Source organism: Miniopterus schreibersii (genome assembly GCF_964146895.1).
Source record: "Miniopterus schreibersii genome assembly, chromosome: 16".
NCBI classification, from domain to species: Eukaryota; Metazoa; Chordata; class Mammalia; order Chiroptera; family Miniopteridae; genus Miniopterus; species Miniopterus schreibersii.
In genome coordinates, this window is record NC_138116.1 from 5,185,788 (window position 1) to 5,256,676 (window position 70,889).

At 52.8% G+C, this 70,889-nt stretch overlaps 1 long non-coding RNA gene across 1 annotated transcript; it reads left to right on the top strand.

Moving 5' to 3' along the window:
* Positions 1-2,052: 2,052 nt before the first annotated feature.
* LOC308568605 lies at positions 2,053-19,979 on the top strand. The gene is made up of 2 exons (XR_014000517.1): positions 2,053-2,140; positions 18,807-19,979. It is a non-coding gene; the product is annotated as an uncharacterized lncRNA (long non-coding RNA).
* Positions 19,980-70,889: the final 50,910 nt, after the last annotated feature.

Below are 70,889 nucleotides of genomic sequence, written 5' to 3' on the forward strand. Positions count from 1 at the left end.
ATTGTAGGAATTAAAGACAGTTCTGTGGCTCTAATTTGCCAGATTGGATTGTATAATTATCTTTTACGGGCCTGGGTGTGATGCGAGCCTGGTGTTTATGCTGTAGGGGGCTGAGGGTGTGTGTCTGGACTCAGAGGTCCTGCCTGGCTGCAGGCTTCCACGCAGGAGGGAGCCGTAGCTGTCGGAGCATCTGCCTGGATGGAGCCCAGAAGCCTGTGACAGAGCCAGAGTCAAAGGGCAGACCAGTGTGGGGCAGTTAGGGGAAGGGCTTCGGGCTGGGGTGGGGGTGGGGGTGGGGTCTTTGAGAAAGAGCATCGGTGGGTGGTGGGGGTCAGCAGGGGCAAACAAAGTGTCTGAATGAGGGCTGGTGAGTTTCGAGATTGGAAGGAAGTGGGCAGGTTCAGGGATGAGAGATCATGCTCATGACCTTGGGCACTTCTGTCTTCATGTGCCCCTTCCTCCCCTCCTATCTTTCCCCCCAGCGTAGGATTTAGAGAAGATCCCCACCAGTTTCCCACTAATCCCATCCCCAGTGTCTGCTGCTGATTAGTGTGGGTCGGGATGTCCTGGGGGCTGGGTGAGTTTAGATTGACTTGTGTCAAATTTCCTATCTCCCCTGAAAAGGTGAGGCTGCAACCCCAGAGTTTATCGAATGCTTTGCACCTAACAGACTGAACATGGGCTGTTGGGTCTGGGGGTGGCTTTGTATAAGGTAGCATCAGGAGCCGGGGATCCATCCTGGTGTCGGAGTTAGACTTGCAAAGTGTCTTGTGGTTTTGCCTGCCTCTTCCTGAGGGGTTTTCTAGCATTCGCAAGTTGTCTAGTTAGGTCCCAAGTGTTGCAGGAGCTAAAATCGGAGCTAAAATTATCCAGCTCTTTGCCCTGCAGTCAAGAGCCCTATATGACATTCGAGGTTGGTCCTGGGGTAAGTCCATGGCTGTGGCAGAGAAAGGCAGGGCCAGCCAACGTGTGTCCCCGGGATGGGCGGAGAGGGGGCTGGAGCGCAAGGAGACCCCAATCTGGTGGCCCGAGTTGGTGGACGGGCTGGCTGCAGAGTAGCAGCCCCGGCCCCTGTCCTCAGTAACTCTAGAAACCTCGGGAGTGATCCCAGCCCCGAGGCGATGTGTGTGCACAGCGGGAAAGAACAAAACGCCACCCAGACAATCCTTCCTTTTGTGAGTGAAGGTTACAGGTTTTCTGTTTCACATCTGATGGTATTGTTTCTCCCCTTTCTCTCTTTCTCTCTGTTTTCATTTGCCAAGCGAAGGGTCTAGAGTGATTTCTTTGAGCCTAATGATGGGGAAACTGAGAACGGGGCTATTATCTTGAAACGCCTTTTGAAATACTGCTCTTCCTGGTGTCTGAACTGGGTTGAACAGAGGTCGGATTTAAAGATTAAATATTTTAGCAGGAACAGCGACTATGCTGATAACTGTGCGCATCTTCTCAGGAATTATGTGGTCGGTGCGGGGAGCCCGGCTCTCTAAAAACCCACATAAAGGAGCAAGACTCATAAAAGCACAGCTGATATGTACCGAGTGCATGATAGGGGTCGGGCACGGAGCCAGACGTCCCCCCTGTGTTACCCTGTTTAACGAATTTAGACACCATAAGGTCGGAACACGGAAAACTCACAAATCGTCTAATAGTGACCGCCTTTGAGTAAAAGACTCAGTAAACACAGAACAACTCAGAACCGTGGCGACAGATCATTTTGTAATAAAGGTCCCTTGTAAATTTCAGTTTGTTATAACTTGGAGAAGAATCACTATCCAGTGTGATACCCGCCTGCATCTCAGTCTGCTCTAGGCCTGGTCGTTAGGCGGTGACCCGTGTGTCCTGAAAGCAGCCTTCGGGTGCCGTGGCCCGGCCGCCGTGGGGAATGGATTTCCCCTTCACTCGGGATCAGTGTGGCCCTGCTCTGTGCTGGACAACCAACAGCCATTCAGCCCTGCGCTGGGAGGCCGTCTGACCTTGAGACCCCTCCTTCCACGTTTTAAGTTGGAAGATGAGTTTCACTTTCTTGTCTCCTGAGGTAACTCTTTCCTTCTTCCTCCAGGCGGGATCGGAGGTTCGTCGCCAACCCGGGCAGGTGCTTCGGACCCAGAAAGGACAGGACGAAGGTGAAATGGCACGCAAGGTAATCAGGGCACAGCCGCTCCCCTGCCGCTCTCCTTGCTCCGGGGGTCATGTTCTCTCTGCAGCAGGACCCCTCACCCCGACATCCCTAACGCACCCGCGTGCAGCCCAGAGCAGAGGCGGGCAGGCGGGAGCCATCGGGGAAGGTCCGGGGACACAGCTCAATAAGTACTAATGGTCATCACGACCGCTTCAAGCTTTTACTTAGATGAACTCGTTGTCACCTCTCACAATCCTAGCAGGTCAGTCATGCTATACCTGATCCACAGATGAGAAAACCAAGGCACAGTCACCGGCCCAAGGTCTCACGGTTTAGTGAGGGAGCCGGGATTCAAAGCCAGAGCCCAGCCCAGCGCCGTATTCTCTCTCCATTCCAAGTGACAGTGCGTGTTCCTGCTGCCCGCCACCTGGTACTTTATGCACAGGGTCCCAAGCAGGGCACAGAGGGCTTGTGGTGCTCAGGGGGAGCCATCAGGTAGGTGGCTCAAGGTCTGCAGGTCTGGGAACAGAGGGGCATATGGATTGCACCTGCTGACCTCCAGGAGCTCAGAGACTGACCAAGGGACCAAAGGGGATCTCAGGGCTTTCTGGAGCGCTGTGGACTGCTGTCCAGTCCTGATAAACATGATGTGGGCGCGGGGCCACGCCCTGACAGCAAGTGCTGGACTTGCCCGTAGCTGTTGAGACCCCTCCATTCACAGCAGTGGCCCTTCTGGCTGTGAGTCTCGCTCCTGGGTATGCGTCAGTCGGCACAGCCAAGGTAGCTGGCCGCTCAGGACGTGCACATGTTTGACTGGAGGCAGCCAAGTGTCTCTGACTCTCCTGTGGAGCCCGGGAGAGGGGAAGCTGTGCGATGCAAAGCAGGGCTTTAGAACTGGGCAGGTTATGTCGCAGATTTCCACTGTTGGCCCAGCACAGTGGCAAAGAGTGTGGACCTAGAAGCTCTGGGTTCAAATCCTGCTTCCACTGTCTCCTCCCTTGGTGACTGCAGACGGATGGCCTTGACTTTCCATATGGTGTTCACATCTGTAGAATGGGGATAATAAAGCTAGTCCATGACGTGTGTGACTTGAGATGAGGGGACACACAGGCTGAAGTGCCCAGCACAGTGCCTGGGATATATTAAGCATACACTAGATATTGGGCTTGTTGCTTTTTCTTAGTCTGGATATGATGTTGGGTAGATTACTAAGCCTCGGTTTTCTCATCTGTAAGATGGTGATGCCAGCACCCTGTGGTCAGGGGAGGTTGTGAGTTAAATGAGAGAACCCAAACAGCCTAGATCAGAATAGATGCCTTGTACCTCTCTGGGTTTTCTTCCTCATTTGTCTGATTCCATGTGGATCGATTAGCAGGAAGGTGGCTGGTGGTGGTCAGTCCTCCATCCGTGAGAACACCGAGTCCTAGCAGTGGCTCCACAGTGACTTTCTGATTGACCCTCCTGTTCTCCTGGCCACCGCACTGGTCTTGACTTCGGCAGCACCACCTGGGATACCCACCAGGGGCTCCTGCCTGTGCGATTCCAGCCTTTCTTTCCCAAAGTAATTCTGTGTGTGTTTTCCTAAGCCTCTGTCTCAAACTTGGAATTTGTCAGGTCACTTTCTGCTTAAAAAAAAAACAACCCACAAAAGCCCTGGCCAGCGTGGCTCAGTGGTTAGAGCATCGGCACCAAAGGGTTGCAGGTTCACTCCTGGCCCCCAGTGGGGCGCATGTGGGAGGCAACCAATCGATGTGTCTCTCTCACGTTAATATTTCTCTCTCTCCCTCCCCCCTCCTCTCCACTCTCTCTAAAAATCAATGGGGAAAATATCCTCAGGTGAAGATTAACAACAAAATAAAAAACAAAATCGCAGTCCTTTCAGCCCCGCTCACCTACTTGCATCCTACCCCCAAGATGGAATATTTCCGCACCCTGCCTCAGTGCTCACCCCGCACCCCCACTCCATGTTACCATCTGAATGCCTCACTTTCTCACAAATCCCCCACAACCACAGGGGCCCCACGGCACTGGCCGCTCCTTCGCCGGGGACATCATCTCACCCGTGGGACTTCACCTGCAGTGTAGGGCCTGCCGCCCAGCAGGTGCCTTGAGAGCGGGTGGGGCTGGGACCGGGCCCCGTTATCTGGGACTTGGGTTTCTTTCACTCATCTCCTTCCACGGCCCATCGTAGGGTCCTGTGCAGACTCGGTGCAAGACAGTGGTGTGGGTTCCCCAGGGGGAGGGTGGGCCTGCAGGGGAGAGTCGGTGGCTTAGACGATTCTTACCCTGCTGCCTGGGTTCGGGTGACTGGCAGGCTGTGTGCGTATGGGGGAGGGGAGGTTAATGAGTGACTCCCAGGGGATTTCCAGGGAAGGGTGTGAGCACGGCCTCTGAAAACAGCACCCTGTGCCCCAGCCAGCTCTCCCCCCCTCCTCAGTGACCCCCAACCTGAACACCATTCTGTAAGGGGCACAGCCCTTTACCCTCGTCAGAATGGCAGTGACTCCCTCATTCATTCATTCATTCATTCATTCATTCATTCATCTGACAGATAGTCACTGCCGGCCTCCCGGGTGCCAGGGCTGTTCTAGGGAGAGAACACAATCTGATCTTGTGGCCTTGCCTTCCAGTGCGTGTGTGTGTGTGTGTGTTGGGGGCGGGAAGAGTCGATGACAAAGAGCAAAAATGGTGACTAAGGAATGGAAACGGGCAGGAAAGGCAGCTCAGGGGTGCTGGGCAGGCAGTGGAGGGCAGGTGGCAGCACTGAATAGGGTGGACAGCTTACTGAGAAGGTGACACCTGAGCTCAGGCTTGCAGGAGGTGAGTGAGCCCCACGAGGGTTTAGGGGCCGAGCTTTCTGCAGAGGGAGCAGCTCCCTCAAGGCCGCACTGTACCTAGTGTGTTCGAGGACAGGAATGCCGGTGGGGTTGGCGCTCACTGGGGGAGCTCAGAACCCGGGGATAAGGCCTGGACCAGGGAGAGCCTTGGGGAAGTAGTGTGTCAGGCTTTCCCTCCAAGGGAACCGGGAGCCCCCGGATAGCAGGGTTTGAGCGAAGCGTGCTGAGATCCGACTTACTAGGGGCTGATACGATAGCGAGAGGAACGGGGCAGCTGAAAGGGAGGGAGCGTTGGAGGTGCCTGGTCCTCTCCTGTCCACTCACTTGCACAGGACAACAGAAGAACCGTTAGGACGGTGATGGGCCAAAGCTCATGATGACACTCCTCAGGGGCTGGTCTCAGGAGCTCTGACTGCCTCGGTTAGGATAGCTTCTTGCATTGTGACCATGGTTTAATACGAGAGTCCGTCTGCTCTCCTCCTGCCTGCAAAGCCACCAGGGGTCACATAGGCAGACTCCTTGCGCTCTTTTACCTTTGGACCAATGGCCCCAGGATATGGAGTCAGATAGTGGCCTGATGGCTGGGTCCACCCAGCAGTGGTCACCATCAGTGCTGTTACAACCCGACCCACTCGCATTGGTTTCACATACTTCCATTCAAAGGAAGGTCACAGCCACGGCCTTCACGCCCAAAGGCGCCATTCTGCATGAGGTCATCGGAGGAAGGACTATTTTTATGGATGAAAAATCTGACACCCAGGGAAGACACACTCTTTCCTCCGGTCCATCCATCATGTGTGTGGTGGCAGGGGAGAGGTGCTGTGGCTACCATGATGATTGCTGCCCTAACCGTAAGTGAGAGTGAGAGGCCAGCCCGGCCCGGGAGAAGAAGGAACCGAGTCCCAGTGCTGAGCCCCAGTGCCGATGACCTCACCCAGGGATGGGAGCAGAGCTGTCCAGAGGACTCGCAGACGGACGTCCCTTCAGGTCCAAATGTGAGTCACCGTGGCTTGTGTCCCTGCAGTGGGCACTGTCCCCAGGCCTCCCACTTCTCCCTGGGACATCATGGTCACTGGTCAGGCATCGTGACTCATTTGGTCTCTTGGGCGAGCCACTAGGGGTGGACTCTCCCTTTTGGCATCTGGACCCTCGGTGCTATCGACGCAGCTCGGCTGGCCCTGAGCTCGGATGCGATGTGCAGGACGTGTGGCAGGGAAGGGCCCTCACGCTCCGCAGCGGGCCAGCTAGAGCCGCTGCCACAGTGAGCCCAGGGGGCTCCGTGGAGCTCACACAGCCGAAGCCACAGCTTCCCGTGGCCCAGGGTGATGCCCGAGAGGTGGGGGAATAGACAGAGCTAGCTGGGGAGGGGGGCTCCATGTCTCCCCATCTAGACAAGTGGGGAGTTCACCCAAAGGGCCAACGGCTGGCAGGGTGTCAGATTTCCCACCACACCCAGCGCAGGGCCTCTGCTGTCATTTCTCCCCCTTGGTTTTCATCTTCTAAGGGTAGAAGGAGTGTCATCTCCTCTCCACTTGTCAGTCTCACACCTGCCGGGAGGCCCGGGTGGTGGTGAGACAGAGGTGCCGTCCAGCGTCCAGCCTGATGTCATTCCTGTTTATTGTCTGTTTTAGAAACCAGGTAGCAGGAGGGACTTTCTGAGGATTAAGAAAGAGAATAAATCCCCAAACTATTCCAGGGAGGTTTTTTCCTTTCTCTCTTTCTTAATCTCTCTTTTTAATAAAAATAACACAATTTGTAAACAAAATCATAAGAGGGAGAGGAAGGTGGGATCCCCCAAAGAGGGATGTTTCTTTTCCCCGTGATAGTTTTTTGATACCTGTCTGAGCGACTTATCCTGAGAGATGTACCCCAGGGCCATGTAGGCGTCTGGTGACACCGGAAGTGGGGAAGCCTGTCAACAGTCACAGGACTCCGTTTACCTACTTTCAGCCTCTGCCCTTCCCAGAAGTGATGAAGCCAACTTATTGCCTCACAGTTGTCTCCTTTAGCTCATCAGATCTGGAACTTTCCACTGCTAGTCTGTGCGCCCAAACGGGGTTGGGAAGGTGTGAGAGCACTTTTTATTTAGGGTAAAGGTTAAAGGTGACACAGATCTCTCTCCTTCCCCCTCTCTCCCCCCGTCTCTCTCCCCCTCTCTCCTTCTCTCTCACATCTCTCCAGACTCCTCATAGGACAGTGAGTCACTGTCCCAGTTGAAGGAGGGGAGGTGAGAAGGGGAGGGCCAGAGGCCGGGTCCCCGGGATGCCATTTGGTCTACACCGTGAGGGTGAGCTGACCTGGAAAATGGGTGGTCGAAGGTACGGACATGAATGTCACCTGGCCCAAGTGTGAGAGCCTGTGTGAAAGGGCCGGCCTCCGGGTGACTCAGCCTGCGAGCAAACTGTAAAAGGAAGGGAGTGACTCACTGTCAACCCTGAACAAGAGCTCTGAAGGCCCGGCCGCCAGCACCTGTCTGGGACGCGGTTAGTTATTAACGCAGCTGGTAAGAGTGTCATGGGAACCGGACGCTGGCCCCGATCGCTGCGGGCGGCCTGGCTTTCCCCAGCCTGCCCACCATCCTCTCTCCTCCCGCAGCTCCTCCCCTGCCTGACCCGGCCGCAGCGGAGCCCATCACGCTCTCCGGGGCACAGCGTCTTCCGGGGCCGCCCCAGAGGATGCGGGGATGAGGAAGGGGCAGAGACGTGGCTTGGGGAGGTGACAGATCGGCCTGAATCTGGGCATTCCAGGAGTAGGCTGAGGATGAGCTGGCCCTGCCCACCCCACCCTGCGCTCACTCCCTCTAGGTTCTGGTTCCTGGAACCCGATCGCTCGTGTCTGCAGGGACTCTTTGGGCCATGTGGCCTTGTTGGTCCAGGGACCCCACCAGAAAGCAACTCCACCACCTCCCATTGAGGCCCCTGGCCTGGGCAACACTGACTCCTGCCCCACTGACCAGTGGCCCTGAGGAAGGGCGAGTTCTTGCTCCATTCTGCCCAGCACTTGCCCAGCCACTCCCTGAGGCTGCTGCAGGCAGCTTAGTGGAACCCAGGGCCCAGCTCTGAGGCCCTCTGCAGGGCACATGGGAAGCCGGGGCTTGTCGGGTTGAGCTAGATATTCACATCAGCTCCACTTTGGCCTCCCTCTTTCTCCACACCTGGAGAAATACACAGGGGAAGACTCTCCTCCCAGACCCCAGAAGGTGTGCTTCAGCCTGGACACAAGCCATGCCTGCCCCGGCCCCGGCCAGGCCTAACTTCCAGCCGCCAAGCAGGGGCGGAGGCTGATTGAACAGGAAGAGGGGGGCGTTTAGCAGGTCAGGCTCCCCAGTGCTCGCAAAGGAAGCCCACCGCCCAGAGGAGAGCCATCCCCTGATACTTACTGCCACCTATATAAAGCCCTAAAGTACTCATGGCAATAGGATGGGACACCTTTAGCCTGCCTGGTCTGTGGAAGGAGCACTGTACTAGCAACTGGGACATGTACTCCCTGGGTGGCCCGAGCAAGCCATCGGACCCCCCCAGCAGTCTCCCCATCTGTGAAGCGGCAATAAGGACAACACCTGTCCTGCTTACTCGACAGGGTTTGTAGGAGGCCAGCTGAGATCACTGGGCACGTGATGAGGCTCCGGGAGTGGGAAGGGCCACCCAGAGCGGGGTTGAGACACCGGGGTGCTTAGGGCGATTAGCAGCAAAGCAGGGCCTGAGGTCTGAGCTCCTCCAGGAGGGTGGCTTTATGGGCACCCACCTGTGGCTTAAGAGCTTCTCGGGCCTCCCACAGCTGATAAATCACCGCCTGGTGGGTGTGTTCTGTCTGGGCTCCAGCCTGAACAGACAGCCCAACTTGGCTGCTACGCAGAATGGCTGCTTTGCCTTCTCTCCCTTTCCTAGTGGGCTGGGCGGGAGCAAAATAGATCCCAGGGCCTTATCTCCTAGGTTTTCCCGAGGGACCCTCCAATTGTCCATGTAGACACTCTGGTGGCGCCGAGTCCCTTTCTCAGTCCATGTAATCATCGGGGTACTGATTTAGGCTTCTCCTGTCATGAGATTTGTCCTGGTTCCTCACTTTCTTGCAACCAAAGAAGAGAGAGGCACAGAGTAGGCGCTTCAGATCATACCCCATAGTGCAGGATACGAGAAACATTCTTGACAAACCATCACTGAGCATATGACTTGGCTGATTCCTGGCTTAGTTTTCTTTGTAGTGCTCTATGCATCCATCGAAAGGAGGAATGTTGAGATTTCAGGGGCATCCCAATGGGGCAGTGAGCATCTAGTTAGAGCCTTTTCTATGCCCAGCCCTTGCTGAGTTGACTGGGTGTAATCCTTGCATTCATAAAACCAAACTCTTTGGATCAGCTAATTCCATGTCCCATCCAGACCCAGGATCTTCTCCACATCTTCCTAGATGGGGAACCCTTCAATGGTGGAGACTTTGATCTCTCTGAAGGTTACCAGTCTAACGTTGGGAACTCTGATTGTTGGGGTGTTCATTCATGTAGGGAGACTCCATCTGCCTCTGGATACTTCCAGAAGGGATTGCTCACTGGGACCTGGAAAAGTCAGAGAAGACTTTGTGAAGTTGCTGAAACTCGGAGGGAAAAAAAAATAAAAATGAAGCTACCTTTCATGGACTGAAGTCTAGTGTAACCCCAGAATTCACGTCTACCTAGAACCTCAGGATGTGGCCTTATTTAGAAAAAGGGTCTTTGCAGGTGTAATTAGTCCAGGATCCAATGACAAGTCCCTTATAAGAGGAGAGAAGGGGAAACACACAGAGAAGAAGGCATTCTGAAGACGGAGGCAGACGTTGGAGCAATGCCCGGCTGAGGTGTGTACAGAGGAGAACCCTTTGGCCGGGAGACTGGACATCTTCGGAGCCCAGGAGGGTGCCAACCCTGGATTCTCTGTTTGATGTGCCTTCACTAAATTGTCCACAGTTCCTGCTTCTCTATTTCCAGAAAGGGATTACAAGAACCCTTACCCTACTCACCACTCTGCAAATAAATATGTGACGTATGATGACAGAGGTAATTACAAGATGCTTACTGTTAGAAAAATGTCTAAAAGGGCAAGGAAACTATTTAAGATACAAACTCAGTTATCTGATATTAATCTTTTATTATTAAGTAATATTTCAGTATTCTGGTTGTTGAGTATTTCATTGCAGGACTATGACGTAGTTATTTGTTAGTAGCTCTTTGATTTTTCCAGGTTATTTTGTTTTTTAGCAGTTCTTTGATGGTTTTCCAATGGTTTTTTTGTTGTTGTTGTTATTGTGAAATAAGGCTCTGATGACAGTCCTTATAAACAAGAACGTTACTCATATCTGCACTAGTTTATGGGGCTGCTATAACAAGTGACCGCTGACTTGGTTTATAATAACACAGGTTCACTTTCATACAGTTCTGAAGGCCCAGGAATCTAAAATGAAACTTGATTTTGGTCCCTGAAATGATTTGGGGTCTAAAATCCAGTTGACAGAGCCGGTTTCTCCTGGAGGCTCCATGGGAGAGTGATTCCCGGCTGCTCCAGCTTCTGGAAGCTGTCAGCATTCCTTGGTTTGTCGCTGCAACACTCTGGTCTCTCCCTTTGTGGTCACCGCATGCTCTTCTCTCTGTAGTCAAATCTCCCTCTTCCTCCCTCTTATAAGGACACTTGTGATTGTATTTAGGGCCCGTCTGGATAATCCAGGATAATCTCCCCATGTTAAAAATCCTTAATTTAATCCTATCTACCAAGTCCCTTTCGCCCCATAAGGTAATGTTTACACTGTGACTATCTTTTTTTTTTTCTGGATGGGGTTGGTCGTTATTGAGCCTATGACCGTTTGCATGACGACTTTCTCCCAATAAATTCCTATATGTAGAAAGAAAGAGTGAAATGTTTGGAGAAAGCATTCAGTGTGAAGGAGATGGAACTGGCATGATTTTGCTACTGTCCCTTTAAGAGCTCTCCTAGGAGTCAGATGGGATGGGGGGTGCGGGGCAGTGGGGGGGGGGGGGCTGTGGATTGAAATCCCCATTACAGGAATCATTTAAAGTCAGCCTCTGGGAAGCTCGGGGCTAATGGGATAATTCCCATTAGGAGAGGAAGGAAGTGAAGGTGGCCTGACATCCTTTCTGTCTTTAATTTATGTGATTCACTGAAACCTCCCCCTCTGCTCCCCGGGGGCCCCTCCTCCAGCTGCCCCTGTGAATTCTGGGTCCACTGTCCACCTCGGTCTGCCAGCCGGGGCTCCGGTTTCCAGCAAGTCCCAGCACGCCCAAGAGCCCGGGAAGGTTGCCTTCCGCCCAGACCAGGCGTTCGGGCTCTCTTCTTGGCAGCGGTGCCAGCCAGAGAATCTGGTCTTTGCCCTTTCTTCCCGATTCCCAGAGCCGCCCCCAGCTCCCCTCCACCCCCACCCCTGCCTGGACCGACCAGGACGGGGACTGGTGTCCATGGAACCAAAGGAAAGAGAAAAGCTTTCGACAGAACACAGGCAGGCTCCGGGGGACCTGGAGGCCAAGGCTGCCAAGATTTTGTTTGTAGCACCCCGGCCCCCCCCTTTATACTTTGAGAGGGAAGGAGAGAGAGAGAACACAGAGATGCTTCTCTTCCTGTTTTGCTGCCTACATTTTGGTCTGAGCTCTCCCTGCAAACATGAAAATCCAGTTTGGGTCTTTAATTAGGAGTGTGAAGTAACCCAGGGTTCAGGGTTTTTTGAAGTGCAGATCAAAAACCCTGGAAACATCTGGGGGCTGCAGAGAGAGACCTGATCTCATCCGGTATTGTCACAGTCAGAGTGGCCCATTTCATTTATTGACACCTGCTGGGGACAGATCTAGCCGCCCCTCCCGCAAGCCCAGGAAGGGCCCCTGGCACCCAGAGGGAGGCGAGGCTCTTTCCTGCCCCTGGCATGCTCCCCGAGGGAGGCCATATGGTGCAGTGTCCCGAGTCAGGGCCAAGGGCCAGAGCCTCGCTGGCCCCGGGGACAGTCCAGCAGCCCTGATGTGCTGTGTGGGTGGCCTGTCCCGTGAACTCGCTGCCTGACCTCCCAGGGCCTCCTGGAGCCCAGCTGCAGCCTTGAGTAAGAGCCCGGCCTCATCGTGACCAGAGGGTGCAGAGGCCCAGCGTCGCTTGTCACCTTGGCACCCGAGCCACGTGGCATCCGGGCTGTGCTGGGGCTGGACCCGGGCTGGGTGGACCAGGGAGACTCCTGTGAGCATCCCTTCCCGTTGGGCTGGCCTGGCCTAGCTCTTCAGGCTGTAGGGCCTGTAACGAGAGGGGGACAGACAAGCGAGCCAGGGGTTCGAGGAAGAGAGGACAGAAAGAGGGGGGTGAGAAGTGAGGGCAAGGCATTAGAGTTGATGGCAGAGGGTGTCTGTCATTTCAACATGAGATACTGGCGAAGCCTGAGTTCCCTCTGGAGAAGAGAGAAGAGCCTTGCGAGTGGCCGTTAGGTGGCCTCTGAGGGACGTATTGCGTGACAAGGAGAAGGCAGAAGGTGCCTGGGACTAGGGTCCCTATTATCTTGAAAGTCCATCTTTAGGAACAATCCCCTGCAGATAAACAAGGGATCCAGGCCGGCCCATTCGGAAGGGTCTTTGATCCGCCTAGAAGTTAACGCTTTTCAATGGAGAACCACAAAGCAGCCCCACCCAAGACAACGGAGATAACAGGCTGGTGCAATCGCTAACCACCGGCCTCTTGATAATGCCGGGATTTATTGAGGTCTGGTTTTCACCCAATGGGAACACATCCGGCGAGCATCAAAGGGGCCAGGCGTCACCTTGTGCAAAGAATCCTGGACCCTCAGGTGTGTGCGTGTTGGGCAGGGTGCGTGTGTGGCTGTGTGTGCACAAGGCTGCCCGTTGGCAATTACCTTCCTGCGGATCAGAGGCCACCAGCCCCGGGGGGCCTTGGCAAGTCACGAACTCCGTTCCCTTGTTCTGGCTGGTCCAGCTCCTAAGATGGTTATTTAACATCTCTCCGCGCAAGGGGTGCTCTGTATCATTTTGTCCTTGATTCTGTGTCACAAAGGCAGTTCATATAAGAAGTTTAAGGGAGACGTGAGGCGGGTGCTCAGAGAAGACAAAGCCTGGAAGGTTGTCCTTGGAGAATCTCAGACTTGCTCCTTTGTGGTCTTTTGGAGGTTTTTGCTTCCCATGGTACAAATGCCAAGGATGTATGTCTGACCTGTAAGAGGGGAAGAAACGGCATGGGGGTGGTGGAAGAATAAAGGGGGGCACATGGTCGCATCTTTGCAAGGGGGGAGTTGATGGACGAGTGGGTGAGTGCGGTCCTGGGGGAAGGGCCCCCTCCCCACCCACCCCAGGCGGTGCCTCTTGGCCGCCTCCTATTCCATCTGGGCCGTCAGGATGCTGGACATCATGCAGGGGCCCCTGGAGACAGGAGCAGAGAAACAACACCGTGCAAACAGAACATCTGGAAGCTTTTTAAGGTTTATTTTTTAACACATTTGCAAGAGTCAGGACATTTGTGCGGGAGGCTTGCAGGCTGGAGGGAACCCAGGGGTTTCAGTCAAGTGGGAGCTGTATTTGGACTCTGCGGGGAAGGGCGGGGGTGTGGGGAGAGGAAGGTGGGAGCGTTGGAGCTGCCAGAAGCGAAGGCCTCCATTCTTTGGTCTAACTAGTTGCCTGGGAACAGAAGTCCCCAGGAACAGAAAAGGGACTGGGTTCCTTGCCTCTTGGGTACCACCGGTACAGAGCAATAGGGTTTCTCCTACCTGTTCCAATCAGTGGCTTTAAATGGAATGGAAGAACAGGGGGCAGAGCCTCTGGGAAAGGCAGGAAAGATGCTAGTAGGTTCCACTCCGCTGGGCCTTAGCCTCCTAGAGACCCCCGGGACCTGGCTTTTCCATGTGGGTTACAGACTCATACCTGTCCCTCGTCTTTCCATCTGGGCTGGCCAGGCGGGGCTGAAGGAGGTAGGGCCCGAGAGGCCAGTTCATCCTGGAGCTGCAGAGACTTGGTTTACCCTGCACGCTTCTCTCTCTCTGTCCTCCAGCCCCTCTGTCTTCCTCTCCTCCTGTCCTCTACCTTCCCCTTTCCTCCCCCAAGGACATCCTTGACTTAATGATTTGGGCCAAAGGAAGCAAGGAAAAGCCTGGCTCAGCATTTCAGCCGGGCAGGCTGGGAATGAAATGATGAAGGCAAGAGACGGTCCCAGCAGGAGAGAGAGTTTTACGCGTGACTTCACCTTCCTTTTCAGAGCATCAGCCTGTTCAGCTCTCCTTCTTTCTTCATTGCTGGGTCCTCATTTAATTCTTTCCTTCCTTTATGCCCTGACCCGGTTATGGATGCCTGGCCAAGCTTATTTTCAGGCTGCGTTAAATATACGGGGAAGTCTCTCCTTGCTCACAGTACATCCTTGTGGGAGGATTCTGGTTTCATTGCCTGGGGAGTTGACCAGTTGGAGGGAGAGTGTGTGCTCCCGGGGTTTCTAAATAGGCCCGCTGCCCTATCGCTGTCTTCATGAAGACAGTCCTTTGGGTGGAATGAGCTAATGTTTACAGCACCTTGTGGGAGGTGTTCCTTGTGTGCTCTGTTTATTAGAGGAGGAAACTGAGGTTCTGTGTGGTTATTCATGGGAGACACTGGAAGGTGTCCACCCTGTTCTGATGGGAAGTAAGGTGACACAGCCACCAGGAATTCCACCCCATCCAGTCACCCCATCTGGCAGCTACATGTTCATTCCCAAGCCTGGCCAGTCACACTTGTTACAGTTTCTGCTTGGGAGCATCTTGTGTCCTTTCCAGAGTCAGGGCTCAGGCGTGTTACCACCTTCCCCAGCGCGGGGCCGTCTCTCCTCCAGGCCTGCTGGCCCTCTGCAGTGTGTAGTGGATCTCAGCCTTGGCCATTCCCAGTTTTTGGCTCAGTCAGTCTGGGGCGGGACCTGAGAATTTGCATTTCTAACAACTTCCCAAGTGCTGCTGATCTAGACTGCACTTTGAGAACCACTACTCTAGATTGATTCAGAATCCTATTTTTCTAGATTGGTGATATATTGAATCCATTGTGGCTATTAGAAAACTCTAAAATAATAGTGACTTAATAACTAAGACACAAGAGCATTCTTTCTCACATAGTAGAAATCCAGATAAAGACCATCTGAGGCTAGTGTGACAGTTCAGGAATTTTTAGGGACCCAGGCTTCCCTCTTCCTATTAAATCACTTTAGTGCAGGACTCTCGTTTTCAATGTCCCTCATAGTCCAAAATGGCTGCTGGAGCACCAGCCATCACATCCTCACTGAAGGCAGAAGGTAGGAAAGGCAGATAGGTAGTAATCGGGCTCTTTCCAACACCTTTCGAACAGCCTCCCCAGGAGTCCCACAGCATTTGTTTACATCTCTTTGATCAGATCTTAGTCCCATGGCCATAGCTAGCTGCAAGGGAGGCTGAGAAACAGTTTTTTTACTCTGGACCACAGTGTGCCCACCAAAAGTCAGAGTTATCTTTCTAAGTAGAAAGGGGAGAACAAGAATTAGAAACAGTAACTGACATCCTCCTAAGAGTTAATCATTTATTTGGCATCTGCCAGGTGCCATGTGCTTTTCACGTGGTATCTCATTTAATCCTAAAGGCTTTGCAAGGCAGATATTATCTTTATTTTGCAGATGACAGAAGCTTTCAGAGATTAAGCCACTGGCCCAGGTTACAGTCACAAATGATGTAATTTAAAGGCCCCTTTAAACCCCGGGCTGCTTCTTGACTCAGTTGCTCTCAGAGACCTACCCTTTTCCTCCTGAGGCTATAGTATGTCTGTTAGACTTTTCTAAACCAAATTCTGGACCCTGCCCCTTCTGACGAGCCTCATTCCATCACTGCCTGTATCCCTGCTAATACCCTCTTCTACAGATCTATGGGGAAACAGAGACACCATGTGCCCTGAGTCACAAGATTAGTTCCCTGTGGCTGCTGTAAAGTGACCACAAACTGAGTGGCTTTAAGCAACACACATTTATTCTTTTTTACTTCTGGAGGCCAGTTTCCCTGGGCTAAAGTCAAGGTACCTGCAGGGCTGGTTCCTTCTGGGATCTCTAGGGAAGAATCCATTTCCCTGCCTTTCCCAGCTTCTGGAGCCACCTGCTCGCCTTGCCTCATGATTCCCGCCTCGAATCACTCCGGCCTCTCCCGGGTCAGGTCTCCCTCCGCCTCCCTCTTTCTTATAAAGACTCTTGTGATTACATCTGGGGCCCACCCAGATAAGCCAGGAAAATCCCTGCAGCTCCAGAGCCTTCGCTTATACCTGCACAGTCCCTTTTGCTGGAGAAGGTCACATTCAAGGTCGCAGGCATTAGAGCCTGGTTGTCTTGGGGGGCTAATATTCAGCCTACCGCAGCTGCCCCCTTGCTACTGTCCTTCCTTCCCTTGTCCCCGGCTCTTCTTCAAGGGCTGTCCCAAACACAGACCATACACGCGTTTCACCTCTGTCCCCGGGGTTTTCAAAGAGGCCAGAGACAGGGTCTGAAGGGCAGAGCAGTGTGTTGGGAAACTTGTCTAATCAGCTCCCTGTGGCCATAGCAACGGACACAAAAACATTTGAGTGGAAAAGCATTGGGGGGAGGGGATCCTGCCCTAGAGGTCACTGAGTGACTTAACCTGGGCAGTGGTGCCCAGTGAGGACACATAAACAGCAGATCTGTCTCCTCAGCAAGCTTCATAAACCCTCTGGGCTGTGTGTTTCTAGGTAACCTTTCAAATCTCTAAGTGCCTGTTAATCGTGTGCCCCCTATTGCCATTCTCTGGGCTAATAGAGGCGTGTCTTTGGCCACATATAAACGCTACACCTAGAGGAATTTGACTGGGGGGTAGGAGGGAGGGAGTGTTAGGCTCTGCTTAGACTGGTTATGTTCTAACCTAATTTTCCTCTGCTGTGCTGGCTCCCTGGTCTCCACCCACCCAACCCCCCTCTTGGCTGGGTTGCCCATGCTGGGATGAGTCTGGGGTGTTGTATGTTTTGCTTTTTATTTTATTTTGCAAGTACCTCCCAACATTCCCCTCTGTGTTTAATGTCCCACTGCCAAGTGCATGGGGTTGCCGGGCAACAAGAAGGAAGTCCCTGTGTGATTCACCTGGCTGCTGCCAATTAATTTACTTGCTGCGTGCGTCTCCCCGGGGAAGGAAGAAGGAAAGGCTTCTCCGGGCCCGTCTGAGCCAGCGGGGAGGGCTGCTGCCCCGGAGGGGAGAGGAAGCCAGCGGAAAGTTAGCAGAACTTTGGGGGTGTTTTCGGGTCCAAATGAAAGAGAGTGTCTGGAAGGCCCTGGCAACACCTGGACGAAGACTTATGATGTCCCTCTTGGCCGCCAATCAGAGAGCCACCTGGAATGCCCAAGCACCTCTGCGTAGGCACGTTGGCTGGCTTTTTTTGGGTAGGTGACTCCAATATGCAGACTCTCCTGCACAGAAGTATCTTTAAGCATCATCTCCCTGTCCAGTCTCCCCGGGCCCTCATTGTGACAGTCTCCCTCCCCTCTGCGTTTCCCGGCAGCTGCACACATCCCTGCCAGGCCAATGCCCACAGGAAAGAGGACAGTCTTGCACCAGGCTGAGCCCTGACCCACACAGGCCTGGAGGCACAGAACAGGGCCTGTTGGCCCAGACTCCTCCCGAATCCTTAGTGTATTTCCTGAGATACTGCTGGCCTCCTTTTGGCCTCCTGCTTGGTCAGTGTCACCTCTCCATGAGTGCCTAGGAGGTGGGGTTTGCCTGTCTGGTTTATGTCTGGATCCACAGCATCTAACCCAGTACGGTCCTGGGGACACATGGATTTGCATTTCTTGTAGGTTGATGGTCATTGCTGGAAGCAGAGACCCAGCAAGCGACCTCTGTCCTGAAGCCCCAATGATCTCTTCCTGTGAATAGGCCCCTTACCCTGCATTGCTGGGTCTCATTCCATTTTATTTTTTATGTTTTTTTAAAAAATATATCTTTATTGATTTCAGAGAGAGGAAGGGAGAGAGAGAGAGAGAGATGGAAACATCAATGATGAGAGAGTCATGGATCAGCTGCCTCCTGCACGCCCCCGACTGGGGAGCGAGCCCACAACCCGGGCATGTGCCCTGACCGGGAATCGAACCAGCTGCTCAACCACTGAACCATACCGTCAGGGCGGGCCGCATCCATTTCAAAATGACGAGGTCCCCTGAGGGCATTTTAGTGGTACCAGATATATCCGTCACTAGAAATTCAGAGGTGGTGGGAAGCAAGGGAAGTATGACAAGTGCCAGTCCACCTCCGTTTGTTTGCCGTCAGCATTAGGGAAGTAGAAATGTGTTAAACCATGTGTCTTCGTTTCCTCCGAGGGACCTCATCCGCTCTGGGTCATTTCCTAATTAATTATTAAGGGACTTGTGAAAGCAGAGAGGTGCCAGCTGAAGGGAACAATAGGATAAGAGACCAGACCCTTGTCATCCTCTACCGAGAACTCTGGCGCCGTCTGCGCCTCAGTTTCCCATTTGTAAAGTAGGTGATCTGACGCCTCCGTGCTCCCTGCCCCACATCTCACGGACGTAGAATAGTGACACGCTGAAGACAGAATTTTCCACGTCCTCTGGGCTGGCTGGATTCAGTGGTTTTTAAAAAAAATCAGCTATGGGTGTAGTGGTGAGATGTGTGTAAAGGGCTCCCGGTGATGATTCATTGTCCAGGGAGTTGCTTGAGATGTATAAATAGGCCTTTTTTGCCTCCCCCCCCTTAACAAAAATCCTGCTTTTAAAAGCAGTGTCTGTTCTCTTCAGTAGCTGGACTATCATGGACTCAAGTCAGGAAAGTGACACTCATTGGTGAAAGACATCTGCTGGAAGGGCAGACACCAGAGCCTCACTCTTACGCTGTTTTTTGCTCTACAGGCCTCGAAAAGAGGATTGGCAGAGGGCTGCCCCTTCTCGCCACCACTTCCCACCAGGAAGCTTCGGGGAGCCAGCGTGTGCCACCAGGGTCCCCCTGAAGAACCTGGCTCAGAGGCGACCGTCTCTTAAGAGGCAAGAGCTCTATACTGGATCGAGAATTCTTATTTTGGAGGGTAAAGAAGATTCTGGATTTGAGAAGACACTTAAGGAGAAAGCGAGACCCTACACACCGAGGAATAGTTTCCGCGATGACCTGCGCACACGGGGAAGTGCGTCGCTGGGCCACCTACCGCTGGAGAGGACGCCGCTATCCCAGACCTTGCTTTTCCTTCTTAAGGAAAACCCTCCCTCTCCTGCCGCCGGCTCCGAAGACCCCCCCACCCCCACCCCAGAACCCCGGGGCTCTCTGCTGCGCCCTTCTCTGCCCCACCCCCACGTCTGCGGTGCAGCCATTCTCCTTTGCTCCGAATCTTCTAGCGGATACAGAAGGAATAGTCACCTACACTTGGGTCCAACGGGACCTTAGTTTTTCGCTCCTGCTCCTCCTGAGGGAGTGTGCGTGTCGCCGTGAGCACAGCCTGGGGACAATCTTCCTTCTCATCTGCTCAGGACCTGGCTGCGCAGGTTCCCCCGTGATGCTGCTCAGCGCAGGGCCGTTCTTCAGACGCTCGGGGACGCTGGGGGGACTTCGGCAGGGGAGCTGGATCGCGAAGGCTGGTGTTCTCCATGTCCCACGGCCTTGGTTGGGATCACACATGGTGTACCTCTGGAGGAGCAGAAAATGAACCCTCCTGTCTCTTCCGTCTGTCTTCACGGTCCGCTGGAAGACCCTCATCTCCCAGGTGGCAGTTGGGGACCACGCCTGAACTTGGGGCCTCATTACAGACCGTCCAGCTACCGGAGTTGGTGGAATTTACTGCAGACCCTCTTCCTCCAGGGCGTGCTGATGACACACATCCCACAGTGGATTGGGCCCCACGGGACGCGAGCCCCGTTTGTTTCCTTCACCCTGTAGCTGCCATGCGTATGGACGACGATATGTCTTGGATGCCTATCCTGCTCCAACCTTGGCCAAAACGCAGAGCCAGAATGCATGGTTGTACTTCCAACGTCCAAAGCGAATGGATGGCTCGCCTTTGTAAGAAAGAATTAAAGCTTGACCTGTCTACCTCACCTGTGTTGTAGACGATGTGTTGGTGTGACCACTTATTGACTTCATTGTCTTTTTGGTGGAGCCAGGGGGTCTTCCTGGCATCTCAGATTCACCACAACACGAGTGAGGGGACCTCTGGAGGAGGTTTGGCGCTACTGAAATGTAAGGCGTGTCTGTGGGTTTTTCGCCTTCCTTCCTTGACAGGCAGACAGGCTCATCGTATGTCAGATTCCTTTGGGTGTCAAGGAATTGAAACCCACTTATCTTACCTCCGTAGATGCTGGTTTGTTCCAGGTTTTCGTGGAAGTAGACAGGAAACAGTCTACCCAGCAGCGGCCCAGCTAGACCTTTCCAAGAAGTCCACGTCATTCAAGAGTTCCCACCGCTATAGGTGGTTTCCAGGGATAACAGAACTGTCACACCACGGTCATTTTAATCTTCTGCTCAGCAGCAGAATCCACTGCTCCTGTCTCTAGAATTCTGCTGTGGTGATGAGCTGAGGGTGCCCAGGACTGAGGGCTTTCCCTAGATGCAGGACTCCTCGTTCTAAACCTGTTATAGTGCTGGGCAAACTGGGACAACTGGTCACCCTGCTGGGTGACTCTATGATCCTGGCTCGGCTTCTGCTTTACGTTCTATAACCGGCTAGTACTGTTGATCAGTTTGTCCAATCGCCGTTCAGGACCCTTGAATATGGGCAACCTAGAGATGAACGGCATTGGGTCAGCCACCAATCTTCAGCAAGTCAGTTGTTTCTAGAATGGTGGATTGCATGACAATGAATGAAAACCTAGGTATGAGAAACCAGCTGTGACTACTTCCTTCAGGAGAGTGCTATGGACGGTGGTGTGTGTGTGTATATGTATGTGTGTGTGTGAGAGAGAGAAATATGCACGTACTATGTAGAATGAACCAAGAAGAAAATTCTGCTACTTAGCTAGACAGAGACTAAGAGCTAAAATCTTTAGATGGTGTCTGAGAGCCAAGGAGTTGGCTAGAAGACTTCCTGAAATTCCTTTGAACGCTAGGATCCTTTAAAATATCAAGGGCATGTAAATTGGGCCTAAGTGTGTACTTTCTCTCTAAAGTCTCCTAGATAACCTTTGGGTTCCACTCCGATAGTGTGGAATGGGACCACCCAGCTCATTCTTACCTCTGCAGACATGACTGGATCTGGGAGAGAGAAGCAGACAGTGGTGCTGGCAGTGGAGGGCGGAGGAGAGGAAGGTCGGGCCAGCCCAGTTTTTGGTGTTCATGACAAGTAAGAACAATCGGAAGGCAAATTACAGGTTCTTTTCAGGTTCGTCAAAGCCAGGCTTTCGGGATTTGTGCCATCCTGAAGCTGTTGCTGCTTGTCGGGGGATCAGGCCTCCGTCTTCTCTGCCGAAAGGCGGCCGTGCGTGTGTGCAGCGCTGGAACGCAGCCCTTGGGCTCATCCCGCGCCTCCTGCCCGGTGCACCAGGGTCTTTGCCACTCTCCTGACCCTCACTGCCATTGAAGAGATGCTAGCCCAGCTCCTGGACTATTTTAGATATTTCTTTCATTCATGTCCCCCATACGTGGTCATTGGTTCCAGGTCCGCCGCTGCATGGATGACAGTCTCCTCTTTCTCTCTCTCTCCTTGTCCTCTCTTCCACTAAGATCCCCAAATCCCAGAGGTTGAAGTGGTCTAAGTCATCCTTCTTATCTAGATCTACCTCGGATCATTCGGGATCCCCATCCCAACACTCGGCAAGGGATCGACCCACCCTGGAGAAGGCAGCCTGTTTGGCACAGTGAGCGAGGACCGTGAGTGGTTGCCCCTGCCTCTGCTCTGGAGAGAAATCAGACAGAGGGAGCACATCTCTGCCTAGGTCTGGAACGAGCCTTGAACTGGGGGGTGTGGGGAGGGGCTGGAAGCCTTCACTCTTATCCCACCTTAGCTTCGGCTTGCTCCAAGGCCAAGTGTAAGTCACTGAAGCCTTTTCTCTGGGCCTCAGTTTTCTCATCTGTAAAATGGGAGGGGAAGGAGACATGGTTGGTCTTGAGGATCCTCGAAAGTCCCTCCCATGGGCCAAATTCTGAGCCTTGCCTGACGCAGGTGGCATCTCCCTTCCCCTTCGGCTCCACAAGCCTAAGGACAGGGCTGCCCGGAAGTCCCCTGCCCGAGAGCACTTCAAAGCTGTTTGCACTCCTTGTCAGTTGCGCGAACATGAGCTTGTTAAAGGAGAGCGCAAACAGACCACAGACTGATGGCAGGCCGGGGGAGGGGACTGCTGTTTGCCCCGAGCTTGGGGGGGGGGGCACGACAACCCTGCCTGCAATTTTGACCAGTAAATAAAAACTGGGAGCTCTGCGTGGCTCGCACTGTAGGGGATTTATTAGTTTGCTTAGTGAAAGGCAAATATTAAGTCTGAAGTTGACCCGTCCTGTGGCCTGCCTTTGGCTTTTGTGTGCCGTCAGGCGCCGATCGCCGCGTCCCCCAGGTTATCAAGTTCTGTCAAAGGGTTTTTTTAATTGCTTCCCGTAGCCTTCTCTTTTTCTTCCTCCTTTGCTTACCCCCCTACCCCTTTTACACTAACTCAGATCTGGGTTTTAGAGAGGAGAGCAGGGTCTGGAAGCCATACTGTTCTGTTCCCCAACCGCCCATATTCCGGGCTGGCCTGGGAATTGGCCTTCCTCCAGCTTCGTAGGCCTGATGGGTCCCCTCCTTCCTCTGCCCTGAAGTTTTTCTTTAAAAAAATTAATTTATTTTCCATTGTTAGTTAGAGGTGTACAACACAGTGATTAGACACTTATATACCTTACAAAGTGATCACCCCAGGAAGTCTAGTGTCCATCTGATCCATACGTACTTATTACAATATTCTGCACTGCATTCCCTGTGCTGTACTTTACATCTCTATGACTATTTTTAATAACTGGCAATTCGTAATGCTCAATCCTTTAACTTTTTCACCCATTCTCTTCCAAACACCCCTCCCACCTGGCGACCATCAACACGTTCTCTGTATCTATGAGTCTGTTTCTGTTTTGTTTCTTTTGTTTTTGAGATTCCACACATACAAGTGAAATCATATGGTATTTGTCTCTCTCTGTCTAACTTATTTCACTTAGTGTCATACCCTCGAGGTCCATCCGTGCGGTTGCAAATGGCAAGCTTTCATTCTTTTTTATGGCTGAGTAATATTCCATTGTGTCTAGGTACCCCAGCTTCTTTATCCATTTATCTATGGATCTCGGCCCTGAATTCTTAATAAGTTAGGTCCCTTAATAGGACTGTTGGGCAAAGGCCTCACCTCTCATTAAGCTTAACATAAACATAATCACAGACACTGGGAAAAGCTATAGATCTTGTTTTTCTAAGTTGTAAACTTTATTTCATATGTGACTATTCATACCTAACAGTGACAGGTGACTTCAGCCCGAAGCGTTGAAAGATGAGCTGCTACAGGTGGAGCTGTGAGTGCTAACGGGGGTCTGACCAGTGCTTATCTGTCCCCATGGAGTGAAACATCCAGACCCAACAGGGTGGACAGCTACCCGGTCTGTTCACTTTCAAAGTATGAGCTGCAGTGAAACCAAACTAGATAGAACAGCCTTTGTCCTCTGATTTAAACATCCTGGGTGCAAGCCAGCCTGGGCCTCTGACCTCATGGGTGGTGCTTGCTAATAGCCACCCACTGTGGGCACATTGCTCCATGCCAGTCCCTCAGTGTTTTCTCCAGGCCACCCTGCTATCTGTCCACGGAGGGTGCATCTCACAAGCCTGCCCGGGATATCATGGTGCCCTGGCACTGCTCATGTAGTCAAGAGGTGGGAATGTTCTGGAATTGCTAACCTAAGAAACTTCCTTTCACACTCCAGTGCTGATTTTTAATTGAACTCAGCATGATTTTTAATCCTCTGGTAACTCTTCCGGGATGAGTCTATGTTTTTAAAGATTGTTTTTGGGCACCCAGGCTGCTGAAATCTTACTAATCAATCCTTTCAGCTTTGCCTCATGTGGTCCCTTCTCTAGGAAGTCTTCCTGGATTTCTCCTTCCCTCTCATCCAGTTGTGATGCCTCCCTTACATATTCTTTTAGAGTATGTGGCATTGGATAGGCATTAAAAAAATAGCTTATCCCGCCTGCCTTATAGCCGTTTTCATATGTCATTTACTGTGATTGTACTGCATTTTTTAACTACCCCTTTCTCCCAAGAGCAGAAACTGGGTCACTCCTTCTGCACTGAAATGTATCCCTGAAATTTCCAACAATGTTCAGGATCATGCAGCAGTCATTGTGATTGACATTAATTTTCAGAAAATGGAGATGTATAGGGTTCAGTCACTTTGATCAAATCTTATATGTGAGAGTTGGGATTCAAAACCAAGGTCAACCTGAGGGTCAGAGCTCTTAAGTTGTGGCCCGGTGGCTTTTATGTGGTAGATGTACAAGAAGGATATTGAATTGGCTCGTCCTATTAGCTATCTGATATTGTGTGTGCCACCAAATTTGCCTCCCCCCACCTGCTATTAATCAATAAAGTGTTTTCTGAACAGTGGAGAAAATCTGCTTGTTTTTTGACTGGTTGCTTTCCCAGCAGAAACTCTTCTTGAAATAAAATGTACCTGCGTTTTGCTAGTTGTTTGAGAGCTTGGTTCATTTTTAAGGTGGGCAAGAGAAAAGAAACGGACTCAAGCATTTAGGTCAAAATTTCTCAATAATTCCACAGTGTCTTGGAAGGAGAAATACAGAAGAAAAACAGCAGCAACATATGAAATTTCTCTGCCTTCAGGATCTTACTTCCAGTCTGGCTAGAAAAGACAGGCACATGTGAAACCATCAGCCGAAGGACCCCACAGCTGGCGGCACTGGAGAGTCTGCTCATATCTTCACATGAACATTCCCAGCAAGTCACAGGCAGAGAAGTTGGAAAATGTTGGGCAGGTCCCTGCTACATGGGCTACATGGTAGGGCCCGGGTTCAAGGGCTTCTCACTTGGGGACGGAAGGCAAAGGCGGGCAGAGGCACCAACTGGAGAGCAAGCAGGTCCAGGGGGAGGAGAGTCTGTTCCCATTTGCTATCTGAGTAATTTCCCCTGCCATGGGCCACGGTGGCACATGAAGAAGGAGAGAGGAAGCCCTGGCCGGATAACTCAGCGGGTTAGAGCATTGTCCCCATACGCCAAGATTGTGGGTCTGATCCCTGGTCGGGGCCCATGCAAGAATCAACCAACGAATATAATAAGTTGAACAACAAATCTCTCTCTCTCCCCCTTCCTCTCGCTCTGAAATCAATTAAAAAAAAATTTAAATAAAAGAGGAGAGAGGAGGAAAACTCTAAAGCCACCCCCCTCCTCACCTCATACAAAGAAGTGAAATTCAAGTTTGGACACAGTGGATGTCGTCTGTGGGCTACGACCACCAGGACCAGTTTCAGGAAATGCTATGCCATTTGGCCAAGGAAAACCAGGCAGTTCAGGGCCTAATACAGTCCGATGCTCGATGGTTCTTTCCCAATTTTAAAGCTCTTTGCAAAGCTTCTCATTTGAATCTCACGACAACTTCTTGAGAAGGTCCTGAGACCCTATTTTTGTAGATGAGGAAACTAAGTTAAGCTGGAATCAGTGACCTGCCGTGTGGCACCCCCGTAAGGCCCCTGCCCTCCATGAGTGGTTACGGTTTCATTATGACCACTGCAGGAGAAACTGAAAAGGCAAACTGTATTAGTCACAGATGGTTGCTATAATAAAACACACCCAGATCCTATTGTTTTAATTAATGGTTTCCCTCATTTACACTTCAGGGGAACATGAGTTGGCGGTGCTGAGGGCAGAAGGCTCTCTTTCATGAAATATAGGGACTCTGGCTCCTATCTCAGGTCACCACCACCTTCAAAGAGAGGCTGGATGGAGCAGCAGTGAGGAACAAGGACTTTGGCTCAGCCTGCCTGGGCCTGAACCACTCCCTGGCCTCTAACCACTCCCTGGACTGCCCAGGAATAACTCAGCCTCCCCATGCCTCAGTGTCCATATCTTCACATTGCTTCATGGGGGGGTGCAGGGTTAACTGAGCTATTGCAGGTACAGTACTTATAACATTACAGCACAGCCAGGAACACAACACTCAGTACATGTGAGATCTTCTTTGGTTGTCAAATGATCTGTAGTTGAAATATTTCCGTTTGTAATTCTTAACTAGCTGAGCATGCCACTGCTGATGTGATCTATCATGTCATGACGGTGACGGCCATCGACATTGCAGCCCGCAGACTGAGCAGTCCCCGGGATCTCTTTAATGGTTCCAGAGAATTCTCTAGCTAAAGATGGGGCAATGGTGACCATCTCATTGAAAGCTGTATTTCCACTGTGCTTAATGTATTTTTGCTTCTTTCTGTCTCTGGCAGTTCTTTGAGGGCCTTGAAGATCAGGGCAGAGGCAGAAGGCTCTATTTCCACCTGGGCCTGTCTGTTCTGAATGGTCAGTTTCACTGTAATCCTCAGACCCTTCCAGTCACTGGTTGCTTTGGTGATGTCATCACCAAACTTTTGTGGAGACAGACCCGGGGGCCGACCTTAGGGGCAGGGCAGATGTGGCACTGACTTCCCCACCCGTGCACCTCAGGTATAGGATTTTGATCTCGGTGAGGTCAAACTTCGCCAGCTGGTGTCGGATGAACCTGGATTCAAGACGACCAAAGAAAGTGGCACCTAAGCTCTTATAAGAGTGATTTTCCTTCCTAGACATTCTCAGCACGCCGTTCACTAAATCTGACTCTAGTAGCAGCCAAGCTTTTTGTCCCAAAGGCCAAGTTCTCTCCAGAATCCATCAGTTCCCTCTACAGGCTAAGGAGGGGCAAAGAGACCTGCACCCTGGAGACTTGAGGCCCCATTTGTGGCCTCCTCTCCTGGGGCAATGAGAACAGCTGGTGGGGGGAACCCCCGCCCCGACGGCTCCCTGTCTCCACACCTAGGTTTCCAATCACACCCTTCCTCACTGCCCACCGACAAGCCCCTCTCGGACCCCGGGCCAGGCGTGGGCTCCCGTCGCTGTGAGATCCGAGTCGCCCAGGATGCTGGCACCCGCTCGGCGCTCTGTTCCGTCTTTGGCTCTCCTGGCACCGCTGGAGAGTGGAAAAGCTGGTCTGTTTACAGGACGTGGGGCCAGAATAACATTAAAAACTAAGGAGCAAATAAGATGTTGTAAACAAATCTCCTTTCCAGCGAGGAGCGCTCCTTGCCCTGTCCACCCCCGGTTCCTCCAACGTGAGCCATTTTTCTCGAGTGTTTGGATAAACTTTCATCCTGTGCAATTACCATTCCCAGGGAGCGGCTGCCTGTTTCCGTCGGCTATTTATTTTGATTTTGACCATTCCCCTCGCCTTAGAGCATCACACACCTGATGGTCAAGAAAACATGCTTCCCATCGGGACAAAGGGGCAGCTCGCTCCTTCCCTGCCCTCCCCCCTTTCTCCCCGACACCCCGACAGGCCGTCGCTCTCCCACCTCACTTTAGGGAGCAGACGTGGCCCTGAGGAGAGGAGGGAGGTGGTTTCAAGTGCAGGCGGGACCAGGTACAAAGGGGCTGTGCGTGGGCGACCATCTCCCCGGGAAATCTCCTCGACAGGAGTCCCCCTCGTGACTCTCTGCGTGAGCAGCAAGCTGTTGGGCTCCGTTTCCTGACCCCAGCAGGTAGCTTATTGTAAAACAGTTCATCCAGAGGGGAAAAAATACCTTGTTTCAGCATTTTAATTTCTTTCTTTTTTGCTCTGAACCGGACTTGTGAGCAAGGGGCTGAAAGGGAATGGCCATTTTTTCTAGCCCTGAAATACATGTGACTGGAGGGGAAAGAAAGCGAACGGCGGTTATTCATGTTTATAAAAGCATGGCGTCGCCAAGGACCCCTCGTGGCATGTTCTCGGCCCTCTGTTCCCCTTCTGGGTTGGAACGGGGGGGAGGTCCACCCCACACAGACAGCCCCAAGCGCTGGTAACCCTCACTTTCTATTTCAGTGCATTTCACTTTCTAAATGCCTTGCCTCTGCCCGGCGGGGTGAATCAGTAGCCTTGGAGGTGCCGAAATCAGAGAGGCCACAAAGAGCAGGGAGGCGCTGACTCACGGGCCAGTCACGGAACCGCTTCGCTTCGGATTCCTTAGGACTGAACTCGGGAGGCAGCAGAAGTGGGACGGGGTGGGGGCTGGGGCCTGCTGTACCATGGTGACTTCCCCACGAGCCCTCCCGCCCGGCCTGCAACCCGGGGCTGTTCCGGGGCCACCTGACCTTGGTCTGGTGCCTGGGCATACGTTGGTGTCACGGTGAGGGGGCAAGCTAGCTGCTCCCCCCTTGGAAGGATGTGGGCTTTCTCCCGGCCCTGGCTCCTGAGGGCCAAAGGGGATGGTTCTAACTCCGGAGGGTGTGAGAACCTCATCGGTCAAACCTGGTGGACGCTGGGTGATTCTTGCTGTGGGTGTTAATGAGCGAAGTGCACAGAACCGTGTGCTGTGCCTGGATCCTGAAGTGTGCTGCTGGCTCTAGGCCTGGTGGGTGGGTGTGAGTTTTGGGTAGACTTTTCCAGACTCGAGGATGAATGCCTAAAGATCCACCCCCAATCTGGCGCCCAGGCCCCCTTAAGAGCAACGGGAGACTCTAACTTAATAAAAATGCGTCTCCAGCAATGTAACATGGTGGGAGAGAGACTGTGGCCTCGGTTTTGGGAGCCAAAACTGAGATTCAGGTGGGTGAGTTCAGCCACCCAGCCTCACTCGGCAAGTTCATGGTGGGTCTCGGGTCCCCACCCGGAGTAGGATCCCCCAGATGCCTCCAAGGTTAAACGCAGGGAGAGGAGGCCAGAGGAGGCCTCTGGGAGGGAGGGCGGATCAGCTCAGGCAAAGTGCTGCAGAAGCAAAATCCATTTGTGGTAGCTTCGCACCCGGCGTCAGGGTTGGGCACTCCCGGGTCAAGAATGCTTTGAATGAGAGGCGCCGGGGTGGACCGTCCATGGGGATGCTCAGCTCTCCGGGGAGGGGAGGCCTCACCCGGGCTGTGGCCCGCTCTCAGTTCCGCTCTATTTAGAGCACTTTGTGTGTGTGGAGCAGGCTGCTGAGGAGGCCAGCTCCGCCAGCAGGGGACATGACTCTGTGGGGGCCTTCAGAATTTGGGGGGCGGGGGAGGAGGTAGAGAGAAAGGCGGGGGCTTCCAGCAGGACCAGCCCAATAGCCTTCTCACCTTTTCCCGTTGCTCCCCTGCCCCTCACCTTTCCCTCCAACCCAGCAGCCCATCTATGGGAGGGTCTTATGGAGGGAAGTAGAAGCATCTGAGACTATTTTAACCTGTGCAAGGTAAGATTTTAATTCTGTGAGTCCAAGGGACAGAAGGCCCCATGACCATAAACACCACCTCCGTGGCGAGGGTTGCTGAGCGGGACTTATGGCACCCAGGCCAGGATGGCTGGGTGCAGACTGGCATATAATATGATTCCCTTCTGGAAATGTGGGCGACCTGGACTGTGTTAAATACAGATTAGGTCACTGCAAACTTCGTAGGCCAAGGGAGTTGTGGGTGGCCACGGGATTTTTGAAAACAGCGTCTTTATAACCCTTTCCCCGGTCCCTGGCCCTCTCTGCAGCCTTTGTCCTTGCCGAAGAAACTTAGTGTCTGAGAAGTAACCCCCCCTCCCCGGTGGTATGTGCGTACAGCTCACTCTGGAGCTCAGTGAGAGGGGACTCTGCCTACTGGACTCCAGTTAGCATCCTGGATGTCCCTTCTCTACAGAATTCTTCCCCCAAATGGGCCAAGGTCAATCACCTTTCCAACCAAGGCAACTTTGAGACCAATGACAACTGTTTTTCAAGAGCTGTGGGAGCCCTGGCCAGTGTGGCTCAGTTGGTTGAGTGTTGTCCTGTGCGCCAAAACATCGCTGGTTCGATTCCTGGTCGGTCTTGATCTCTGGTAGGGGGCATGCAGGAGGCAACCGATTGATGTTTTGCTCTCTCATTAGTGTTTCTCTCTCCCTTCCTCTGTTGCTACAACCAATAAAAACATATTTTTTAAAAAAAGAAAGAAGGAAGGAAGAGCTCTGGGAGCAGCGGGGCTCTGTACCTGCTTGTTAACAGGCGTCATCCTCATGGCTTTTCTGGATGCCAGTGGGTGGCTCCCTGAGGAGGTCTTTGTAGGACACAGCCATTGGTGACCAGCAGATGTTCAAATGCACGAGTGCTCCACTTCTTTCCAGCTGGCCAGCTGGCTGGCCCTTCTGAGCCCCTAGAGCAAGCCCATAGGTGACTTTCACACTCAGCCAATGGTTCTCAACCAGGGGGGGTGACTTGCCTCCCTACCCAACGCTAGGGGCCACTCGCAACGTCTGGAGACAACAGCTTGGTTGTCATAGCAAGGGGGGAGGGTACTACTGGCATCTAGTGAGTAGACCAGGGATGCTCAAAATCTTACAATGCACAGGACGGGCCCCTGAGACACGGTATTATCCAGCCCCATGTGCAGAATGCCAGGATGGAGAAACCACGTGTTAAACCTCTGTGGAGGGTTAAACCAAGCACCAAGCCTAGCCCTCCCTGCCCTTTCCCCAACACTTTATTTACAAAAGGGGGAAAAAAAAATCTGTTATTTTTTCCAAGTGCATTTCCCCCTGTATCTTATCATGAACCACCAAGTTCAGCACACCCTTGATTAGTCACTTCCATTAACAGTGTTTATTTTGGGGTTTGTGTTTATTTTTGAAACGTGGTCTCCTCCCCCACTGCCTCCTTACGCACTAGTGGTGCTCGGCCAGCTCTCGTACAGTCTCGTCCACACTTTTCTGGGAAGCCCATGAGCCCGCTGAGCACCCTCTCCTCCCTCCCTTCCACCGATGGGGGAGGTCTGCAAAGGACTCAAGCTCTCTTCAAGTGGCTTTATTTCTCAGATACCCTTGAAAATCCTTTTCATTAGTGACTCCATGGACCAGCCGACCAGTGACAAAGCCGAGGCTTTCTCCCTAGCTGCCCACATGCTGTGAAACCAAGGACTCTGGGTGGTTTTCTCCACTGAGTCAGAGGCCAGGAGATTTTTGACTGTGGGTCCCTCCTGTTCCTCCCTGTCCTTCCCCTCCACACTGCAGGCTAGTCTCGGGGCTGTATTTAAGTGTTTCTGAGTCACCGAGAACTGATCCCTGTTCCTCCCACCCTCCCAAAAGGCGCTCAGCACTCCCTCCCCAGCCAGAGGGACTTAAGGGCCTATGGCTGAGTAGCCCCGAGTCTCAGTCTGAGCTTGCAGAAAATCTCAGCACAGGTTTGGGGGGTCTTCCTCTTTGATTGAGCACCACCCACCGTCCCCCTCTCCTCATCGCAGAGTCCCAGCAGCCACAGCGTCCCCTACAGACTCCCCTTGGCTCATGGAGCCCCTCTTCATTGGGGGAGGGGGCGTCATTGCTAAGTCTTGTACTTGAGCACTGGCCCCAAGATGCTTCCAGGCAGGCAGGCCATAGAAGGCCCAGAGTCCCCTTCCCCTCCTCCCATACTCCTTCCTGGGACATTTATTTGAATACCACCCGAGAGTGGGTTACATGGGGGTATTTATTTGTTTAAACATGGGTGGTTCCTACAGCGGAGGGTGTTGGGTTTCAAGGTTGGAGGACCAATGCAAACAGAGAGTGGGTGGTCCGGAAAGAGAAGTGGGCCGGTGGGAGTGAGAGAGCCCATTCCCTCCTTCTGTTTGTAGGTGGGAATGCTGAAGGGAGCGTGACCTTGTTGGTGACCCAGTTATCTCTATCTGCAAGACAGAGCCACTCGGGACCTGTGTATTCAGACTCCGAGGCAGCCTCTTCCTAGACTGTTGAAAAGAGTATCTGGAAATCATTGGGCAATTATTTAAGGGCAATAGTCCTATTAGTTTGTCCTGAGGGCTTTGGTGGCTCTGAGTGCCTTGGGGAGGAGCGGAAGGGTGCAGGCTGAACTCGTTCTAATGGCAGCCCCACCCAATAATTCTGGAAAATTCCTAAAAAACTGGATGGCGAGCCTCGTTCCTAAAAGAAGTTGAGTTGCTGACCAGAATGAATGGTCCTGCCTTGTGTCCTAGGGCCAGCCTCCTTCCTGGGTTCAATTAGCCAGAAAAGTATCTCTGATTAGTTTTTGGGTCACATCGGCCCCAGCAGAGCTTGGAGTTTTCTACTCGGCAGGTAACTATCAATAGAAAAACCAAGATGGAGGGAAAACCAGAGGTGCAGGTGTAGGTGTAGGTGCAGGTGCAGGTGTAGATGAAATCTCTGCTCTCTGGTTCGCAGTATTTCCCAAACAAGAAGCAATGGCGATTTGTCTGTATGGTTCCTCCAAAGTTGAAAGGCCCACCATTGGCTTCCACAGATGGAACGCTGAAAAACTAGAATGTTCTGCCAAGTAGTAGTTTTGGAGGGAAAATACCAGGGAAGATCTTGGAGACATGGCAACATCCATTCAACGTCTTTATATACCAGAGATATAGTAGAGATGGTGATGAGTGACCAAGGGAAAGAGGTGAGATTAATGGAATGATGTAAAATTAGGTCAAACACCAGAAATCATCTCCTAATGCTGAAGGTCGCAGCACCAAAAGAGGCCGTAGCATCATCACTTTATAAAAAGTTGGATGGAGAGGGACGCTTTTTGCCAAGTCCTAAGTGCTGTTTCCTCTGGACAGAGAAAGAGACTGTCACTAGATAGCTCCTGGATGCCCAAGGTCAGATACAGGGATCTGAGCCCAGGAATCAATCGAAGAACCTAAACAACAATGGTGTGCACCCTGAGGTGTTTAGGGACGGACACTCATGTCTGCATTTTACTTTGACATGTTTTTTTAAAAAAAAGATGAGCTGATGCCCAAGCAAATGCCTAAATATGTGTTGAAGCAAAGGTAGAAAAATCTTGATGATCAGAGACTCTAGGTGGTGTGTGTATAGATGCAACATTTCTATATGTTTGCAAATTTTCAAATAAAATATTGGCACCAAGTACTGATCCCTGGGCCACCCATGGTGATTTTGATTCCGTGAGCTGGTGTTGAGGTCTAGGAATTTTTAAGTGTTCCAGGGGATTCTGATAATAAGCCAAGTTGGGTTGGGCGTCGGTGGAAGAGGCTGGTATCTCTCAGACTTGGATGTAGACAGGAATCCCCTGGAGACTCTATCAAAATGCAGAGAAGGATCCAGCAGGTCTGGGGTGGGGCCTGAGAGTCGGCCTTTCTCACAAGCTCTCAGATGATGCTGCTGGGGCCGGGGCCTGGACCACACCTAGAAAGGAAGGAGAGGACTGTCCCTTGTCCTTCCCATCGGGTAGTCCAGTGGGCTCAACTTGGACTTCACACTGGGGGCTTTAACATAAACTGATACCTGGGGGTGTCACCCCAGAGATTCAGCTTTAGCTAGTCTGGGTGTGCAGGATGGGCAATGAGATTTAAAATCCCCTCAAAAAATAAAAAACTCACCCTGGCCAGTGTGGCTCAATTGGTTGAGCATCACCCCATGCACCAAAGGGTCTCCAGTTGGATTCCCCGTCAGGGCACATCCTCAGGTTGCGGGCTCAGTTCCCAGTTGTGGCACATGTGGGAGGCAACTGATCAAAGCTTCTCTCTCACCTCAATGTTTCTCTCTCTCTCCCTCTCCCTTCCTCTCTGTCTAAAAAATAAAATAAAATAAAAATAAAAAACTCCATTGATTCTAAGGTTCAACCACCGATTGACTGAATGTCATGAAGTGACTCCATGGAATTATTAAATTTTAGAAAATGAATTTTTGTACCGGAAGACACTGCAGAGCCTCATCACCCAGGTGTGCAGGGGCCTTTCCATAAAGATGAGAGACTCAAAGCCAGGTCCCCATTCTCTTTGATTAGGATAAACAGCCAGCAGTTACTGAGTGTCGGGCGCCTTTCCTTAGTGCATTACATTGTCCCAGGAACCAGGTAAGGCAGGCATTACCATCCTATTTTAAAGATGGGGAAATTGAGCTGGATTGAGGCAAATGACTGGCCCAAGGTGACACAGCTTAGCCTGAGGTGTGACCCCGGTCTGCCTGACTTCCCATCCGTCTCTTGTCTCTATGATCTATGCAAAGGGGTTGGAACACTGCAGCCCATGGGCCATACCAGGCCAGCTGCCTGTCTCTGTAAGTCAAGTCCTTTTGGAACACAGCCGCCTCTCGTTTATATGTGTCATCTGTCTGCTTTCACTCTGCAGTGGCAGGTCAAGCAGTTGCCACAGGACCCCCTGGCCTACAACGCTGAAAATGTTTACTGTCTGGCCCTTTTAAAGGAAATGTTGGACGACCTTTGGTGGATTGGTGAGGCAGCCTGCACAGAGCCACGGGGGATGCACTTGAACTCATCTCATGGTCACGGCAGCTCCTGTATCTGCTCAGACCTTTTTCTTCAATCCTGTGGCCTGCGTTTCACACAGAGGGTTACTTGCTTCCTCTGAACATATTTTATTTCGATGCCAAAATTTCTGATCTGTTTTTGTAAGAGTAGGAGGTCTCGATCCCAAAGCCAGGACCATCGCCCGGCTCTCTGTGGAGTGGGGTGAGGGAGGCCAGCTGGCGGCCACCTTCTGCTCCAACGCCCTGGGCGGCCTGCGTGCAAAAGCTGCTCCTTGGGAGGGGGGTCAGCAGCCAAGAGGCTTCCTCCCATCCCTTCGGCCAGCTAGGGAGAAACCCTAATAAGAGGTCAGGAGGGAAGAAGGGAGGAGGAAATGCCAATCAGCCCTTCAAGGCCCCACCCTCCTGCTGCTTCCAGCCCCTGAGCTGGGTCTGAATCTCCCTGCCCCACCCCCGGGGGGCCGGGCAGGGCGAGCAGGGGAAGTGCATTTGGTAATGATTCTAGATTTCCTGTTTGGTTTCTGTCCAAGGGCCTTTGGGATATGCTAACTCCTATGATATGTGTACACATTAGCAGCCCTCTGGTTCTCCCAGTTTTTTGGTGTTTTTTTTTCTTTTGCTACTTTTTCCTCTTGGGCTTGTTTGCATTTTCTGTTGTTAAATGGTGTGAGGCAGAGCTATGGGGCAAGTTCCCTGCCTCCTTGGGGAGAGGGGAGAGGGAGGGAGGGAGGGGCCCAGACCCTGGGTCCTGGGGCTTTGGCCTGGGAGCCATAGAGATTCTGTTCCGGTTGGACCTACAGCCGGTGAAGCCATAAAGGATCTGTTTAGGCCAACAAACATTTATTTAGTGCTTACTGTGTACATGAGATACAGGCACACAAAATAGCCCAGTCTTGTCCTCTAAGAGGGGAGGAGAGAGAGAGAAGTTGAGAGAGATAGGAGAGATCAAAGTAGCTGGATAAATTGCAATGGCAGAAATAGGCAGCGATGGGGATGGGCTGTGGGGGCGAGGGGGCCATCAGGAATCCTTTAGCTCAGGATTCTCTTCCAAGCAGGACTGAGGCTTGGGTTCCTAGGTGTCCAGGGCCCCTAAGCAATAACAATCAGAAATAATAAAACCAGGCAGCACCGCTAAGCCCCTCCCGCACTGTAGGTGTTAGCTGGCAGGTGGGCCACCTCAGGCAGCCTCCCTGGGACACCAGCCTTAGCCTGGGGTGGCAGGGGGGGAACAAGGGAGAGAGGGGTTGGAATCACGGGGCAACTGTAATCTCAGGGAGACTGGGGCTCCAGGGAGGAGGAGCCTGCACTTCCTGGGGAGCACGGAGGTGATCTGCCTCCTCCTTCGCTAAGGACTCTGATCCCTCCCACGGGGAGAACAGAGAGCACTCTCGGCACCTTCCAGTACCCTCCCCGGGCTGTGCCTCGCCCCACTGTCACCTCACCTGGAATGAGACAGGATGTGTCTGCAGCTGGGCCCTGTTTCTGCCCCATGCAGACTGGAGTGAGTGCTGCTCACTGCACAGACTGTGTCTGGAGCCACATGGCTCAGGTTGCACCTGAAAGTGTCAGGTGGAGGGAAAGGGAAGGGGCCGAGACACAGGGTCCTCACTGCTGTCCCCTCTCAGCTGCTCCCGCCCCCTTTGCACAACTCGCTTTGCTGATTATGCTCCAGGCTGGGGTTGTGGTGGAGCTGGGGGAGCCCAGGACCTGGAACTGCAACTGGGCCTGCCCTGCAGGGTCCCCTTGCTTCTGAAAACTCCTTATGAGGCTGAGCTGCCCACCTTACTCAGCCAGGCCTCCGGGGTGGGGCAGGCACAGGATCATCTCTTTCCTTTTTCCCTGCCATCCAGGCTCACCCATTCTTCCAAGAGCTGAGTGGTAAAAATCTCTGTGAGATGACATGATGTTGGGGTTTCGATCTGTGTGTGAACTTTCCACCTGAAAGCTTTTTCAGAGTTGGTGAAACCTGGGCCATCTCTGAACTCTCTGAACTGAAGGGAGGGCAGAAAAATAAACAGAGTGCCGTGATGAAAAGCACACGCCAGCTTGAACCCCCAGCCGGCTGAGCGTACCCTGGATCCCTTTGAAAACCCGGCCTGAAAGCCCTTCCCCAGACGAATGGCTGGCGGAGGCTTCGGCAAAGGCACAGGAGAGCCAGGGACAGGTGTGCCTGGCCCCCCAGCCAGAGATGGTGCAGCCAAGCTGCTGGGAGAGAATCTTCCAGAAGTGCTAGGGTTTCCCCCAGAAATGACAGGATCACAGAAGTAAGTGGATTTCTGGTTGCCTTCTAATCCATCAGCTTAGTTCCTCTGAATTTTCCATCCAAAGGTCCCCTTCCCTGGTTGACCTTGTAGAGAGGGATGCTACATTTTACCATGTTGCCAGGTGAAGATTCTTTTTGAAATGTGAACACCTCCCAATTTGTCTATTTGGAAAATTCATACACATTTGTGTACGTGTTTTGTGTGCATATACATAAATGTATAAAGAATTTTACAAAGGACTGAGCTATATATTATAATAGCTGATTCCCTGACACTCTTCTTTAGAAGGGTGACCAACTTGTTCAGTTTGCAGGGGACTGTCCCAATTTCCAAGCTGAATGTCCTTTATCCTTTGAACCCCCTTGGACTTGAGCAAATTGGCAAAGCTGAGCCCCGGCCTCTGTGGCTGGGTTAGTTGGAGTATCATTCCATGTACCAAAGGGTGGTGGGCTCCATCCCCGGTCAGGGCCTATGAGGGAGGCAACTGATGGATGTTTCTCTCTCTCTCTCTTTTCCTCTCTCTAAAATCAGTTTTAAAAATTAAAAAATAACCTGGGAAGGTCGATGACCATAGAGCCAGATGTTTGAGGTCCATTGTCTCAAGTACTCATGATGACACTGTCAGTTACATGCTGTTTTGACAGAGAAGGAAGCTGAGATGGAGATGATGAATGAGTGGCCCAAGGTCACACAAAGTCAGTGGTGAGGCAAGGATGGCATTAAGACCATATTTTTATAGGGACACCTCACACCTTGCAGATACAAGCAGGGAAGGCTCTGCTGATGGTCCACAGTGATAGCAGTGGTTACCTGGGTTGGAAATAGCAGCGTTCAAAAGGAAGGGGAGGGCAGGAGGAGAGCAGGTTCCCTGATAGCTCCTGGTCGGTGGCTCCCACCGCTCGAAGGTCTCCAACTCTGGGTTCTCAGGGGGATCAGGGCTCAACCTTCGGCTGGCAGGCCAGCTTCTGGGATGCCTGCAACTCCTCCATCGGGCCTAGTGCTTTGAACCCTCTGCCTGCAGCAGATGAGTCCACTAATGTGGAACCCGAGGACACGAGGCTGGGGGTGAGCACTGGCCGAGAACTCCCCTCGTAGGGTCGGCGGGATTTTTCTCTCCCTCCCAGCCCTCAGCCGCACCCCAGCCCATCCTCCTCTGCTCCCCAGAGGTTTCCACAAAGCTTCTCCTTGCCCGTGGGCCAGATCTGCTCAGGCTGCTGGGCCTCAGGAGGAGGAGACAGGCGGAGAGGTAATTACTATTTTCTCTCCCAGGCCTGTGGCTCTGCCAAGTAGGGATTCCCACTCTGTAGGGACCCTAATCCTCTGCTGGTGCCTGGAGGTGTCCCAGGTACAGATTTCCATCCTGCTCATTGTCATGGGCCCGTTTCCCAAACATGTCCACTCCTGGGCTCTGCGCCGTGTCCCGCCACACACGCCTGGGCTTTCTGTTCAGGTGGCTTCGAAGCCGCGCAGAGAAAGGGGTGGCTGGGGGTGACTGGGTCTCCCAGTTGCCAGCGCTGAGCTGATAGAAACCAGGCCAGGCCATTCTGCCCACAGGCTGTGAGGGTAGCGGTCCTTCTGGGAGTTTCTGAGTTTAAAAAGAGGGGGCACTGGCCCGGGGTATGGACTTGCCAGAGGACAGGGGTCCACGGGCTGAGGGGTAATTACAGAGAACAGGACCAGCCGTGGGGGAGTTGCCTGGGTTGCTGTGTCCCATTTTGAGGGAAAAAAAGCACAGATACCGGTGCAGCTGGGGATCGTTCCCCGGCACCCGCTGTCGCAGCCCCATCTGCCCCCATGCCCATCCCGTTCCCATTGAAATAATCACAGGGTAGGCCTGGGCCTGGCTCGGTTGCCATGACAACCGCTCTAATTTCTTTTAATCCCAGTGTTCCTTCCTAAAGGGACCTCCCCAGCCCCCACTCCCCCCTGCAACGTGTTTTAATTGTAATAACTTCTGGGTTTTGGGGAGGTAATGACCGTGTGTGGGGAGCCAGTGTTGGCCTGGCTCCATCCCCAGAGTCGCCCGCCCAGCTGCACCAGGCAGCCCTCTGCCTCCCAGCAGGAGTCCTGGAGGAGCCAGGGGCAGGCTCGGGCAGGGCTGCCAAGGGGGGTCTGCGGCCTCGGCACTAATGAACATGAGCCAGGGGGAGCCTGGGCCCTGTGGGGTTCGTGTCCTGAGGACATTTATGGCACACCGCCCCTTACCGCCATCTGCAGGCCCTCTCCGCCTCTGTGCACACCTTGAAGGGAGCCCATGGGCCATTACTCTGCTCCAGGTACCAGCCAGCAGATTCAGGGATGTGACCCTGAACATATATTCAGATCGCCTGGGATCTCGTTACGGTGCAGTTCCCGAGGCTTGGTGAGGCCCAGGATCCCGCATTTCCAGCCAGCTCCTGGGGGGCACCTATGCTGCCTGGCCGCAGGCCACCCCTTCAGCAGCAAGAGCCTAGAGCATTCCAGTCCCAAAGAACTATCTGCGGAGGTGGAAATGCCTCATATCTGCACAGTGTAATACATTAAATAGCCCCATCCACGCGAGGCCGTTGAGCAGCTGAAATGTGAAACCGAGGAAGGAATTCTGCATGTTACTTAGTGTTCATTCATTTAAGTTTCAATAGCCACACATAGGCTGGTGGCTATCATGTTGGAGAGCACAGGACATCCCATTGGTCAGCGCAGGCCTGGACCTGGCTTGCACTCTGCCAGCAAGGGGAGCCACTTATATGCGGCCACCTGGTCACCGTGCAGCCCGAATCTGCTCCCTACACCCTTCCCTCCCATGAACCCTGCGCTGCAGAGACCCGACACCTCTGTCTCTTATACTCAGTACTTCTCTCGCAGATGCCTGTCTGTCCTGCCTCAAATGGGCTGCCGAGAATTGGGCCCAAGATCTGGTGGCCTGGCTTAGAAATAAGAGCGTGTGGCCTGACTGATGCCTGTGAGATCTGCACAGGCCCAGCTTTTCTGGGGAGCTGGTTACGTTGGAAGCAGCGCAGAGGTGCCTGGGGCCACGAAGGGCTGTCACATGTGGTCTTATAGCTGCTCTTTCACCCCTGATGACATGAAGAGACAGTTTTCGGTGGATTCAGTATTGATGCAGACGCGCTGGGTCCCCGATGGCGTCCTCCGGAGCCCTCCCGGGCCATGCCTTCCCACTTGTGCGCCGAAATATTAGTTCTTCAGCTGGGAGTCCAAGAGCAAAATATTTCTGAAATTGTGTGTGTGTTTTTTTCTTCTAATTTAATGTGCCAGACAAGCCTCCCTGTAATTAAAACCAGAAACAAGGACCAGACTTAGACAGAGATTTGAAGGCTGTAAAATTCTAGCGCAGGTTTATGTAAAGCAATTAAAAAGGGAGTTAAAAATTGTTAAAAAATTAAACACTAATTACTTTTCTTCCCCCCCTCTCGTTTCTGCTGAGCTGTTTTGGCCACGGAGCTCGAAGAGAGATATAAAAAGGAGAAAGCTTTGCCCCGTTGCCGTAAATGGTGTTCAAGCAATGCTCCTTTGCATTTTGCAGCCGGACCCATCTGCTGTCAATTAGCCTAAATCATGCCTTTTCAATTAAGCTGGCTTAGGGAAGTCTGGTAGCGAAAGGGGTGTGTGTGTGCGAGCAGGGAGGGGGCCCGTGGGGTGGTTGTGGGGGGCGGGAGAAAGGTGAAGTCTGATTTCAGGCTGCGAGGTGGAAATATCTTTTAAAAGGTGTGATCCTGTTTTAGCGTTTTCCATATAAAACGGGGCATTATTTGCTGTGCTGTGGGGAGCAGTGAAGGGTGGAAACAAAGTCGAGGAGGGGAGCCTTGAGAATTGGGAGTAAATTAATTCTTGGGAGCCCCAGCTCCAGGGCGAAGCAGCCAGCATGGAGCTGAGTGTTCTGCCTGGAGGGTGCGGGGGGGGGGGGGGATGGCATCGAAGGAGCAGGAAAGAGGGCTCAAATGTGGGGCCCTTGGGGGACACAGACAGAGGCTTCCTTGGAGGGACAGTGGGTTAAATACCGGAACTGGGTGACCTACAGAGAGACACATTCCAGCAGAGGCCAGCGGGGAAGAAGGGAGGGGAAGAGGCTAGTATTATCTTTCCAAACAACATGGACTTTCAATTTCTGAGATGGTCTGGACGTGGTCCAGGACAGGAGTGAAAGAGGGTCCAGTCTCTAGGGACCTGATGGAGGTGTCTGTGCTTGACTCTATGCTTGTTTTAGAGCTTCCCCAGGCCATGTGGACTCTGGGTCCTGGGTCCTGGGTCCTGGGTTCTGGGTGTGGGGGAAGGAAGGTCAAGTTGAGTTGTGGCTACCCCTAGGCCAGGGCCCTTGAGCTGAGGAGTGGCTGGATGGGAGCACTGGTGTGTCTTTGCATGTGGGACCCGTCTGCATGCTCCTGTGCCCACCCCTGGCTTCCCAGCCTGTGACGATCCCCACACTCCCAAGCTTCCTGCTTCTCCCCAGGTTCATCAGGTGGGGCTGCCCTGAGACTAGGTGATGTACAGGGGGGTAATTTGGGGTGCTCGTGTTTGATTCCACGTGGCCTCCTCTCCCTCAAAGAAGAAAACAAGTTTGCCTTCACTCGGATTGAGGAATTTGCATGCCTCTCCTCCTGCCCCATCGGCAGTGGGAGGGGGAGAGATGAAGTGTGTGGTCCACTGATGACTGTTTATTTTCAATCACCCAGCCCTCCTCCTGCCTCTCTCAGCTCCCTCGGTGGGGCTGCCCTGAGCCATCCACAACCTGCAGGGAAACGGTCTGGTGACAGGAGCTAGGCCTTTGAGATTCTGGCCGAGGTTGCTGCTACTGCTAATAATAACAGCTGAAGTTTATTGAACACTGACAACGTTGAAGCACTGGCCCAAACATTTTACAGAGAACCCCTCATTTCATCCTCGTAGTGAAGGTCTGAGGGTGGACCATCCACAGCTTTGTTTTGCATGTGAGGAGACTAAGGCCACAGAGACGTTAAGATATCTGCCCCAAGTCACACAGCACGTAAGAGCAGAGCCAGGATTTGAACACAGGCAGCATGGTCTCCGCCTGCACTGCACACTGCCTCTTAGAGTAGGTGGCTTCTGCGAATTCCCAAGCGCTTTCTGCTATGCTCCCGGGTGGGAGTTGAGAGGAGGTGGCTGGTGGCTGGAGGCGCCGTCACATCTGTGTCTTAACGGTCTTGGGCATGATGGATGGAGCACCTGGCTTTGCGTCCCAGCTGTGCCACCTGCTGCCTGTGGAACCACCAGAGTCGCTTACTGTGTTGGTCCGTCTTTGAACCGGGTAAAGCCCGCCCCCCATGAAGAGTGACATTTCACATACGCCGCGTGTGCCCAGCACGGAGAAGACGCTCCGTAAACGCTGGGCGCTCTGCCTTCTGCCTCCTCGTGGCCTGTTTCCAGGAAGCCTGACCTGGTTTCTTTCTGGCCCCCGGCCTGTGAGTTTCTGCGGATCCAGTTACAGGTCTCTTTCCAAGTGATTCACTCCCAGCAGGACCCGGGTGGGACGCTGTCCGCAGAGCAGGCCAACACCCCTCTCAGGCTGGGCCAGGGTGCCTGTCAGGGACTCCACCACGCTGAGCCGCCCTCTCCCCAGGAAAGGCCACCGCCGGACCCGAGGGGCCCTGCCCCTCACGGCAGCTGGAAGGAAAGGTTGAGGCCAACCCCACCCCTGCTCCCTGTCCGCGGCTCCCTCAGGCTGCCTGGCGCCGTGGGTCCCGCAGAGGAGGGAAGGGCTGCGGCCTTGCTGCGGCCCAGCAGCCCCAGCCCCGCAGGCCGTCCTCCTCTGAGCCCCCTAATCCGATGGCTGAGAGTCGTGATCCGTGACCGGGGCTTCCAGGGGCCTCCCTGAGCCAGGCACCGGCGTTCCCAGCCTCCTCCGCGGGTGGTGGAGAGGGTGCCGCCTGGCTCCACGGAGCTGGCAGGACGTGGGAGATGGAACCAGGGGCCAGAAGTTTCAGTTGGGTGCACAAAGGTGCCTGGTTCCCCGGGAGGTCCTCTCTGGGTCACAGGAAGGAGTTGACAGAGCAGGGGTGGCCGGTGAACATAGCCTGGACGACCTTGGGGAGCCCACTCTGTAGGGGCTTCTTGCTTTCGGTCATGGGCCACCATCCTCATCGCCCCACCCTCCCCAGCGTGAAGCGTGGCATTCCCCAGCCTGAGCCCAAACACTGCATTGTTGAGGCCTGACCCAGCTCTCAGCCTCCACTTCCTGTCCGCCCCCACTCCCCTGCCCTTGGGACAACCTGAGAAGCTTTTCTAAGCAGAGGAGGAGGCGGTGTGGAAGAGTCCTTTTATTCAGGTGACATCACGAAGGACAGCTGGGGGCCGGCCTCAGACGATCCAGGTTCTAACCTCAGCACTCTCACTGGGCTGTGTGACCTTAGACAGGTTACTTAGCCTCTCTGTGCCTCAGTTGCTTCATCTGTAAACCAAGGACAAATCACACTTATCAGCATGGTTCAGGTGACCTGAAATAGTGCCTGTACAGCCCTTAGTACAGCACTCGGCACATGTAAGAGCAGAGTAAATTGTTCTGTCTTTCCTCCTGTCCCAAGTAATTCTATGCTGTGACCCCTTCCTGTGTGGTCATCACGAACCCTCCTCTGTCAGACGCCGGTCCTTGGGACCCCTCTGGAGCCCATGGCCAGGCTGCGTCTGCCCCAGGAGGAGCCAGCCGGCTGGGCCCAAATGCTCCCCGGCCGGCAATTAGTCACAGGATGGAGCTGAAATCGAACTCGGAACTGCTGGTTTCACGCTCCCGGCGGCCGGCGGGGAGGTGGCCCCCTCCCTGTGTGCAGACGCAGTCTCCGGGCGCAGCTGAGCTTTGCCGTGATTGGGGAGGGGAGCCCCGCGTCTGGAATAACACGCTGGCCTCGAGGCTTATGTGTGTCTCATCATCTGGGAAGGCAGCCAGGCCAAACTGGCACCTCGCTGTCCGGGGGCCTGGAGACCTGCCCTTTGGTGGCTAATCTGCGGGCTCTCATCCCCCTGACCCCCGACAGCCACTTGGTCCTGCGTAGCCCACTTCTGGGCTCCACCCTCCGGCTACCACCCTGCTGCCTCAGCTTCCTGGTTCTAGGGAAACGCTGACACCAGCCAGGGAGAAACGATAGTCCAGCTACCAACGTGGGGGCGGGGTCCCTGGAGACCCTGGTACTACTCCTGGGAGATGGTACCTGCTGGCATGAACTTAAATATGAGTTTCTGTCCGGTTGGGCTGGCCCAGATGGACCCAGCAGAGCCCCTGTTGGAATCCGACTACACTCCAACATCCCTCCTCCAGGGAGCCTTCCTGAGTTACATGTGTGCAAAAAATGTTTTCCTGGGTTTGCATTTTCCCCTGTGTCTCCCATCATATGAACCAGTTTGAATAGCAATTGTTTCCTTATTTATCTTGCCCACTAAGGCGCTGAGCTCCTTGAAGGTACCGGCTCTACCAGAGGCCTGACAGTCCTTGGCTCAAGGGGAGAGCTCATGAATGGACGCATGGGAGGGCTCAGGGGAGAGGTGCTCACAGTGGACACGACAGGGGTTTTAGAGATGTCCTTGAGTTAGCTCACCTCCTAGGAGGCAGAGTCCTGTGTTTGTGGGTGTCAGGTGTCTGGGAGACTTACCTAAGACGAGCCGCAGGCGGTGGACAGAGAGCCTGGGGGCTGCCCCCCACCTGAGGTGCTGACACAGGGTCAGAAGCCACGGTGCCCGGTTTCAAAAGCGTGGAGGGGATGGAGGTCAGTCTGGCTGGCAAGCTGCTCTGCCACGAGCTCAGGAGAGCAGGCCCCCTGTGGGTGGGGGAGGGACGGGCCCTGGGGTGTGGCCACACCTTCGAGCACAGCTAGCCGTGAGTCAGGCTCCCGGTCCCCTCTAAAGGGCAAAAATGAGAAACAGAGTTCAAGTTCCAGCCTTCAATGCACAAACACTGCTTTGGAGTCAAGAGCTTGGGCAATTTGAGGCCCCTGCCAGCAGGCCTATGTCTTGGGTTTTTTGTATCCTGAAGTGGAGGACCTGAGCTGGTAATGCTGTGGGAGGCTCAGATCACGCGTGGGAGAGCCATTGGCTGGAGCCACAAAAGGGCTGTCCTTGGGTCTAGAGGCCTGGGCTACTGAACGCTGTACCTCTGCATCGCTGGGTGGCTTTGTGGAAGCGCCTTAACTTCTCTGAGCCTCCTCTATTTATTGCGATTAAAGCATTCTGCCTCACGAGCTTCCAGGGTGGCCATGATGGTACGTCAGCTGATCCATGTTTAAAAGCATCTTCCAAAAATTACTCTAAACGTGTCAGGTGCTATTGGTATTTTGTTGTTAATCATCAACAGAGGATATTTTCTCCATTGAGTTTTAGGGAGTGTGGAAAGGAGGGAGGGGGGAGAGGGAGAGAGAAACATCTATGTGAGAGAGAAACATCGATTGGTTGCCTCCCACCTGTGCCCTGACCAGGGCTGGGGATCGAACCTGCAACATGAGTACATGCCCTTCACTGTGGAAAAATCGAGCCCAAGACCCTTTGGTGTGTGGGCCAGTGCTCTAATCACTGAGCCACGCCAGCCAGGGCAGGTGCTAGTGGTATTTGTTTCAAGTGGTGGTTAGCAGAGCTCAGGTGAGCTCAGCCCTGACCCCCCCCACACCCCCCAGCCACCATCTTTAGCTGGGTCCTCTGGAACTTTCTCTAAATCGAGAAGTTGGTTCTGCCCGTTTTTTTTGGCTCCTGATGGAGACAGAAGCCTCCTGAGAGGCAGAGAGCCTCCTGGCAGCCGGGCCAGTGCCCAGGACACTCGGTTAGGACATTGCCCCCAGGAAACTGGGGCTCCGGTGACCAAGGACATCGCCTGCGGTTTTCCTGCAGAAAGTTGTTGGACTTGGACTTTGGCAGACTTGCCGTGCCATTGACTCTTCCAGCTCCTCCTGGAAAAAGCCTGGTCCGTGCCCCTGGGGGCGGAATAGTCCCTTTGAGCTGGGCCAAGTTACTGCTGAACCGTGACGGAGCCCATTTCCTAGGCTGCTCGGCCTGAACCCAGCCATCAGGAAACTCCACGTAAGCCAGCAGTGCGATCTCCCCCGGGGCCCTCTGACTTAGCCCGAAGCCTTCATTTTATTGTCAACTATTTCTAAAGAAATATCGTTTCATGCATTCAACTTGAGGGTACCCTATAAGCCAAGATACAGAAGAAGTTGATGAGTATATTAACGTAAAATTACAAAGAACAACAGGCTTATGTTTCATCTTGGGGACTGGGAAATATGGACTTGGACACAAAACGTAGCGCAGCAGAGGCCAGACTCTAAAATCCACCGGCATTGCGGATCTTAGCCGCCCCTAAGCTTTCTTATTTTTGGAGGCCCCACCCTTGATGTTATCAAAAGTGCAACAGTGCACCCACACCCTACATTAAATGTAATTTTATGGGGGGAAAGAGAGTAACTTTTTATAACTTTGAGATTTTTGGGAAAAGGGATTTATTCTTGTGATATAATCTTTATTATATTCCTTAATAACTATTTGAGAATTAACTTAAATTACCATTGGCCGGTTAACAGTGTTATTTTGTAGATATTTAAATAACATTTGGTAAAAGTAGGTTTTGTAGTTCCTTATATTTTGGAGCCAATACTTTTTTTTCTTAAGGGTTCCAGTGTTTCCATGGGCCCATGCAAAGCCCGCAAGCTGCAGTCATTGTGCCCCTGTAGTCTTCAGGGAGAGACGCCTTGCTGCAGTCAGAGCCCTGGGTTTGATTCCTGGCTTTGGAGAAAGTGAAGCGTTACTCACTGTGGGACTCTCTGAGCCTCGCCTTTTCCATCTGTTAATGGGACTAATTTGCTCTCACTGTTTCATACATTTATTGGGACAATGAACTGAGATAATACATGAGAGCACAGAGCCAGAGCCTGACTCCTACGCAGAGAGCTACCTGGTTAAACATGTTAGTGTGAAAAACCATCTAAACAAAAGACACGTGATTCTAGAGCTTGAAAAAAAATAATTTGGACGATTTTCTCTTATTCTCTAGTAAGATCCTGAAAGCACAGATAGATCTATCTATATCTATCTATCTATCTATCTATCTATCTATCATCTATCTATCTATCTATCTATCTATCTATCTATCTATCTATATCATCTATCATCTATCTATCTATCTATCTATCTATCTATCTATCTATCTATCTATCTATCTATCTATCATCTATCTATCATCTATATCTATCTATCTATCTATCTATCTATCTATCTATCTATCTATCTATCTATCTATCATCTATCTATCTATCTATCATCTATCTATCTATCTATCTATCTATCTATCTATCTATCTATCTATCTATCTATCTATCTATCTATCTCTATCATCTATCTATCTATCTATCTATCTATCTATCTATCTATCTATCTATCTATCTATCTATCTATCTATCATCTATACACACACACACATATGCTAATTATCAGGGGTTCCCCTTATTAAGAATTCAGAATAATTTCACCATATCTTAGGTTTGCCTATAAATTTTCTGTGATTAAGAGGTTAGCCCAGGGAACTAGTGATAGAAACAATATTTGATGGAGAGGGGGAGGTTTGGGGTTTACTTGAAGGAACAAGCTTTTCAGACCCTTAGAAACATCTACTGGGAAACAATTAGTGTGTTAATTAGGGAGGATTCTTATCAGATGCTGCAGAACCTCACGTGGCCCCGCCTCCCAGCGGAGGTGCTCTGCACTGGGAACATGCCAGCATCCCGTCTTCCACAGCTTTCTGCGACTGAGGGTTTGAACTGATTCAGACCAGCCTTCCTCCCTGAGCCTGACCTTGGGGGCTGTGTGGAGGTGGACCTTGATGGGTGGTGTCATGGGCGTCCCCCCGGAGGCCTTCTGCAAGCGCATGACCAGCACACTCGTGACATGAGTCACGCCTGAATGACTCCAGGTGGTTTACCCAACACGATATTTGGCAGCCGTAGCTCTTGTCTTTCTAATTGGAAGGGCAGAGTGGTGGACGGATGGATGGGGGAGCTTCCAGCTGGAAAACGTGTGGGCATTTCAGAGGAGGTCCTCCCAGCCACGTGGTGCCGCTCTGGGGGGTGGTTTCTGCTTCGAGACCCTGTGCCTTGCTTTTCTCTTGGCTGACTACATGCCCATGATTTTCTTGATGGCGTAAGAAGCATCGGGATTCAGGACACCTCAATTCCAGCTTGGATCCTGTTAATAATAAGCTGTGTGGCTTCGGATAAGTCGCTGTGGCCACGGAATAGTTAGGGTTTAGAGCACGCTGAATTCAATAAGCATGATATATTGGGGGAAATGAGATACTTTCAAAGGGCACGCTCTAAATGAATGAGGTTTCATCTGACTTTGTTGTCTGGTTAAAAGGGTAAATGCAAGCTGGGTAGCAGTCTTGTTCGGCAGATTCCCGGGGGGGCTAAACGGCAAACCCAAAGTATCCATCGGAGGCTCGTTTCAAGTCTCAGTAGTGCTGCAGGCCCCCGTCTTCATCTGAATGTTTACCAGTGACCTGGCTGAACATCAAAAATGTCTGAAGATGACACTAGGCTAGAAGGGGAGCTGGTGTGATGGATGCCAGCGCCAGGAACCCCGATCCCCTCCATAGACCCAGAAGCCCAGCCAAAGCCGGCAAGATGGAAGCCTCTCGGCCGGCGCTGTTCAGTTTCATGTGGTTTCGAATTCAGAAGCGCGAGGGCTAGATTAGAGGACCCTCCGCTGGCAGCCGTTCCCATGAAAGGGATCTGGAGGTTTCAGGCGGCCACAGGCCTAATTTGATCCAACAGTGTGACTGTTGCTAAAAACGCTAAAATCCTTGTAGGCCTCCTTAATAGACATGTGGTATCCAGATCCAGGGAGGTGATGCGACAGGGTCTTCTGGCCCCAGCATCTAGAGGAGAGTGTTTAATCCTGGGCATCACGTTGAAAGAGAAAACGGTGGACCACTGGGGGCATGAGATGGAGGCACAGCTGAAGATACTGAAGGAGCTTAACTGGTACCATGGAGACCCACCAGGCGCTCGCCGTCCCCTAGTCCCTTCCTAGGCACGCTGGGGGCCAACGCCGGGCAGCCTCCCCTGTAGTTGGCATCTGACTGGCTTCTGGATGGTGGGATATGGGTGGGGCTGACGCCCTTTATTTGCAGGGCCCTGTAAAATGTCCTCACAACATTTGTCTGCTTTTTTCTTCTCCTGGTCCGAAGAATCTGGCAGAACAGCAAGATCGTAGGAGCTGGACACCCTGGGTCCTTTGGGACCCCACTGGGAAGGTTTCCTATAGAACATCCACCTGGACGGTGACAGGAACAAACACGAGTCTTTCTTGGGTCAGACCCCTGAGACTTGTTGTTTTGTTCCAACATTTGGATTAATCACCCCGTGGAAGAGAGAATCGGGATATGATCGTTATGATGGCTGTTGTGTACTGATGATACATACTAACCGTACGTGAGCTAGATTAACCAGCCAAGATACTGCTTTGTTCTCACAACTCAAGGACCCGTAAGAAAGTGGACAGGGGTCTATATCCTGCTGGGAATATTCCCGGGAGACGGCTCCTGTATGAGCAATTTTAACTCTCTCTCCCCGAATGCCCTCTCCAGTTTTTGTTTTTTTAATGGTCTGTTCATACTTCCCTGACTTGCTAGTTATGTGATCTCAAGCAAGCTACTTGACTTTGTTCTGTGGCTCAGTTTCTTAATCTGTAAAATGGGCACAAAATAGTACCTATGTCATAGAGTTGTTGGAAGGGTTGAGTGAGTTAATCACACAATATACAATAGTGCCAGTCTGTGTTCATATTTTGTTTTGTTTTTGTTTTAAAGGGCTATCCTCAAAAAACTCCCCACTTAGGTCTTTGGAAGGTTAGTCGGATCCAGTTCTCCACAAATGAGAAAGAGTCGAGGTTTTGGCTTTTTTTTATAGATGATGGCGTCAAGGCCTGGCCTGCCCTTCCGTGACCCGGATGGGGGAGGGCAGTGACCACAGGGGAGGGTGGTGGTGAGGAGGAAGGGGCCAGACGGTAAATTAGCTAGCTGGTGAAGCCCCTGCTCCCTAGGGAGGACCCAGCAGGAAAGGGACCGTCTGAGAGCTGGGGAAGGACCAACCCTGAACCCGAGCATTGTGAACCTGAAGGTAGACGCCTTCTGATGATGGAGGTCACCATCTGGGACACAAGGACCAGATTGTCTCCTGTGACTCCGGGGTTTGGAGGAAAGATCTGTGAAGAGTGCTGCTAGAAGCGGGTAGGGATTATCCATCCCTGGGACAGATCAGTACACAGGTATGGGGAGATGGTGTGTTGCTGAGGGCAAGAGCGTCATGTCCCCCCACCCCACCCCATGACCCTGCCTCATAGTTGCTGTGAGTCCTTGGGAAAGCCAGGTAATCTCTCTAGGCTCCACTCTGCTCACCTGTTAATGCCTGCTCGGTCATGTCCCAGAGCAGATGACGTCAAGTAGGCAGACTCACCTGTCAGTCACAAAGTGCTGCCCAGTGCAGGTGTCTCTGGTTCTCTTTTAGCTCAGGAGGGGCTTCCTCACCTCTTAAGTGGGCTCAAGTGGTTATGTGAGTTACCTGGGGACCAGAAGTGACGGGCAAGAGGCCAAGGGTGCAGGAGAAATGGCTCTTGCATGACGGATGTGGAACCAGACCTACTCCAAGGTCATCTGGGAGCACTCTTCTTGGGGAGTATTTTCAGGGCAAGAGCCCTGGAAGGGGCTGTGGGGCCCAGGGACAGGTCACCCCTGGACCAGCAGGGTGGGCAGGCGGGTGTGGGGTGTGGGGTGTGGGGAGGGGAGGCCCAGGCGCCGGAGCATCTCACATCATAACTCAGGACCGCCTACAGCGGCGAGGTGTTTCCCACCCTGCACAGCAGATAATGAAGCATTCTTCCAAAATGAGAGAGCATGACTTTTCTCTGCTTCCCCCCTCTTTTCACAATAAAATAATTAAACCAGGATTTCCCGAGGCCTGACACCTCACCCCCTCTCCATTTCTACAGAGGGAGGAGGGAAGCCGGGCTGGGAGGGGGCTTGGCTGGTGACACAGAGAGTGCAGGCCTACAGAGAAGGGTGTCGGGGTCTCAGAGGGCACAGGGGAGGGGCCCCCTGACTTCCCACCACCCCAGATGACATACGACTTGACACGTCCTCGGGTCTCCGGGGCTGCAGCTGGCTGTGTACTTTTCACATGTGTTTGGTATTATCGGTATTTTAAAAATAATAACCGTGGTCTTGAAAGGGGCTAAAATTAATTAAAATGCAGCACTCGGCCACATTTCACGTTATTATCACAGGAATGCTCGCCTGGAGAGGGCCTCCCTTGGGGGGGGGGGGTGTCATCTTGCCCATCCCCTCTCCCTGGCCCAGTCTGCACCCAAGGTGATTCTATGAGCCAGTCTCAGGAGGTTGCCCAAGAGAGACACCCTGCAGGGTCTTCAAGGTTCAAATACCCTTGTTTAGGGAAGTCTCTCTTGATATTTCAACTACAGCAAGTAGGACAGTGCAGACTCTCCGAGGCTGTGCGTGGGTCGCCGGCCCACACCGAGGAGGCCCACTGGCACGCGGAGCAGGCCCCCGTGGCACGCTCTCCTCGGAGGCACCTGCCCGAGAGCAGGCCTTGGTTCGGGGCGTCCTGTGCATGCGGGGTGGTTAGCAGCACCCCCGGCCTTGCCCACCAGCTACAGGTAGCACCCCAGCCCCATGACAACCAAAAATGTGCCCAGACATTGCCAGTTGTCCCCTGGTGGACAAAGGCGCCTCCTGTTGTAAACCACTGATTTTGGGAAAGGCTCTCTGGGACTCCTGCCGACGGCCAGGGGTCCAGGTAGGACCAGGGGGCTGTTGCATGTCTCAGAAAGGCCTGCGCCCCCTTCCGCCCCAGCTCCAGGGAAGCAGCTCTCATCCAGGGAGTCGTGACATGGGAGTGTGTCACCATCACTCCTGAGGAGGGGAACAAGTGACCTGTTATATAAATAAGTTCCCGAGGTTTGGGAATGATTCACTGTAAGACGGATCAGGGCAGGTGACATTACAACATCGCTTCCCCTGTCTTGCGTCCAGTCTGCTTTTCCGAGCGGCTGGAGCTGGCCGTCACCCCGAGCCTGTCGTATTTAGGTCACAGTCCCGATCCGGTCAGCAGGTTTTGCTAATACGCCCTAAAGAGTGTGGTGATGACGAATTATTGCCGTGGTGCATTGTTCCATCACAGCTGGCTGGTCTGCGAGACGGTGCTGCTTCCAGGACCGCCACCCTGCGGCTCCACTTAGGAGAGAAACTGCGCCCCACGGTGCGGGCGCCGGGCACTGTCACCCGCGTGGCTCCTCCCCTGGGAGCTGCCCACACTCGCGACTGGGCTTCGGCCACAGTTGCCCCTTTCTCCCCCGCAACACGCGTCTCCCTCCCCGCGCTGCCTGGAGCCCGGACCCTGATGCTCTGAGCACGGCTGATTCCTCCTTGTCTCAGGTCCACTGTCACCTTCTCAGAGAAGGTGGGTACACGCGACCTCCAGCGAACGTTGGCCTCTCCTGCCGAGCCAGGCTCTCTCATGTGGCCCATTCCCTTCCCATAGCCCCCGTCGCTCCTTGCAACTGCTCTGGCTTGGGCGCCCCCCACCAAGTCCCTGGTGGGGTCCCCGGGAAGCAGACACTAGATGGAACTGGGGGTTTATTGGAGAGAAAGAGGTGGGAGAAAAGGGGAGGAAGCAGGCTGGGGCAGGAGGGGCCATCAGAACGAAGACCTGAGAGGTCTCTGTGCCCACGACAGCTCTGGGGCAGACACTGTCCACTGGACAAGCCCTGTGTGGATGGAAATGGCCTGGGCCTTGGCTCACCACCTCGCTCGGTCATGGTCCAGGGCTGCCCCAGGGAGACAGTGGCCTCAGCCTGGAAGCTCAAGGGGACCTTGGAGATGCTGGTGGCTGCAGGCTGTCGGCCAGTCAGTCAGTCCCTTCTTGAAGGCGGACCTGAATGGCACATCTCCACGTCTGCCTATTGGGCTAGCAGGCGCCTTCCCCCAGGGCAGGGGTCTTGTAGCTCTCCCATATGGATGACCCCCAGCCCCTGGAGAAGATCTTGGTGCATGATGGATGCTCAGACAATATTGGGGAAAGACAAACTCATGTTTTGAGGAGGGGGAGGCAGAGAAAGCCTGTTCCATCGTATCTCAAATTATTTTTCACCCTGCACGCTTCTGAGGTTTTAAAAATGAAATAAAAATCATGACGCTGGGGCATCCTGTCACTTGCCTCTCGTAAGGTTGGAAGACCACTGGGTGGCATCTCTTGAGGCTGCTGTGTAAGTCAGGGGCGAGGCAAAGTGGGGAGGGAGGAGCAGCAGCCCCCCGGGGGATCCCAGAGGAGAAAGAAAACACAGTTATCAGGTGGGCCAAAGGCACATACCAGGGGCCTGGGTACCTGTTAAACCGGAATGGTTATCTGCTCTGGTCGAGTGCAGCACCTTGGGTGGCTAAACAAACCTCAGATACCGTGTTCCCAAAGACGGGGCAGGGGAGAGTGGCCTTTCCTGGTCCAGCCCTTCTCCTGCCCTGGCGTTTCCCTCTGCCTGAGGGTCAGGCTGGGATGGGCTTGTGCCCTGAGCTGCTGTCCTTTAAGGGGCCATGTTGAAGCCCAAGATGCCAAGAGAACAGGCCTTACCATGCAGCCTCAGTATGTATACAACACACAGCGATGCCCAGGACTCTTCCTGGGTGGCAGAGATGCCCAGGGGCTGGTGCCCAGGGGCTTGGGGTAAGGAGGGGAGGGTGTAAACTCTGAACTGGGGGGAAAGGAAACTAGGGGGGAGTCCATCTGGGAGAGGTGCTTGGCTCAGAGAGCAGGTGTAAACCTTCGCTTATAAACTCAGAAATGCAAGAAATGCAACATGATTTTCTTATAGCTCCATTCTACCCTTTTCTTATGGGTCCCTCCCTCTTTTCATTGGAGCTGTGTTCAATTTCAGGGTCTGGGGAAGACTAATGGGGTGCCATGGAATTAGGGGGCTGAGCAGTGTGCTCTGTCTGCACTATTTTTCTACACTGGACTCCTTGAGACCTCCAACAACTCATCCAGAGGGTCTTGGCCATTAGTCCACACAGGTGGTGGCTGAGTTGTCTTTTGCTCCCAACCAGAGATGCTCCAGGGCCAGACACCTCCACTCTTGCTCAGGGCACCTTGGTAGCCCAGCGTGAGAACTAAGCGGTTGGTACAGCCTCAGTGGTGGCAAAAAATCAATCAGAACCTGATGGGAGGCAGGGTGAGTCTCTACATTCCCTTCCATTCCTGAGACCCCCTTGCACTGAGTTGAGAGGGTGGGGAAACAGACCCAGAGCTGGAAGAAAGAGTGGTACAGGCCACATGACAGACACATACCAAGTGTCTGCCATTGGGAGATCTCAAAGCCAGTAAACCCAGACTGAAGGCAGATCTTCTGAGTCCGTGTCCAGGCAGGTGCTGATGGGGGCCGGGCGAGAGCTCCGAAATGAGAGAGACCCAGGTTCAAACACCAGCCCCTCAGGTCGGTAGCCATCCTGGGACGCACATCCTGTTTCCCTTTGTCTCCGTTTCCACATCTTCACGGGGGCATGAAAATTGTGACGATAAGCTGCAATGATGCCTAGGAGGCCCTTTGAACAGTAGTTAGCCCACCCATTCATGACCGATGACTGTTAATTCCCTTCTGTTTCTCCTACGTACGAAGTCCAAAGATGAGAGAACAGCTCTCGTCTCTGTGGTTCTGAGTATGTATTTTAGGCTGAGATTCGCGGGACACTCGGGCCCTGGAAACTAAAACCGACCAAACACAGAGGAGGGATTGCTCAGACCTTGCTAGCTTTCTTGCTCAGCTCTGATACCTGGGAAGGTTGATGACTGAGTGTCTCATCTTGGCAGGGACCCTACCCTAGGGTGACTCAGTCTCTTGCCATGCCCTGCGTCGCTGGGGGACTGTTTCACTGTTGAGAGTCTTTTACTGATAAGATGTTTCCTCCTTTAGTATCCGTTTCTTTAGCTGATTGGCTTCCTTCCACTGCTCCTTGTTACGGGTGGGCACCCAATGGAAGTGTAGCTCTGACACTTTAGAAGGAAATGAGTAAGAAAATTCTTCCCTTTAAGTGATCTCACCATCCCTTGAAACCAAAAGTCTGCAGGCGAGATGGTGGGAGGTGACTGATTTCAGCCCACCAAGGAGGCGTGTGCATGGCATCTGCAGTTTCCTCCAGGCACAGCATCAGGTTCCGTCTTCTGAAGTTGGCCATTTCTCAGCTTTTGTGCACAGGATTAGCGCTGGGATTTCAAAGGGATGGTTAGCCCTGTGAGAAAGGAGAGCTCCCAGCCCAAGGCCTTGGAGGGGTAGGGCCCAGCCTCAATGGGTCGCTTATGGACAAAACCGTCCTCGTGATGAGGGTCCGAGGGGGCCCCGATGATGTGTGGGCTGCACATTACATTCCTTCCAGGTGAGTCTTTGGTGGAGGAGTGAAAGGTGTTTGGCAATGTCCCTACGAAGTGGAGCTGTCTTCATCCTGACTCAGAGGGTTGGGGCTGCGCGTGGCATGGAGGGGAAGGGGCACCGGACTAGGGGAATATCTTTGTCACCTAATTCTACTGTCCCAGTTACCGGCCCCGTACCTGGAAGTGGTGAATCAGTAATAGTGCCCGTGGCTTCGACAGTGTGGGTTTCACTCACTGTCCTTGGGCCACCCCACCGGGGAGCATAGGCCGAGGAAGTGCTAAGGACTGGCCCATTTTTGCAAAGGTGTTTTTACCTTATTTGGCCAAATGGAAGAGGAAGTAGCTGCAGGAAGATCCCTTCAGGCTCATGACCCGCCACAGTCTTTCCAAGCTGGCTCTTTCCCTGCTGCCGATAGCCGACTGCCGTCCCCCATGGTGACCCACCGTGCAAAGGCCTCAAGGCTCGGGCAGAGTCTACACTCGGCGTCATGGAAGTTAAAGCTGAAAGGGATCTCGGAAATAATTAGGTCCATCCGACACCCTCATCTTACAGATCAAGAAATTAGGGGGCTGGGGTGGGAGGGCACCCAAGGGCACAGAAGCGGTTAGTGGCAGAGATGAAAGTGGTACAGAGAGAGACATGTGCATATCCACATGGATGGGCGACGCTTGAGCTAAAACTCTAATTGTGATCGGGCATGTCTTCCCTCACGGGAATGGAAAACCCTGCGTGCCTGCTCGGCGCCCCAGGAGGCTCCCCTGTGTGGACTGTGTCGGAAAGCTCCTCACCCCTCTGGCTTCTGGGTGGCTTTGGACATGCTGAGTTTTAATGGGAGACCGGAGAGGAGGGGTAGGAGGAGAGTGAAGCTGGGGGACCCCCTGCCCCCTCCCCACCCTAACCCCCTGTTCTTTCAAGGGCAGCTGTTGAGCCCTATGGATGGCACTCTCCCTCATAAGTTTCCTACAACCTGCCCACACCCTGTAAAACAATCTCTTTACTAACTCGCCTCAAATTACCTAATTGGAGTGTGTGTCATCCTTCCTGCCAGGACCCTGACTGACACAGTAACGGAAAGCTAAATGGGAGAACTGAAACACTGGACTGGCACTCGCCGAACCGTTTCGCTTTTGCATTCCTTGAGAGTAAGCCGAGCTTTGGAGAGCATCACCCAGGAGGACCCGGGAAACGGAAAGGATGGGGGACGTTGAGCTAAGGATAGGAACCAGCCAAAGGCTGCCCACTTCCTTTCGGTTTTTCCTTTCATTATCACTGTGGCTTTTGTTCTCCTCATGGTGAAAATTATACAGGCGTCATGTGGCTGCATTTTGGTTGTAAACCAAGAAAACAATACAAGTGTCTATAGGTTGAATGATTTAGCCTGTCCTTGTGTCACCACCAACCTGTCTTTTTCATTTGGCCCCGTGCGTTTTCTTCTAGTGTTTCCTTCTAGGTTATTTTGTACACACAAATACAGGGCTCCTCCCCAAAAATGTATACATACACTTTGAATAATTATAAAGGCAGTGTTTATTAAAATACATTTCCTTTTCATTTAATAGCTATCAGCTGTTAAAGTGTGTATACTCTTTTTTGGGACACCCTATATATATATATAGGATGCTGAGTTGATGTTCTCAGTTAAATTCAGTCCAACTCAAGAGGCATTACCCGACGCCCACTCACTCTAGCAGCTCATGGGAGGGCTGGCCAAGGAGAGGTGATTATAGCCCCTCCTCCAATGAGCTGTCATTTGAATCTAGACCTTTGTGTCCTTGTATGGAAGGTGGAGCCTACAAAATGGCTTTGGGGTCTCTCATCAGTGAGACCTAGATGGCTGGTTTACCGTGTCAGCTTGGCCAGGCTCAGTACCCTGCATTTAATCAAACACTAATCCGGATGTTGCTGTGAAAGTATTTTGTATTTTGTGGTTCACATCGACCTTTAAGTGACCTTAAGCGAAGGAGCTCACACGGGACAGTGTGGGTGGGCCTCATCCAATCAGTCAAAGGCCTTTGGAACAAAAACACGAGGTTTCCCAGAGAAGAAGAAATTCCTGCTCAAGACTGAAGCATCGCCTCCTGCCTGAGCTTCCATCGAGCCTGTTTGCCTGCCCTGTGGATGTGACACACGCCAGCCCCCCTACAATTGCACAGCCAATTCCTTAAAACAACTTGGTTCTATTTCTCTGGAGAACACTGGTTATTAGCAAGATTTACTCTCTTGCCCATATTTAAATTTTAAGAATACGAGACTGAGAGACCCCGTGGCTGCTGAGGCTGTGGAGTGGACACGGATGCGGCCATCCCGGACCACTTGCTGCCTGCTGCTTCCCGCGGCACCTCCCCGCTCCCTTCCTACCCTCAGCGATATTCAGCCTCCGGGTTCCCTAGTTGGCTGGTCCCTGTCCTCCTCTGTCAGCAAGAGACATCTTCTCTAATCCCTTTCGGTGTCAATGAATGCCATCCCCATGACAAACCGGCTTTGCTGTTTTGCAATCCATGTCATCTGCCGGGAAGCCTAGATCAACAGCCTGCCACCTCTGGCTTCTTCCAAGTCATTAGCCCCAGGACTCCCTGCCCAGCTGTCTCAACTGGCATTCCCCACTGGTGACACTGCCCTTCCCAGGCACTTGTGCAAGGTGACATCTGCAGAGGCTGCCTGTCAGGCGAGAGGAAGGAGGGCAGTGGCTCACGGCCCTCATGTCGCCCCCATCCCAGCAGACGTGGGTACCTCTCATCGCAGCAGAATGGGATGGAAGGAAAAAAAAAAAGCGTCTTGGAAGAGATTTGCCCCATTAAAAAAAAATAATAATGAAAAGAAACGGCTTAGGCCATGAGCTTTGGGGTAAGGAAGAGGCGCAGACCTCGCCAGGGCAGGCTTCCTGCTTGCAGGCGGGCGGGAAACAGCGCAAACATCCTCCGTTTAGGGCCTTTGTTCTTGCTCAGCCAGTGTGCTCTCCTCGGGGTGGCCTTGCAGACGCACGCTCCCGGCGCGTTATCTGCCGCAGATCAAAAGAGAAATGCATGGGAATGTGCTCTGAGGGCCTGGTTACCACACACACGCCACTTATAATCATAATCATAAGTGCCTGGGCCGGGACCTCGTGGGGAATCCGGGATTGTGTCTCTCTCCCCGAGATCTGTCCCCTCCCTGGAGCCCGGGCCAGCCAACCCCGACTGCATGTTCACAGGCACCACGCCGAGCACTGGGGGCCTCGCTCCCCGTCGGGGTAGAGAACGGAGTTTCCATGTCTCACAGGGAGCTTGCGACGGAAGCACTCATTCATTGAGGCGCTTTGCTCATCCAGTTTTCAAGTTCTGTTTGAGGAGCTGCTTCTGCCTCCTTTCTTTTCCCTTCCCAAGACCTAGAAAGTTCATAATGGTCCCTCCCCACTTGCCTAAGACAGTCCCGTTTCCATGTGCTAACAGCGTGTTTCCGTCCTCAAGAGCGTCTCGGTTTGCAGGGTACATGGTAAGGTCTCTCTATTTACAACCCTTCTGGGCGCAGCAGAAAAGTCCAGGACCTTTCCTAGGAGCTAAGACGGGGCTTGGCGTCGAGGAGGACCCTCAGAAATGCTGATTTTGGAACCAGTTTGGCCATTTGATTCTTGTGGGGATTTGAGGCCTGTGAAGAGCACAGGGCAGGGGCCTGGGGATGACTGTGTTAGGTTTCCTGCATAGTCCTCGAGCAACTGGATGCGCCAGGACAGTAGGCGACCAGAGACGCGCGGAGCGGCATTCGTGTGATATCCTCACACCATGAAAAATTAGCTCCAGCTTTTAAACGCTATCTGCGAAGTGCCTGATGCCAGTCCCAGCCTTTATAGAAGAAACTGGGCTTCAGGAGAATGGCCAAGTCAGTGGAAATGCAAGTGTGAAAGCAGCCGTCTCCGGGCCTACTCGCGGCGATGTGTTAGCACCTGTCCTGTGGGCCGGCTCGCTAGGGATGGGTGTCATCTGTTTAGACTCTGGCACGTTGGGAAGCGTATTTGCATATGTTCTTGCTCAGGGCTCGTAGCAATGGGAGGTAGGGAGGACAGGTATCCTTATCGCCCCCCCCCCATTTTGAAGATGAGGAATGTTTTCCAAGGTTGCACAGCTAATAGGTGGCAGGACCCAGAGTCTTGAGGAACCCTCCTCCATGAGCCCAGTGTTCTTCTCACCAGGGGTGGGAATGAGGGGGCTGGCAGGGTGAGTTTGCTCACCTAGCAGTTTATACGGTGACCAGCCGGCTCAGAGAAGCTTCTATGAGTCGGGAGCTGGTGGGAAGAGATGTCATTGTAGAGCTGACCTTCTTAGGGGACCACACCCAATGACTTCTGTTCATAACTTGCAGGCCTCCTGCCCAGAGGGACCCCAGCCCCGTGAGCGCAGAGCAGATGTGTGTGGCGCTGGCGCTCCCACTACGTGATTGGGGACATGTGAAGGCAGGGTGGCTGAACTGTGGGTGACCCCGCGGAGCAGGAGGCTAATTAAAGCTTCTCTTCTCCGCACTTCAGTCACAAGCCCCTCCTGCGCTTCCTCCCGATGGCGCGGCTGATAAGGCTTGAACTTATGAAAAGCGATGAAGATGTTTGGATAAGCCTCGGTACCCAGGGAGCCGCCCGGCGAGTCAGGGCCTGACCAGGCAGCAGGGGTGCCTGGGCCTCGGAAGCGGCCGCTGAGGCCAAGAGGGAGGCGGGAGCCCAGCGCTGAACGTGACACCCCGCGGGTGCAGCCTCGGGACTGCGCACCTTGGCAGGTCGGGTGGAAATGGGCTTCTGAAGGCCGGCTCCGCGGGCAGATCGTTCCGCTTGCCCCATGTCACCTGGCAGCTGACAGTTCCCAGACCTGCCACCGTGTCCTGTGTGGGCGGAATAAACAGGAGGATGTGAAGCCCATGGGAAAGCAAAGGCTCGGAAAGAGCATGCCCCCTCCAGAGGCGAAGGGGCGAGACGGCTCCATGGAAAGAACGATGAAGGTGAAAATACCCGTCGTTTACAGAGGGTTTGCCACGTGCCAGGCCCTGTGCCCAGGGCCTTATTTATTTAGTCTCTCACTCAACCCTTTGATGCAAGTGGTGTGGTGGTGAGCATGTCTGTTACACTGATGTGGAAAATGCAGCTCAGAGAGGGTAGGTAACTTCCCTGAGGTCACACAGCTAGATCTAGGAATCAGCACCAAATAGTGATTTTTAAAAAAAGAAAATCATTCTGGCCAGTGTGGCTCAGCGGTTAGAGTGCTGGCCCGCACACCTGAGGGTCTTGTGTTCTATTTCCGGTCACGGGCACGTACCTGGGTTGCAAATCCAATCCCCTGCCCAGTAGGGGCACATGTGGGAGGCGACCAATCAATGCGTTTCTCACAAAGACTTTCTCCTGGCTCCCAGAGGCCAGCCTCCAGGAGGTAAGATCCTCTTGTCAGGGAAAGCCCTCCCCAAATTGGGCACCCTCCTTTTTTTAAATATATATCTTCATTGATTTCAGAGAGAGGAAAGGAGATGGAGAGAGAAAGAGATAGAAATGTCAGTGATGAGAGAGTCGTCATTGATCGGCTGCCTCCTGCACACCCCCAGCTGGGGATGGAGCCCACAACCCGGGCATGTGCCCTGACCAGGAACCGAACCGCAATCTCCTGGATCATAGGTCGATGCTCAACCTCTGAGCCACGCCCAGCTGGGCCACCCCCCCTTTTTTAAACCACAGTGAAGACTCAAACCATTGGAATCAGCCAATTCCATAGCATGCTCATCGTGGCAGGTTCCAGAATCACACATACAAATCAAGACACTGTTTCCCACCCCAGATGTTCTGCACACTCTCCCCTTTGCTGGGAATCCCTTTTTGCCGAGAAGGCCAAACTGTGGTCTCAGTTATTAAGGGGACTGTCTGGTGTGGTCTGGCCTGATCCAGCTGGGGCTGGGAGGTAGTAAGAAAGGAAAAGCCAGGGTGGAACAAATGTCTGTGCATTCTGATATAAAATACCCTCTGTCTTGGTTAAATGCCAGGCACGATGTATGAATCAGCTGGGTCATTTAAGTTAACAGCTCGGACTCGGTTTTAATATTGGTCATGGTTCCCGCAACTCATTTCATTAGTGTCAGTTTAACAGTTGGGTACATGGGCCAGGGGTAATATTAATGATTACTTGTTAGTTAAGTGGAGTGGAGCTTTTACAGGGAACGCCAGCCCCACAGAGACTTTCCGAGGCTCCCCCGCGCAGGCTGTGGTAGGCAGGGTGGGCGGCTGTGGTCCGGGGGAGCTGGAGCTCCCGGGAGGACAACTTATGAAGGATCCCTAAACCCCAGCAGGTCTGGCTGGGCCTCATCTGGAGCTCAGCCTGGGGGGCCCCTTGGAAAGGGGAGCTGCTGCCCCTTTGGGGCCAAGTCATTGTCTGAGCAAGAGCTTTCTCTATAGCCAAACAGCCCAGGAAGCAGCTCCCTGGAGCCCAGAAGAAGTGGAGCGAGTGGCCTCGGGCCTCCGTCTCGGGGAAGAAGCTGCCTGTGAGCCTGGGATGGGTTTTCCCTGGGCCGAGATGGGAATACCCAGCAGTGATTTACGCAGACGTTTATAGAAAGCAGATAAGCTTGCTCATTCCTGAGGTGGAAAACAGTGTGTGTTTGGCCCTGGCAGGGCCCCGGGGCAGCTCAAGGTAGTGTGGCTGATTGTGATCTTTTCTGGAAATGCCCTGATTTGCCTGCGGGGGAGGCCAAGGCTGCGTGGGAACTGCCCGCCCTGGGGATCTGAGCCAGAGTGAGCTGCCGTGAGGGTCCCTCCAGTCCTGCCACCCCTCCTCCCAGACACTCTTCTGTCTTTTAGAGCTTCCTGACGGTTGGTAGGCAGTCACCGGCCTTGGGACAGGGTGCCAGCCTTGTAAGAATGCTGGGAAGAGATGACTCTTTCCGGCCCTGCCTGAAAAGTTGGGCTGGGGGTTCAGCAGAGCCTCGCCCCACTCTCAGCAGCCCAGTGGGAGCCAAGTTTGGGCCTTGCTCTCCCTGGGCAGCTAGTGTCCTTACTTGAGCTGACTGCTGACTCACTGTGCTGGGGTCTTCGCCCTGTCTGGCCACCTTGACTGTGGGCCAGGTGGGTGGGCGGGCAATAGAGAACCAGGGACCACTCAGCAGTGATGTTATTTCAATTTTACTCTAGCCACCCCCCAAACCTATATTTCTCACAGTTCTGGAGGCAGGAACTCTGGCTTCTACTTGGTCATTTGACGAGAATTTAATGACTGTCTACTACATACCAGCCACGATGCTGGGTGTTGGGGTTATACACCATTGATGCCACCAAGTCCCTGCCTTCCTGGGGTTTTCATAGGGCAACACTGTGTTTATTGCCTCAGTTTCCTTTTCTTGATATAAGTGCTATGAGGATAGAGCTCTGACTTCACCATATTTCTATTTTTAACACCTGTCATGTAGTAGGAAGCCAATAGGTATTTGCAAACTACTCTACCCTTGAGGGTCTCCAGCCCCGATACATAACGCCCACGTGTACAATTTGCACATGTTTTAGGACCCCTGTTTTGACACCCTCCTGGATGTGGTCCCCTTGGGAGCCTGGGAGTGCCTGTGGTTTGCGTGTGTCAGGACCATTGGCAAGGGAGGGCTGCACATCTGGATACACAGTACATGTCTGGGAAGTGATTCCTTTTTTAAAATTAAATTTATTGGGGTGACATTGGTTAATAAAATTATATAGGTTTCAAGTGTACAATTCTATCTGCACATTGTATCATCTGTGTATTGCATTGTGGAAAACAGTATGGAGGCTCCTCAAAAAATTAAAAATAGAGTTACCATATGACCCAGCAACCCTTCTTCTGGAGGTCTATCTGAAAAATTTGAAAACACTTATTTGCAGAGATATATGCACCCCTATGATCATTGCAGCACAATTCACGGTGGCCAAGACATGGAGACAACCACAGTGTCCTTCCACAGAGGACTAGATAGAGAAGATGTGGGACATGTATACAACGGAATACTACTCAGCCATAAAAAAGATGAAATGCTGACATTTGCAACAACGTGGATGAATCTTGAGAATATCATGGTTAGCGAAATAAGTCAGAAAGAAAAAGTTAAGAACAGTATGATTTCCCTCATATGTGAGATATAATAAAACTGAAAGCAACAAAGGACAAGCAAGACTAACAAACAAACAAAAACCCCTAAACACAGACAGCATTATGGCTGTTGCCAGAGGGAAAGGGGGGGTAAAGGGTAAAGGGGGTCAGGTACATGGTGTGGCGTGATTCTTGCTCTCAGCTCACATGAATGGGTATGGAAATCATCATAAACTTATTCCGACCATGTAATTACTTATGCAGAAGATGGTACACAGGTGATGTTGAAATTGAAGGCTTCGGGTGCTATTGCTGTGCCGTGAGCTTGTCACTAAGAACGAACAATGGGTTGGAGACAGTGTCCGGGCCTAGCCCCAGGCCTGCTGGTGACTGTGTTGGTCATTGACTGGCCCACTCCCTTCTCTAGGCCTTCACGTCCATGTCTGCAAAAGGGGGAGTGGGCAGGAGATCTTCGCTTCTCTGTTTCCTCAAAGGCAACGTTATAGGTGGGTACAGGTGGGACAGCTCCAGGACTCCAGGGAGACCATAGTGGGGGACCTGTACCTTTTGTACTGTTCAAGGGCGGGGAGGGAGCAGCCCTGGTCTGCTCCGAACACTTGGACACACCATCCTGTGGCCTGGACTCTTGGGAGCATTTTATTGAAAGAGCTTGGCTTCCCAGTCCCAAGGGAAAAGCTGGCAGGAGAGGCCGTGCACACTCGGCCTCCCTCTGCGCGGTGGTAACACTTCAGTGGGCACTCTAACGAGCCCGCACCCCTCCCTCGAGCCATGGCTTGTTTGCTTCTCCTAGGAGCCTGGCACTGCGCCCTCCATGCTGTCATTGTCTTGGGGACAGACACCCCTCCCCCAAGAGCCTCAAGTGGCCCGCATCACCAGGTTGGGCAGCTTTGCCCCAAACCAGGCCCCGGCCCTGGGACGCTCCCTCCCGGGCTGCGGGAAAGAGCAGAGTAAACAGATCCCTCTGGTCTGTGCCTTGTGCGCCTCTCTTCTCTCTTCTCGGTGCAGAAAGTTCTCAGGCCAGGCTGGCTGGGGCTGATCTGCGGCCGCTTCATTCACAACTTGTTGCCGGTTGGTTTTTCTCTTCCAAGGGAGGCGGGGGTGTGGCTGCAAAATAAATCTTAGGGTTTTTTCTTCTCCCCAAAGACATCATTGTGTTGTGATGCAGGGAGAGCCCAAGCCGATGACATTTTTATGGGGCTGCCTCTAGCGAAGACTGTCGCGTCTGCTAGGGCCGTCCAGAGGGCCGGGGAGATCTCCCTCTCCCCTCCACGGCCACCCCCACCCCTTTCTCTCACAGCAATACAACTCCAGCTCAACCCTTGGCGAGAATTCTCAGTGGGGCTACCTAAGCTGGGGGGGGGCGGGCGGGGGAGATGACATAATATTCACACAAGCCGATTGGCTGCTTTCAGGCTTCAGGAATGATATCATCTCTGCCTCTGCCTCCCCACCCCCCCTTTGCTTCCAGTCCTTCCCCGGCCTGGCAAGCCCCCCTCTCCAGCACCCCACCCCAGGACACCCCGTTGCCTTGGAGACCACAAGTTTTCAACCTCCTTGTCTGAAGGACTCGTGATTCATTATACGTCTGACATGGGGGCGAAGGGTGCGGGGAGGGAGACCCGGGCTGGACGGTTGTGAGGGGAGCTTGTGGACAACCCAATAATGAATAAAAATATGTTTCACGCATGAGAAACTGTCAAAGACAAAGACGGTGGGGAGGGAAAGGTCATTGCGCACGGTGCTTATGAAATCAAAAGTGGGGACAGAATTCTAAAAAATAAGCCGCGGCCAAAATATGGTTGAAAATAGCCACCCCCTCCCCTGGGCAGCGAGCTCGTTAGGAAGATTTTGGAGAGGATCACAGGCGGTCTGGGACTGTCGTGTTATCTTTGGAGGAAAGGCCACCCCCCCCCCGACCGTGTCCCCCCTCCCAGGGTATGTGCACGGAGACAAATCTCTCCTCCCACGGGCTTTGCTCAGGGAGCCAGCAGTTTCCTGAAGAAACGTCCGAGATAAGGGTCCACCCACACTCTTGGGGTCTGTGGGTGGCTCCAAGAATGGAGTACAGTCCTTTAGTTTTGATCCCCAGGAAACCAAGCCAGGAGGAAAGAATCTCTGGTCGAGGCTGTGTGTGTGTGGACGTGTGTGCACGCGTGTTTCCATTCTCCGTAGACTGCATGTCTACTTTGGTCATGTTCACGCAGAAATATTTCAACCCAGCTTCCCTGGGGCAGTTTAAAGACAAGGCGCAAGCTCCCCCGGTCCCACCCAGTCTCCTCTCCCGCCTTCTCTGCTCTGTCTTCTGCCCAGGGGTCCGCCACGTCTCCCCACGGGCCAACCTGCCCCCTTCGGTCCCTACTTCTCGCGCCCGACCCCCGACCGCCACTCCTCTTGGCCTCGCGCAGGCCGCCCCTCGGTCTCTTACGGGCAATTCTGAATCTACGGCAGCTGGGTTGAAAGGAAAGTAAGCGAATCATAAAAAGGTATTGATTATACACTTTCTGGGCAATACGAGGAAAGCCTATAGTAGAGTCAATTTAGGAACAGATTCTTCTAGATGTGCCTGTGGGCAGAGATTGAGCAATGGTTTTTCCCGTAAGTCTAGAGCATACTGACAACTCAATAAATGTTGCCTATTACTATCTTTTTGTTTATTCGTACATTTTTTTCAGCTAAAAATGTATTTTAAAATACCAGCTAGAAATAGAGAAAAATTACACACACACACGCACACAGACACACACACACACAGACATACACACAAACAAGGGTCTATGTATGTGTGATTACATTTCCTTATTTCTGTTTTTGACGTTCCCAAATGTTTTGCAGTGAGGAGGTATGACAAATATAATCAGGGAAAAAAGGTATTTTAAAAAAATCAGTCCCTGGGCAGGATGCTCCAAAGGGCAGATGACTATAACTTCCAAAATGAAGTCACCGGATGTCCCTCAGCTTGGTGTGGTGGAGAAACAAGGTGTGGGTTTGTCCTCAGTGGGGTGGTGACGTGAACATCTCTGGAGTCCTGTGGCTTCTCTTCCATTCAGCCACGGCCTACTTTCTCAGCCTTAGAGGGGAGACAAAATCCCTGAGCAGTAGGATGGAGGTGATGTTGAGCAGCCTTCTGGTCTACCCCCTCCCATCTAAATTAGACATTTAATGGCTCTTGAAAAGTCAATGTTAACCCAATATTTACACAAACGGTCACCTCAGAGTCCACATGCCCCAAACCAAAGTCATAACTTCCCCAAACTGTCTTCTACCGCCCCCTAAAGTTCCTGTGTCTGCCCCCAGATTCGCTATTTTTATCCAAGATAGAAAATATGGAGTCATTTTTTATTAATCCCTATCTGTCAGTTTCCAAGAGAGTCATTGAGAACAGTTTATTTTTACTTCCAAGTCTGTCACTGTGTTCATCCTTCCCAACTTGCCACTGTCCTACCAAGCCATTTCCTCCGAGCTCCAGCTAAAAATGCCACCTCCTCCATGAAGATGCCCTTGATCACGCCTGTCTTCATAGAGAAACACCTAACCTGCATTCCATCAGCATGAACAGACTTTGGTAGTAGCACCAGGCACCTGGAGCACTCAGCCTTGATGGGTTTAAGGAATTAAACTTGGTTTCTCACCTAAACCACGTGACTCAATCAGTGCAGAAAGTCCTTTTGGACAGTTCAGGCCAGATCCATAGCCCAGCTCTGCCACTCACCATGTGTGTGAACTGGAGCAAAGTGTTTGACTTTCTGGGCCAATTTCTTCATTAGCACCTACCTCCTGGAGTTGTTGGAGCCTTAAATGAGTGAATACAGGTAAAGCACTTGGACTAGTGTCTAGAGCACAATAGGTCCATCATAGTTGGCCATGATGGTCTTGTTTCCCAGCTATTGACTCATCTCCATGAACTGACCTTTACTCCACGGATCCCTATCACTAACAGCGTTCTCACTCCCTCCTGCCAAGAATTCTCTTTGATCTCCCTTTAAAGACAGCATTATCTGGCCAGAGACTATTCACGGAGGCCACCTCCTTACTCACATAGCAATTACTCTATCAAACCATAAGCCACCCTGGGAAGTGAGAATCGCTTCATGTTGGACCCTCCTGGCCTCTAGGCTGGGCTCGCTGGCCGTGGTGGCCACCAGGCCGGGGGAGCTCTTTCTCTCCCCTGGTTCTGGGACGGGAGTGTGGAGAAGGCGGGTAATCAGGCAGCATTCCTCACTGGTGACCTAAGGAGCCGGCATGACTAAATGACCATTAGGCGGAATGCCTGTGTGAAGTGCGGTAGAAAAGTTCCTCTAAACTTCCTGAAAAGGCAGATAATGTATCTAAATAGCTTCCTGCCTCTTTGCTGCCAAGCAGGAGCAGCAGCAGAATAGATCCTGCAGCAGGGAAATATTCAGCGTGTTGGGTGCCTTGGCCCCTCCCTGCTTCGAAGAGTGAATGGAGCTGGGAAGGGAGAGGGCCCCTGGCACTCCCGGATGGCGGATGCCCGTGACCTTCGGCAAATTGTTTCTGAGCTAGAGAGTAAAAAGACATCGTGGGTGGGTGCATGGAGGGTGCAAGGGACATGGGACAGAGACTGACTTCCAGGCTCCCATTGCTGACCTTCATACCGAGTCATCGGGGCCTGGAGCAACCTCTGCTTTGGTTCTTAGAAACCCTGGCTCATGTCTTAGCAGGAAGGGGGACAGACTGCTTGCTGCCCGCAGATCTGCCAGGTCACACCTCCGAGCCCTGCGCGTGGCTCTGGGAGACCTACCTTCTTGTTGCTATTGCAGACGTGTCCCGGGGCTTGACTTTAGATGGAAACTGCTACTTACCGCAGCCGAACTGCAACATGGAGGCCAGAAAAGCCCTTGTGCCTTTTGCTGTGGCTCTAGTGGGCAGAGCAGAGCTTTCTCAGAAGTCACAGTGCGGGTCCCCCCAACCCCATTCCCTGAGGAGTTTGCAGCAGGGTGAGGAAGGTGGGTAACGCAAGGCGTGGCCTGTCGGAGGGTGGAGGGTGGCATCTTTGGGGACAGGCCCAGCTCCCTGGGTTCAGCTGTTGAAAATGTCCCACACGTGAGCTTTGGGGTCCTCTCTCAGCACCCCTCCCCCAGCACCTCTGTCCCTCTCTTTGCAGGCAGGTTATGTGAAGCCCCATCCGTAGCTGCTCTGGGGATCTAGACCAGAGGCTGGCAGACTTTTTCTTAAAGTTTCAGAGAAAGGGCTTTGCTGGTCAAGAGGCAAAATCGATGATGTTATGTAGGTACTTATATAACCATTTACCATTTAAACATTTAAAAAAATCAACCCTTCTTAGTGTGAGGGCCGTGCAAAAGCAGGTGGGGGGATGGATTTGGCCTGTGGGCTGCTGACCCCCGATGCAAGGTGTGAAGTGTGGCTGGGTCATGGATGACAAACACTTACTAAAAGGTTACTGGGTGCTAAACGCTGCGCTGGATGTTGGGGATACCATTGTAAAGCAAAACAAAGTCCAACACAGGCTGTGTCCTCGAAGGTTCGTTTTCTGATGGGGTGATAGGTTTATGAAAGAGTCATTGAATGACAGGATTACAGATAAGTGCAGAGGAGCCGATGGGCACAGGGAGGGGGCCGTGGAAGGACATCCAGCCCAGCTATGGTGTGTGTGTGTGAGAGAGAGAAGGGAAGAGAGAGGAGAAAGGGCTCCCGGCTGAGATTCCCAAGCTCAGTCTTTAGGATGTTTTAGTTGAATAGGAGTCGCTGAGCCCCAGGCCCAGGAGCAGGGGCCGGGGAGCTCCAGGCTGAGGGGGAAGCGCCCTCAAAGGGACGAAGGTGGGAAACGACACGGAATTCTGGGAGCAAAAATGCAGGCCACAGGCAGGCTTCCAGAGTGGGCCACGCCAGCCGCATTATCCCTGGTGGAAGGGGCACTGGCATGTGCGCTGGGGACTTGGTGCCCAGTAGCAAGCCCTCAAACATGACCCTGAGTTGTACTTGTGGGAATGATGGGACATTATAGAAGAACTGAGTGATGCCCACACCCACGCAGGGAGAAGATGGAGCTGATGCCAGTGGAGACCCGTGCATTCCTTACCCTACACCGTCCTCTGTCCCTCACTGATGTCACGGAGCCGCCCAGACTCTATGGCCTGTCCCTTCCGTGGCTCTGTGGCTCAGCCCACAGGGGTTTTGTCAGGACCTGCTGCACTCCAGGCCGTAAGTCCTGGGCGGCTCTTTCAATTTCAGTTAATTAAAGTGGAATGACATTTAATTTTCAATGGCTCCATTGCACAAGCCACCTTTCGAGGCCCGATGGCCACATGTGGCCGGTGGCTACCTTATTGGACAGCACAGGTGCCGGAGGTTCCTATCCCAGCAGAAGGTTCCACTGGACGGTGGTGGTGTAGGGGATGGACATGGACTCTCTGTTCCTAGCTTGGCTGTGGGGAGCAGTTAGGAAAAAAAAAAAAAATGAAAAGAAAGAGAGAGAGAGGGAGAGAAAGAAGGAAAGAAACCCAGCTCTTCTTTATAAACAGGTCGGTCCCGTGTTGTGGGAATGTGCCTGGGCCTCTCCTGGAGTGCGCAAGAGAGGAGACAGACAAAACGGGGCCGAGGTGGGGACGCGTGTTTTCCCCAATATTACTAAGCAACCGTGTCCTAAAATCGTCAGAGCCAGAGCCGGCATTTGTTTATCAGGAAGAAAACACTTGAAAAGGAGAATATTTAGCGGAAATGCGCTTGGGATTAGCAGGGTGGCTGTTTTTTTTTTCATTTCTTTTTTTTTTTCTTTTAATGCTGTTTTGTTTTTCTTCTGGGTTGTTCAAGGTACTGACCTAGCACGCAGCCCGCTTTGCCAAGAAACTCTTTCCCTGCCTAATTAGCTTGTGGTATTGTTGGTGGTTCTGGGAAGGGAGGGGAGGGGGCGAGGCGGGCGGAGGGCAGGGCTTGGCGGGGCCCAATGGGGAGCTGCAGTTGGGGTGGGGGGAGCAGGGCTGGCCATTAGATGCGAGGTCTTGAAAAATCCCTCCGTAATTAATTTTCTCCTGCATTAATTAGAGAAATGTTGGACGGGGTGGAAGAGGGAGGGATTTCTTGCCCCTGGGCTGCTTTTCAGGGCGACTGAAGGGAAAGATGGTAATCTGGGGGAGAGTTGGCCCTGGCTGGGGTTTTCAGAAGACTACTGCCTGTGGGAGGGGAATCCGATTTAAACCAGGGTCGCAGGGAGGCATGGGCTTTAATTTAACGTGGACTGGATAATGGGTGACATACGTTCAGAAAGCCAGCGTGTGTGTGTGTGTGTGCCCCCGTCACTGCGTCTCAAACATTGCCCCTTGAATTCCGAATCCACAGCAGTTTAGCAGAATTCCCTCCGAAGAGCTCCCTCTCCCCCCTCTTGCCCCCAGTCTCACAAGAAGTCCCACTCGAATGTAAATTAGAGTCCCTCTTGCCTGTATCCCCTCAAACGATTCTATTTTAGCCCTGACGGAAGACGCAGTCATTTCCCCCCCATGCTTCTCTTCTTAAAGAATCAGCTATGGTGACTCTCTTACAAGTAAGTGTCTGGCCCTGTGGAAAAGAGATCCCTGAGAAGATTCTAATAAAAGCTTCTGGAATCCACCAGCCCACAGACTTTCTATCCTGAGTCCCAATGTGTTGAAAATGACGTTCGGGAGGCAAGATGCCAGCACACTTCTGGATCTGGTGCCAACTCCCTGGTCCTGTTAGCTGCTCGTATGGAAATTTGAATCGAGCCCAGATTCTTCTAGACTCTGGTTTCGTATGGATTTTATTAATTTGACCAATGGCTTCATAGTTCTGTTTTAGCTGGTGGGCCACATCCAACAAGCCATGTTCTTGTGTCTTCGAGCCTGCCCTATGGCCAATGCCAGTTAATAATTCAGTGGTGTTTTCCCCAAGCGGG